The 72,089-nt window shown below is 35.9% G+C and overlaps 1 pseudogene; it reads right to left on the bottom strand.

Annotated features, from left to right (window-relative positions):
- Positions 1-29,707: 29,707 nt before the first annotated feature.
- On the bottom strand, positions 29,708-46,976 carry LOC138815355 (tripartite motif-containing protein 43 pseudogene; annotated as a pseudogene).
- Between the last annotated feature and the right edge of the window lie 25,113 nt (positions 46,977-72,089).

Raw genomic sequence — 72,089 nt, 5'->3', positions numbered from 1 at the left:
TGAAGAGCTAAGGGACAGTGCCAAGGCCCAGAGTTCAGGCCTCATGACCGGACCGCCAAAAACAACAAAGACTCATTCACTTCTTTTCAGTTGAAACAGTGCTCAGCCGATAAATATTGTAAACAAGTCCCTATAAAATGTATTTTTCCAGAGTAGTTGAACTGGAAACTCTATGGAGGTTCCTTAAAAGATTAAACATAGCTGGGTGCCGGTGGCTCACGCCTGTAATCCTAGCTACTGAAAGACTGAGATCTGAGAATCATGGTTCAAAGCCAGCCCAGAAGAAAAGTCCGTGAGACCCTTATCTCGAATTAACCACCAGAAAACAGGAAGTGGTGCTGTGACTCAAGTGGTAGAGAGCTCGCCTTGAGCTGAAGAGCTGAGGGATAGCGCCCAAGCCCAGAGTTCAAGCCCCATGACTGACAAAAAAAAAAAGTTTAAACATAGAGTTTCCCTATGACCCAGCAATCCCACTCCTGGTCTTTTACCCAATAGACTACAAACCAGGCCACACTAGAGCTACCATCAAAACCATGTTCATTTCAGCATTGCTTACCATGGCCAAGATATGGAATCAACACAGATGCCGCTTAGTAAATGAATGGATCAAGAAAATGTGGTAAATATACACCATGGAATTCTATGCATCCATCAGAAATAATGATATTGCCCCATTTGTAAGAAATGGAAAGACTTGGAAAGTAAGCCAGTCGATATGCTTGAAAGAAAATAGTATCATGAATAAAATAATAATTTTCTGAATATTAGCTGGAGAATTTCTCTACATTTGTTTTGACTCTGCTAGACTTAATATGACTTAGGAACTTAGGAACTTCGAATGTATAAAGAATTTTATGGTAGAAAATCATTTATAACATATTTCTATTTTAATAATGATCAGTATTCATACAGAACTATATGACATTTAACATTGTTGTGCAGATCTACACACTAAAGTTACTGGGAATAAATTATTTTTCTTTGGTTCTTTCATGTTTCACATACAGAGAGCTAGATAGGAACAATCTTGCTCAGAATGGTCACAAATAAATTAAAGTGGCTATTAAAGAAGTGCTTGTTAAACTAGCTCAGCTTCTAAGTTTAAGGTATCAAGAAATCCCTTAGAATATTTCCTGCATTAATCTCAATATCTAAACTTAAAAGTAATCACAAATTTAATGCAAAGTTTAATTTTCTCCTTTCCTCCATAAAAAAGATGGAACAGTAGATATTGAGTTGACTGGACAGAAGTGGGAAATGACACTGCAAGCTTGAATAATATTCAGATGGCTTCAATCAGTCCCACCCACACCAATTGGGATGGAAGTGAGAAAGAGGAGGCAGGAATAGAGTTCCACTGCAGGGTGACCTCCTGAGCACAGTAGGAAATTGGGCTAAGCCATGCCTACACCCAGGTGATGAACCCCTACAGTGACAGCTCTGCATAGCATTTATTTCCCATCCTCTCTCTGGGTCTTAAATTTTTCCCAGTTCATTTTCTTTTTACAGCATTCACAGGTGCTAAAATTATTGCAAATGGTAGTGTTTCCCATTATTAGGGAATAAATCTTAGCCATACTTGGAGAATATTAGCCAATCATACATATTAGCATATGAATGCAATCAGAGTGTTTTTAAAGAAATTCTACAGGGGGTTCCGGGGAGATGGCAGAGGAGAAGCTGGAATCTGAACAAGCTCTCACATAGAAAGCAGTTTTAGAGTTCCAGTGAACAGTCCTAAGCCAGAGAATCACACCAAGTGTGCCATCACAGGACAGAGAGTTAGATAAGAGAGGGAAAGCCAAGGAAAGAAAACACATCTGAGTGCTTGTCAGCAGCTGCCGCGGCAGCGGCGGCAGGGTCCCGGGGGAGACTGCAGCCAGGAACATACCTGAGTGCTCACACAGAGAGTCCAGGACGAAGGAGCCAGACGCAGCAGGCGAGCAGATTCTACTCAAAACCAGCAAGAACCGACAAGGAGCGGACATCTTCATCCTGCAGTTTGCAGACCAGAGACGACCCAGGATCCAAGACTAGGCGTGAGTACAAGCCCGACGTCCTCACTCCTTCTCAGGGAGCAGAGGAGGTAAGGCCACGCCTCCCCCCCTCCCCCAGCACCAGTGATCTCCATCTTGGATAGCGACAAAGCTCAGAGGAGCTTCCAGCTCTGACTCAGGCCTTGGAATAAAACGAGTCATTTAGCAGATCACAAGAACTTAACGGCGAAGTGACCTGCCAGACTCAGCTCCATCCAGGGAAAGGTCACCCAGCTCAGGCGCCAGCCATTGGAGTGGCTTTCCTCACTGGGTAACCAGAGCCAGAGGCTGCCCCTCCCTCTAGCAGCCACCAAAATCAATTGAAAAACAGAAACCCTGAGAATGGCTCCAGGCTGGGCTCTATGAGATTTTTCACAAAATAGCCCCAGGAAAAAGCTACTGATTGTTGAAAGGCCTCAACTCTACCCAGAACCTAGCCTCACCACTGCATCCCCCTCTTTTGTGATTCTCAAAGCAGATCACCCTCCCATTAAACTAATCTGGGAGGGGGATCTCAAAATCTTGGGTAAATCAAAGCATTTTTCTGCCTGTTCAAACAAACTGACTGAACAAACCAATCAAGCCACAGGACCTCAAGCTGACCAGAGACTCCAACAAGAGGCTGGTTACAGACAAAAGGGAGATACAATATTCTTCCCACCCCTCCCAAAAAAATTCAAAAAAAAATCAAAGAACTTTTTTTTTCTTCTTCTTCTTTTCTTTTCTTTTTTTTTCTTTTTTTTTGGTACTTTATATATATAAGAAGAATTTTTTCCTTTACTAAAAATTTTATTAATCTTTAATTTTTGCCTTTTTTGAAAAAATAATTGTTTTCTAGTAACTTTTTTTTCCTCTTATAATTTTTATTTTAGGAATACGTGAATGTGGGTTTTCCTTTCTTGTCTTCTTTCTCTTTTTTTTTCTTAACTATCTTTTTGTTTTTCGTCTAGATATACTGAACTTCTGATCTTTTTTCTCCCTTTCTCATCCTTCTCAACTTTTCCTCTCCTTTGATTTTCTTTATGTGAGTTAACTCTTGTCCTGCACATCCTCAGATAAACCCTTAGTTAACTAGTAGACCCTATCCCCCATTGTGTACACAATTAATCCACAAATTTATTACTCAATTAAAAACCTCTGAGAATTAAATTCCTTAATAGCAGTACTACCTCTTTATACCTATATAATATTTTAAGCATTTTTTTAAAGTTTTTCAATTCTCCTCTATGTCCCTTAGCTTCTCTTTATATACTCACATTCCTCTCTAAATAGATGGTCTTTTAATCATCATAATAATATTAATTTTTACGTTTCTATTTTTTTCTGGTCTCATTTCATTTCCCTTTCCCTTTCTTCTATCTCTCTCTCTCTCTAATTGCATCCTACACAACCTATTTCCTGCATTGTGATTAGGACATAGTTAACTCTCCCTGTGCCTCCCCACACCAATCTATTCCTATTTTTTACCCACATCTCTCCCTCACCCTAATAATTTCTGGTTTTCCAAATTCTTCTCTGAGTTTCGAAGCCCATTAACATATAGCTGTTAGATATTGAATAGATGTATCTGTTGAACTAGATTGTATCTGTAGACTATTGACTGTACGAATGCAAACTTTGATTGATGGTTGCCTTAAGATAGTGTTCTAGCACAAAACTGGTGCTATTTTCATCTCAAATGGGCAGAGTAAGCCGGAAAAACACAAGAAAAATGGCAAATCCGGATATCTCAATTCCCAATCTTGATAATCAGGGGTCAGAACAGATAATGAATAATCCATAGGAGATTTCCCAAATAGCTCTGCAAACACTGCTGGCAAACATGATAAATGAGAAGTTTGACAACTTACAAAGGACGCTGTATGAGCATGAAAAAGAGAGAGAGGAGGCATCTGAAAAGCTTATACAGGAATATCATAAGCGTGAGGAAGCCACTCAAAAACTGATACAGGATTTGTGTGAACAACTTGAGAATACTCAAAGAGAAAGGGAGGAATGGTGTGAGCAGGCTGAGAACACTCAAAGAGAACTGCAGGAATCCCATGAACGGGAGGAAAGAGAACTACAGGAATCCCACAAACGGGAGGAAGCTAATCAAAGAGTAATACAGGAAAAGAGAGACCAGGTAGAGAATACACAAAGATCACTAAAGGCATTCATGGAATCCATTAACATAGAGCTGAAGGCAGTCAGGGAGACCACAAAGGGAATGCTGAATGGAACCCAACAGAAGGAATGGGAGTCCAAAGAAACCATAACCAATCAACTAAGTGATTTGAAAACAAACACTGAACACCAAATTAAGGAAGTAAAGAAATTCATACAAGACCTAAAACAAAGTTTCAACAAAGAAATTGAAGCCATCAAAGCTGACCAAGGAGAAGGAAAAGAGATAAAAAAACAAAGTAGAGAGTCTTGACAGCAGGTTAGACCATGCAGAAGATCAAATCTCAGGGATTGAAGACAGCCTAGATATTATAGAGAAAGAACATACAAACATCCAAGACAAGTCCAAGAAATATGATAGGTCTATCCAACACCTGGAAGACACCATCAGAAGGCCTAATCTAAGGATAATGGGTGTAGAGGAGCACCTAGAAACAGAAGTTAATGTTTAACAGGATCCTAGCAGAGAACTTCCCAAAAATACAAAAAGATAGGCCTATTCAGATACAAGAAGCTTTTAGAACCCCAAATAAACCAGAACAGAATAGGACATCCCACCGTCACATTATAATCCACACAGGATCAACTCAGACCAAGGAAAAGATCCTTAAAGCTGACAAGGAGCAAAGATTAAGGACCTATAAAGGAAAACCAATTAGAATCACCTGAGATTTCTCAGCAGAGACAATCAAAGCAAGAAGAGCCTGGAATGATGTATGCCATACCCTAATAACAAACAACTATCAACCAAGAATACTGTACCCAGCTGAACTCTCCTTCATAACTGAAGGTCAAATAAAAACCTTCCATAGCAAAGAAAAATTGAAACAATACATCTCCACCAAACCAGCCATACAAAAGATTCTTAAAGATGTCCTACACATAGAAAACCAACAAACCGCAATAAAGGCCAAGAAACTGCACCCAAACTGAGAATCCAAGAACCATAGGAAGAACCCAGTTTTTGCAGCCCCCAAGAAGGTGGATAACATGGCAAGAACTCCCAAATACCTCTCAGTCTTATCTCTTAACGTTAACGGACTGAACTCTCCAATTAAGCCACATAGACTGTCTAGTTGGATTTAAAAACAAGACCCTTCTATCTGCTGCCTGCAGGAGTCACATCTTGCCCATAAAAACAAACACATTTTCAAGGTTAAAGGCTGGAACAAAACCTACCAAGCAAACGGCCCTCATAAACAGGCGGGAGTTGCAATCCTAATATCAGATAAAATAGACTTCAAATTAAAATTCGTTGGAAGAGATAAAGAAGGTCGCTGCATACTAATTAAAGGATCTCTCCTTCAGGAGGATATTACAATTCTAAATATCTATTCGCCAAACAATGGAGCACCCAAATTTATCAAAGAAACACTACTTTCCCTCAAATCCCATATAGATCCAAAGACATTAATTTTTGGGGATTTTAACACACACTCTCCCCACTAGATAGATCAAATCGGCAAAAGCTCAACAGAGAAAACGCAGATCTAAACAGCAGCATAGATCAACTAGTCTTAACAGAAATCTACCGAATATTTTACCCAGCAGCATCAGAATACACGTTTTTCTCAGCACCACATGCAACAATTTCTAAAATAGACCACATTTTAGGCCACAAAGCAAACTTGTCTAAGTTCAGAAACATTGAAGTTATACCTTGCATTCTCTCTGAGGACAAGGGAATAAAATTAGAACTCAACACCAAAAGCCACCAAAGAAAGTCTGGTATCACATGGAGGCTGAACAACACACTGCTGAATCATGAGTGGGTCATGGAAGAGATTAGAAAGGAAATTCAAATGTTCATGCTATTCAACAAAAATGAACATACAAATTACCAGCTCCTCTGGGACACAGCAAAGGCAGTACTCAGAGGCAAGTTTATAGCTCTGAGCTCCTACATCAAGAAATTGGAGAGATCGGAAACCAACAATATAATGACACTTCTAAACCTCTTTGGAAAAGAGCAGCAAGATGAACCCCAATCCAGTAGACAGAAAGAAATAATCAAAAATAAATCAGAATTAAATGAATTAGAACCCAAAAAAACTATAAAAAGGATCAACAAAACAAAGAGTTGGTTCTTCGAAAAACTTAACAAAATGGACAGACCCTTAGCAAATCTTATCAGAAAAAGAAAAGAACACACCCAAATTAATGAACTCAGAGATTAGAATGGAAAAATCAACACGGAAACGACCAAGATTCAGAACATTACAAGGGAATACTTCTCAAAACTTTATGCTAATAAGTTTGAGAACTTGACAGAAATCTACCTTTTCCTAGCAAATATTGACAGGCCAAAACTAAAACAAGATGAGTTATACTATCTTAACAGGCCCATATCTAGCACTGAAATAGAAAAAGCAATAAGAGACTTCCCAGCTAAGAAATGTTCAGGACCAGATGTTTTTACAGCGGAATTTTGCAAGGTCTTCAAAGCAGAGCTCACACCAATACTCCTCCAACTTTTCAATGAAATTGAAAGAGAAAGCTCACTACTGAACACATTCTATGAAGCCATCATAACCCTCATCCCAAAACCAGGCAGGGACTCATCAAAGAAAGAGAACTATAGACCCATTTCTTTGATGAATATTGATGCAAAACTTCTCAACAAAATTTTGGCCAATTGACTTGAACAATTCATCCAAAAAATCATACACCACGATCAAAGAGGATTCATTTCAGGGATGCAAAGCTGGTCCAATATACACAAATCAATTAATACTATTCATCACATAAACAGGAGCAAGGATAAGAACCATATGGTTATCTCAATAGATGCAGAAAAAGCATTCGACATGATCGAACACCCCTTCATGATGAAGGTTTTGGAAAAATTAGGAATCCATGGAACAGTCCTCAATACAATAAAGGCTGTATATGACAAACCTACAGCCAGCATTATACTCAATGGTGAAAAACTAAAGCCATTTCCTCTTAATTCAGGAACAAGACAAGGATGCCCACTCTCTCCACTTCACTTCAATCTAGTATTAGAATGCCTAGCTACAGCAATAAGACAAGATGCAGACATAAAGGGGATTCAAATAGGGAAAGAAGAAATAAAACTCTCCCTCTTTGCAGATGACATGATCTTGTATTTAAAGAATCCCATAGACTACACTCCCAAATTAGTCAAGCTGATTCAAAACTTTGGCAAAGTAGCAGGTTACAAAATTAACCCCCCCAAATCAATGGCTTTTCTGTATGCCAACAATGAGAAAAGTGTGGCTGAAATTAGGAAAGCAACTCCATTTGTAATAGCCACACAAAAAATAAAATACCTAGGAATTAACTTAACTAAAGAAGTGAAGGACTTTTATGATGAAAACTCTAAAATCTTGAAAAAGGAAATCAACTCAGAACCAAGAAAATGGCAAAACCTCCCATGCTCCTGGATTGGCAAGATTAACATCGTGAAAATGGCAATATTTCCCAAGGCTATCTACAATTTCAACGCAATACCTATCAAAATTCCAAACTCATTTTTCAAGGAAATAGAAGAGGCAATCCAAAAATTCATACGGAACAATAAAAGACCCGAATAGCAAAAACGCTCCTCAATGGAAAGAACACTGCTGGAGGAATATCAATACCAAATTTCGAACTCTACTTTAAAGCCATAGTAATCAAAACAGCTTGGTATTGGCATAAGAACAGACCTCAGGACCAATGGAATAGAATTAAAAACCCAGAAATGAACTTACAGACCTATAGCCATCTAGTCTTCGATAAGGGAGCTAAAACAATAGAATGGAACAAAGACATCCTCTTCAGTAAATGGTGCTGGCAAAACTGGTTAACTACTTGTAGAAAACTAAAGCTAGATCCTTATATATCACCCTGCACCAGAATCAACTCCAGATGGATCAAAGACCTTGAACTCAAAGCAGACACTCTGAAAACATTACAGGATGGAATAGGAGAAACCCTAGGTCTCCTTGGCTCAGGCCGAAATTTTTTGAATAGAGACCCGGAAACACAACAAATCAAAGAAAGGTTGGACAAATGGGATTGCATAAAGTTGCAGAGCTTCTGCATGGCAAATGACATAGCTGGCAAGATCAATAGAAAGCCCACCGATTGGGAGAAGATCTTTACTAGCCATACAACGGACAAGGGTCTCATATCTAAAATATACTTGGACCTCAAAAAATTAAACCACCCAACAACAAATCCTCAAAGAAACAACTGCCCAATAAATAATTGGGTGAAAGACTTAAAGAGAAACTTCTTTGAAGAAGAAAGAAGGATGGCCAATAGACACATGAAGAAATGTTCAACATCCCTAGCCATAAAAGAAATGCAAATCCAAACAACATTGAGATATCACCTCACCCCAGTTAGAACGACAAGAATCAAGAACTCTAACAACAGATGCTGGAGGGGATGTGGACAGAAAGGAACCTTACTTCATTGTTGGTGGGAATGTAAACTTGTTCAACCACTTTGGAAAGCTGCATGGAGGTTCCTCAAAAGACTTCACATAGAACTCCCCTATGACCCAGCAATCCCGCTTTTGGGCATTTACCCAAATGTTTACAAACAAGACCACAGTAAAGCTACCAGCACAACAATGATTATTGTAGCATTATTTACCATAGCTAAGATATGGAACCAATCCAGATTCCCCTCAGTAGATGAATGGATGAAGAAAATGTGGTATATATACACAATGGAATTCTATGCCTCCATCAGAAAGAACGACATTGCCCCATTTGTTAGGAAATGGAAAAAATTATATTAAGTGAAGTATGCCAGGCCCAAAGAAACATAGGTCCCATGGTTTCCCTTATCTGCAATATCTAGTATATGTATGAGTCAAGTGGAAAAGGTCAGATAATGTGATGTCAGGGAAATGAACCCATATATATGTATTTTAATGTTTTTCTCTTTCAAGCATGTGTTTCTAACGCATTTATAAGATTATCTCTTTGTTGCTTTGTATGTCCCTCCCCCACAGTATAACCCCTGCTTTCACTATATTTGATGTCAGTATAACTTGGGGAGGAGATGGAGAAAAACCAGTTGTTTAAGGATACAGGTGGACCTGTTGCAACAATGAGAAGAACCAGTTGTCATGTCCAAAACGAGCTTTACAACGTCGGTGCGGGGGGGGGGGAGGATGGGGAAGGTGAAGGATTGGGATTGGGGTGGAGGGGGGAGGCTGGGAAGGGATGTGAAGGGTAAACAAAGGAGGAGGCTGCAATGCTTGGTAAGAAATGTACGCATTATCCTGCCCATGTAATTGTAGCCCCTCTGTACAGTATGTTCACAAATAAAATTAAATTAAATTAAAAAAAAATAAGTTCTAGAAATCCAAATTGCATTTGATATGATAAGGTTGTGAGACAACCATATTTTGAAAATATTTTTGAGACTGGTGACGTGTCATTTCTACTACCAGAAAAGTTCAAAGAAAAATTGTATTTTTTACTTTGCTATGAATGATTCCAACTTGGAAAAGTTTTGTGTAGACCAAAATTCATTTATGTATTTGTTTATATTCACAGGTGCAGTACTGAGATTGAGGTAAATTTAACCTGAAATTTGAGTGAAGCATTCTTAACCTATGTAGATGTTCTTTTAAATTACTTATTACTGGAATTAATTTACCCTTTTGCATGTGTAAATTTATATATATGAAAAATTATGTAGAAATAGGTAAATATGTATTGTATATTATCTATTTTTCTTTCTATTCAGTTATCATCTACATACTTGCATATGAACACACACACACACACAAACACACAAATAGCATTGTGGAATATAAGCCCCAGACCTAGATTTTATCAATATTTTCACATGTAAATTTTCTAGTTTCTATTTAATTTATATGTTACCACTTTTCAAAATTTTAAAGGTGTTCTAAAATTCATTATGAACTTTCTTTTGTCAGGCGCAGTGGTTCATACCTATAATCCTAGCTATACTGGAGTCTGAGATTTGGTGATCTTGGTTAGAAGTCAGTCTGGGTGGGAAAATCTGTGAGAATCCTCACTGGCCCAAAAAAGATAGAAGTGTCATTTTGGTTCATGTGTTTATATTTTAGGATAATATACTGGTTAAATATTGAAGTATGCATCCAGATTTACATATTTTGACAGATTTATGTTTTGTCATTTTATACCCATGCATAATTCAGATTCAAACAAATAAGAAAAAAGTAGTATTTAATATTAGATTTTTTTGTATGTGAAAATCTCATAAATTATTATGTAGAATGCCAAAGAGTGCCTGAAGGTTGGTAACTTCTCACTATTTGGAAACAGAAGCTAGATATCAATGAAGGTTTAATTTCTAAATGTGTAGACAACCCTATTCTGCCTCAAGTAAATTCTCCTTTTTGTTTTCTAAATGAAGTTTATTAAGCTTAGTGGCTAGTGGGTCACACCTGCAGTCCTGACAACTCAGATGGCTAAGATCTGTTCAAAATAAGCTGGAGCAGAAACAGCTATGAGAGTATTATATTCCAAGTAACTACCACTGGAAAGAAAGGAAGAAAGGAAGAAAGGAAGAAAGGAAGAAAGGAAGAAAGGAAGAAAGAAAGAAAGAAAGAAAGAAAGAAAGAAAGAAAGAAAGAAAGAAAGAAAGAAAGAAAGAAAGAAAGAAAGAGAAAGAAAGAAAGAAAGAAAGAAAGAAAGAAAGAAAGAAAGAAAGAGAAAGAAAGAAAGAAAGAAAGAAAGAAAGAAAGAAAGAAAGAAAGAAAGAAAGAAAGAAAGAAAGAAAGAAAGACAGAAAGAAAGAAAGAAAGAAAGGAAGAAAGAAAGAAAGAAAGAAAGGAAGGAAGGAAGGAAGGAAGGAAGGAAGGAAGGAAGGAAGAAGGAAGAAGGAAGAAGGAAATAAGGAAGGAAAATGAAGGAGGGGAGAGAAAAAGAAAGGAAGATATAGAAGAAACAAAGGAAAGAAGGAAGGATAGAATGAAACAAAGAGAAATAGTGAGAGAAAGAACAGAAGAGAAGAGAAAAGAAAAGGAAAATGAAAAGAAAAGAAAAGAAGCCACAAATGTCTGAAAGATAGGCCCTGAATTCAAGCCTCAGTACTGGAATGAGACAGAGGAGAGAGAGAGAGAGAGAGACAGCGACAGAGAGAGAGACAGAGACAGAGAGAGACAGAGACAGAGACAGAGAGACAGAGACAGTGAAAGAGAGAGAGAGGAAAGAGAGGAGAGATAAAGAGGAGAATAGAAAGGAGACAAGAGATAGAGGGGAAGAGAGGAACTTAAAAAATTAAATCCACCAAAAACAAATCTTCAAAGAAACAACTGCCCAATAAATAAGTAGGCTAAAGAATAAAAGAGAAAATTCTCTGAAGAGGAAAGAAGGATGGCCAATAGACACATGAAGATATGTTCAACCTCTGTAGCCATAAAAGAAATGCAAATCAAAACAACATTGAGATGCCACCTCACCCCAGTTAGAATGGTTATAAACAAGAACTCTAATAACAACAGATGCTGGAGGGGATGTGGACAGAAGGAAACCTTATGGCATTGTTGCTGGGAGTGTAAACTTGTTCAACAACTTTGGAAAGTAGTATGGAGGTTCCTCAAAAGACACAACATAGAGCTCCCCTATGACCCGGCAATCCCACTTTTGGGCATTTACCCAAATGTTCACAAACAAGACCACACCAAAGCTACCAGAACGACTATGTTTATTGCAGCATTATTTACCATATCTAAGATATGGAACCAATCCAGATTCCCCTCAGTAGATGAATGGATCAAGAAAATGTGGTATATATACACAAGGGAATTCTATGCCTCCATCAGGAAGAATGACATTGCCCCATTTGTTAGGAAATGGAAAGACTTGGAAAAATTTATAAGAAGTGAAGTAAGCCAGGGTCCAAGAAACATAGGTCCCATGATTTCCTTTATTTGCAATAACTAGTATATGTCTGAGTCAAGCAGAAAAGGTGAGATAAGTTGTTGTGAAGCCATGATTCTGGAGTACCAGAGAAAAGTAATGAACACATTTTAAGTTTTAGCACATTTTTTATATTGTTAAAATACCATACAGAGGGATTACAATTACATGGGCAAGGTAATGAGTACATTTCTTTTTGGGGAGGGGGCTTTATATATATTTTTTTACATTTAAACTGATATATATATTTCCCCTTCCCATCCTCCCCTCTCTGCCTCCTCACCCAATCCTCCCTGCCCCGCCACCAAAATTGTAAAGTTCGCTTTTGACATAACGATTTATACATCTCATTGTTGCAATTGGTCCACCTGTGTCCCTATTTAAACAATTTGTTTTTCCCCTTCCCCTCCACCAATTATACCGACATCAAATACAGTGAAAGCAGGGCTAATACTGTGGGGGAGGGACATATAAAGCAACAAAGAAATAATCCTATAAATGTGTTAGAAACAATCTCATGAAAGAGAAAAAATACATTTGAATACATATCTTAGGATTCATTTCCCTAACATCACCTTATCTGACCTTTTGTGTACATTACATTTCTTCTTAAGCATTATTGCCTCCTCCTTTGTTTCTCCTTCCCATCCCTTCTCATCTCCCCTCCTCTGCCAAATTTGTGAAGTTTAATTTTCTTCATCACATCTTGTACATTTCATTGTTGCAATGGGCCACCTGTAACCCTATTTAAACAATTGTTTTTTTTTCCTTCCCCTCCACAAATTATACCAACATCAACTATAGTGAAAACAGGGGTTATAACGGGGGGGAGGGACATACAAAGCAACAAAACATCATCTTATAACTATGTTAGAAACTATAGAAAGAAAGAAAAAACATTTGCTTCCTTATCCTGGTGTTCATTTTGCCTAACATCAACATGTCTGACTGTTTCTGTTTGTCTCAGACATATACTAGTAATTGCAAATAAGGGAAACCATGGGACCTATGTTTCTTTGGGGCTGGTTTACTTCACTTAATATATTTTTTTCCAAGTCTTTCCATTTCCTAATAAATGGGGCAATGTCATTCTTTCTGATAGAGGCATAGAATTCCATTGTTTATATATACCACATTTTCTTGACACATTTTAAAATATTTTAAATCCTTTCTCTTATGAGCTGAATTGTGTCTTCAAAGATGAGTTGATTCTCCAATTGTCCATATCTCAGATATTGACTACATTTTTACATTATATTTTATACACTATACACATTGTATATTAAATACATTTATGGGATTGTGTATGTGAGATGAAAGTAGTTAAGATGAGGTGAGATTGGAATATTGTGGGCTTTAAAATTAATGGAATGCACTTTCTTTGTCTCTCTCTTTACCCCTCTCCCTCTCTTCCTTTAGGACTGACATCTTTATCAAAAGAGAAACACAAGGATAAAGGCAGACATAGGTGTACTGCAATTTCAAGCCAAGATATAAACATTGCTAACAGCCACCACAAGCTTTGAGTGAGGAATAATAGGATTCTTTCTTACCGGACTGAATGGGGCACGACATTGACAGCATCTTGACCTTTTACTTCTAACCTGCAGAACTGATTGACAAGTACCTCGGTTATTTTAACCACCTACATGGTGGTGCCTTGTTACAGCAAGACTAGAAAAGTCAAACAAGCTTTGTGTGATAGGTTGCCATTTACATTTTTATACTGAATATTCAAGGTTTCAGAAAGGTTAAGTAAATTATTCAACTTTAGTATATTGATAAATAATAGTGCTGTATCATGCCAAATCCAATATTCTTTTCATTGTAAGTATGCCTCATTTAAAAAATAGGTGGCGTAACTTTTATATAACTCATGCAATCTATTGTGATATAATATTCCACACAGTTTCTGAGTGCAATGTTATATACATATTCTTCTCTCAAAAATAAATAGCTTTAAAGTGTTTTTTCCTAAGAACAAGAGAAAAAATACTGATATTGTCCAGTGTCTTTAATTGGGTAGCATCTTCTGAACTTTGTCAACTTGTCCTTTTTCTGCACTTTGTGACAAACCTTGAAATCAAAGTGAATGTGAAAATTATATCAGACTCTATATGTTGGGAAAATAATAAAAACTACATAATCCAGATACTCAGTTTAAAGGTTGAATACACAAAAGGTACAGAAGACCTCTATAAAAATCAATCATGTATACAGGTAGATGTTAATATGTTGTCTGTTAACTTTAACATCAGGTTCTAGGACATGTTTTATGCATCAGTTTTAGAAACACTCATTAGCTCAGGTTTAGAGTAGATATTGAAACAGTGGTGGGATTGTTCTACTGTGAATAAAGGAAGTCGTAGCATATTTGGAAAGGAAAATAACGAGCGTATCATTTAACAAAACAGTTTTAGGGAACATTTTATTTTACTAATTTCATAGAATTGTACAACCTTTATAGTGAGATTACTTTAGGTTTTCAATGAATGTTATCATGTTTATACAATTTTCAAAGGCATTTGCCTTTGTATGAAAAGTGGCCAATACAGTTATCTATGGCACTATTATAGTCTATGTGATTCCATTTTAATCATTCAATCTTCAGTATACTTGATTGAATCTGTCAGATATATAATTTAGCAAAGTCAGTAACATGTATTCTGGACGGTTTAGTGAATATTGAAAGTTATCTAAAATTGAAGGGATATATTTATAGTTTTAAAACCTATCATCTGAAAGAAAACTAAATCCCATTGCTAATATAATAATCAAAAGAAAATTTGAGATACCATTGCATCATTTAAATTTCAATTCTTGTTATATCTCTAAGTCTTTTTAGCAAAAGCTTTACATCTTCTGTTTTTGTTTGTTTGTTTGTTTGTTTTTTGTCGGTTGTAGACCTGAACTCTGGGCCTGGGCACTGTCCCTCAGTTCTTCAGCTCAAGGTTAGCCCTCTACAACTTGAGCCACAGCGCCACTTCCGGCTTTCTCTGCTTATTTGGTGCTGAAGGATGGAACCCAGGGCCTAATGCATCCAAGGCAAGCACTCTACCAATAGAGCCACCTTCCCAGCCCAAAAGCTTTACATCTTCTAAAGATGAATCCTATCAATTTTTATTCAGCCAATTCCAGAATGAAAAAATGAAAAGTGGTTAGACAAACTAAAATTAAAGCCTGAAATGGCTAAGTTGATGAAGTTTTTTAAAAGCCAATTGGCATAACCTCATGCAGTCGGTGAATATTAGTCAAGGTAAATTTTCATCCTCATTTTGCTATTGGTTAGGAGAATGCTATCATCTAAGGCTATCATACTATTGGCTATGAGAATGCTGTCATCTTTGAATTAAAGCTAACCCGAATAAAGCTAGAGCACAAACGAAAGCTAAAGAACAATTTATACTCTTTTTCTTGAAAGAGAGAAGAGAGTGGAAAATGAAAGAGGGTGAATAACGTAAGATATACCAAGTGTAACTAAGAAATGTTCAGTGAACATCAGCAGACTGATGATCAATAAGAAGATGGAGTGGTAGGAGATTAAGAATCTTTAATACTGTTACAATGAGATGTACAAGTCGTTATGTCAAAAACGAACTTTACACCTTTGGTGGGGGGGCAGGGAGGATTGGGTGGGGAGGGCGGGGGAGGGGAGTCTGGGAAGGGATGGGAAGGGGAAACAAAGGAGGAAGCTAAAATGCTTGATAAGAAATGTACTCATTATCTTGCCCATGTAATTATAATCCCTTTGTACAGTATTTTCACAATAAAAAATAAATAAAAATTTTAAAAAAGAATCTTTAATACTGTTAGAATAGGTTATTTGCAAGTATGTAAACAGGAAAAATAAACTTACCATTTCTTAGGGGAAAGGGGGAAGAGAGTATGATACAGTAGGAAAAATAGATTGCCATACAATGTTAACATGTATGGTCATGTAATAGTAACTTCTTTTTGGACTTCTCCATGTGGGTTTACTTTGCAAACTCAATTTATAGATAATACCAGAAGAGTGACTGATGATCAGTTTTATCAAGTACATTAATTTGATTAGGACAGGAGTAAAAGTTTTAAGTTTTTTATATATGTCAAATAAGAAAAATGACCTTTCTCTAAATATTTTCTGCATTTTTTCAGTGTTTCATTCTGCAATTTACTTACAATGTCTTGGCTTTGATTCCATTTCAGTTATTTCTTTTATTTCTCTGAGTGGCCATCCATGTGCACAAATGTATCTGGATTTATCTTTGGTTTCTCAGCTGTATTTCTAATCAGATCCTTGTTACAAGCCCGAAGTCCTCACTCCTTCTCAGGGAGCAGAGGAGGGAAGGCCACCCCTCCCCCCCCAGCACCGGTGATCTCCATCTTGGATACCGACAAAGCTCGGAGGAGCTGCTAGCTCCAGCTCAGGCCTTGGAATAAAACGAGTCAGTTAGCAGGTCACAAGAACTTAAAGGCAAAGTGACCTGCCAGACTCAGCTCCATCCAGGGAAAAGTCACCCAGCTCAGGCGCCAGCCATTGGAGTGCATTGCCTCACTGGGTAACCAGAGCCAGAGGCTGCCCCTCCCTGTAGCAGCCACCACAATCAATTGAACAACAGAAACCCTGAGAATGGCTCCAGGCTGGGCGCTGTGAGCTTTATCACAAAATAGCCCCAGGGTAAAGCTACTGTTTGTTGAAAGGCCTCAACTCTACCCAGAACCTAGCCTCATCACCACATCCCCCTCTTTTGTGATTCTCAAAGCAGATCACCCTCCCAGAAAACTAACCTGGGAGGGGGATCTCAAAATCTTGGGTAAAGCAGAGCATTTTTCTGCCTCTTCCAACCAACCGACTTAAGAAACCAATCAAGCCACAGGACCTCAAGCTGACCAGAGACTCCAACAAGAGACTGGTTACAGACAAAAGGGAGATACAGGATTCTTCCCACTCCTCCCACCCCCCCAAAAAATTCAAAAGACTTTTTTTTCTTTTTCTTTTTTTTTTTCTTCTTCTTCTTTTCTTTTTTTGCTTGTTTTTTGTTTTTGGTTACCATTAATTATTATTATTATTAATTATTATTAATCTTTAATTTTTGCCTCTTCTGAAAAAATAATTGTTTTCCAGTAACTTTTTTTTTTCTCATCTTATAATTTTTATTTTAGGAATATGTGAATGAGCGTTTTCCTTTCTTTTCTTGTTTTCTTTCTCTTTTTCTTTCTTTCTTAATTATCTTTTTGTTTTTTGACTAGCTCTACTGAACTTCTGATCTTTTCTTCTCCCTTTCCCATCCTTAAAGTTTTTCACATCTCCTCTATGTCCCTCCCCTTCTCGGAACATATTCACATTCCTCTCTAAATAGACGGTCTTTTAACCTCTATAATAACATTAATTTTTACGTTTCTATTTTTGTTCTGGTCTCTCTTCATTCCCCTTTCTGTCTCTTCTTTTTCTTTCTCTCTCTACTTGCATCCTACCCAACCCATTTCCTGCATTGTGATTAGGACATAGTTAACTCTCCCTGTGCCTCCCCACACCAATCTATTCCTATTTTTTACCCACATCTCTCCCTAATCCTAATAATTTCTGGTTTTCCAAATTCTTTTCTGCAGTTCGAAGTCCTTTAACATATAGTTGTTTGATGTTGAATAGATGTATCTGTTGAACTAGATTGTATCTGTAGACTATTGACTGTACAAACGCAAACTTGGGTTGATGGTTGCCTTAAGATAGTGTTCTAGCACAAAACTGTTGCAATCTTCATCTCAAATAGCGGAGTAAGCCGGAAAAACACAAGAAAAATGGCAAATTCGGGTATCTCAATTCCCAATCTTGATAATCAGGGATTAGAACAGATAAAGAATAATCCAGAGGAGAGTTCCCAAATAGCTCTACAAACACTAATAGCAAACATGATAAATGAGAAGTTTGACAATGTACAAAGGACTCTGTATGAGATTGATAGGGAGAGAGAGGAGGCATCCCAGAAGTTTATACAGGAATATCATACGCGTGAGGAAGCTACTCAAAAACTGATACAGGATTTGCATGAACAACTTGAGAATACTCAAAGACAAAAGGAGGAATGACGTGAGGAGGCAGAGAACACTCAAAGAGAACTACAGGAATCCCACGAACGGGAAGAAAGAGAACTGCAGGAATCCCACAGACGGGAGGAAGCTAATCAAAGATTAATTCAGGAATTGAGAGACCAGGTAGAGAATACACAAAGATCACTAAAGGCATTCATGGAATCCATTAACAAAGAGCTGAAGGAAGTCAGGGAGACCACAAAGGGAATGCTGAATGGAACCCAACAGAAGGAATGGAAGTCCAAAGAAACCATAACCAATCAACTAAGTGATTTGAGAACAAACATTGAACACCAAATTAAGGAAGTAAAGAAATTCATACAAGACCTAAAACAGAGCTTCAACAAAGAACTTGAAGCCATCAAAGCTGACCAATTAGAAGGAAAAGAGATAAAAAACAAAGTAGAGAGTCTTGACAGCAGGTTAGACCATGCAGAAGATCGAATCTCAGGGATTGAAGACAGCCTAGATATTATAGAGAAAAAACATACAACCATCCAAGACAAGTCCAAGAAATATGATAGGTCTATCCAACACCTGGAAGACACCATCAGGAGGCCCATTCTAAGGATAATGGGTGTAGAGGAGCACCTAGAAACAGAAGTTAATGGTCTAGGAAATTTGTTTAACAGGATCCTAGCAGAGAACTTCCCAAACATACAGAAAGATAGGCCTATTCAGATACAAGAAGCTTTTAGAACCCCAAATAGACCAAACCACAATAGGACATCCCACTGTCACATTATAATCCACACAGGATCAACCCAGACCAAGGAAAAGATCCTTAAAGCTGTCAAGGAGAAAAGGGTAATCACCTATAAAGGGAAACCAATTAGAATTACCTCAGATTTCTCAGCAGAGACAATCAAAGCAAGAAGAGCCTGGAATGACGTATGCCAAGCCCTAAAAACAAACAACTATCAACCAAGAATACTGTACCCAGCTAAACTCTCCTTCATAACTGAAGGCCAAATAAAAACCTTCCATAGCAAAGAAAAATTGAAACAATACATCTCCACCAAACCAGCCATACAAAAGATTCTTAAAGATGTCCTACACATAGAAAACCAACATGACCGCAACAAAGGCCAAGAAACCGCACTCAAACTGAGAATCCAAGAACCTTAGGAAGAACCCAGTTTTCGCAGCCCCCAAGAAGATGGATAACATGGCAGGAACTCCCAAATCCCTCTCAGTCCTATCTCTTAACGATATCGGACTGAACTCTCCAATTAAGCGACATAGACTGTCTACTTGGATTAAAAAACAAGACCCTTCTATCTGCTGCCTGCAGGAATCACATCTTGCCCGTAAAAACAAACACATTTTCAAGGTTAAAGGCTGGAACAAAATCTACCTCATAAACAGGCGGGAGTTGCAATCCTAATATCAGATAAAATAGACTTCAAATTAAAATTCGTTGGAAGAGATAAAGAAGGTCGCTGCATACTAATTAAAGGATCTCTCCTTCAGGAGGATATTAGAATTCTAAATATCTATTCGCCAAACAATGGAGCACCCAAATTTATCAAAGAAACACTACTTTCCCTCAAATCCCATATAGATCCAAAGACATTAATTTTTGGGGATTTTAACACACCATTCTTCCCACTAGATAGATCAACTCGGCAAAAACTCAATAGAGAAACCGCAGATCTAAACAGCAGCATAGATCAACTAGACTTAACAGACATTTACCGAACATTTCACCCAGCAGCATCGGAATACACGTTCTTCTCAGCAGCACATGGAACGTTTTCTAAAATAGACCACATTTTAGGCCACAAAGCAAACTTGTCTAAATTCAGAAACATTGAAGTTATACCTTGCATTCTCTCTGACCACAAGGGAATAAAATTAGAACTCAACACCAAAAGCCACCAAAGAAAGTCCGGTATCACATGGAGGCTGAACAACACACTGCTGAATCATGAGTGGGTCATGGAAGAGATTAGAAAGGAAATTCAAATGTTCATGCTATTCAACAAAAATGAACACACAAATTACCAGCTCCTCTGGGACACAGCAAAGGCAGTACTCAGAGGCAAGTTTATAGCTCTGAGCTCCTACATCAACAAATTGGAGAGATCGGAAACTAACAATTTAATGACACATCTAAACCTCCTTGAAAAAGAGCAGCAAGATAAACCCCAATCCATTAGACGGAAAGAAATAATCAAAATTAAATCAGAATTAAATGAATTAGAATTAAAAAAAGCTATAGAAAGAATCACCAAAACAAAGAGTTGGTTCTTCGAAAAACTTAACAAAATTGACAAACCCTTAGCAAATCTTATCAAAAAAAGAAGAGAACACACCCAAATTAATCAACTCAGAGATGAGAATGGAAAAATCAACACGGAAACGACCAAGATTCAGAACATTACAAGGGAATACTTCTCAAAATCTACTTTTCCTAGCAAATATTGACATGCCAAAACTAAACCAAGATGAGTTAAACCAGCTTAACAGGCCCATATCAAGCATTGAAATAGAAAAAGCAATAAGAGACCTCCCAGCTAAGAAAAGTCCAGGACCAGATGGTTTTACAGCAGAATTTTACAAGGCCTTCAAAGCAGAGCTCACACCAATACTCCTCCAACTCTTCAATGAAATTGAAAGAGAAAGCTCACTACCGAACACATTCTATGAAGCCATCATAACACTCATCCCAAAACCAGGCAGGGACTCATCAAAGAAAGAGAACTATAGACCCATTTCTTTGATGAACATTGATGCAAAACGTCTCAACAAAATTTTGGCCAATCAACTTCAACAATTCATCCAAAAAATCATACAACACGATCAAACAGGATTCATTTCAGGGAGGCAAAGCTGGTTCAATATACGCAAATCAATTAATATTATTCATCACATCAACAGGAGCAAGAATAAGAACCACATGGTTATCTCAATAGATGCAGAAAAAGCATTTGACAAGATCCAACACCCCTTTATGATGAAGGTTCTGGAAATATTAGGAATCCATGAAACATTCCTCAATACAATAAAGGCTATATATGACAAACCTACAGCCAGCATTATATTCAATGGTGAAAAACTAAAGCCATTTCCTCTTTTTTTTTTTTTTTTTTTTGTTGGTCGTGGGGCTTGAACTCTGGGCCTGGGCGCTGTCCCTCAGCTCTTCAGCTCAAGGCGAGCGCTCTACCACTTGAGCTACAGCGCCACTTCCGGTTTTCTGGTGGTTTATTGGAGATAGGAGTCTCATGGTCTTTCTTGCCCGGGCTGGCTTTGAACCGCGATCCTCAGATCTCAGCCTCCTGAGTAGCTAGGATTACAGGCGTGAGCCACCAGCGCCCGGCTGCCATTTCCTCTTAATTCAGGAACAAGACAAGGATGCCCACTCTCTCCACTTCTCTTCAATCTAGTATTAGAATGCCTAGCTACAGCAATAAGAAAAGATGCAACATAAAGGGGATCCAAATAGGGCAAGAAGAAATAAAACTCTCCCTCTTTGCAGACGACATGATCTCGTATTTAAAGAATCCCATAGACTCCACTACCAAATTACTCAAGCTGATTCAAAACTTTGGCAAAGTAGCAGGTTATAAAATTAACCCCCAAAATCAATGGCTTTTCTATATGCCAACAATGAGAAAAGTGTGGCTCAAATTAGGAAAGCAACTCCATTTGTAATAGCCCCACAAAAAATAAAATACCTAGGAATTAACTTAACCAAAGAAGTGAAGGACCTCTATGATGAAAACTTTAAAATCTTGAAAAAGGAAATCAACACAGAACTTAAAAAATGGCAAAACCTCCCATGCTCCTGGATTGGCAAGATTAACATCATGAAAATGGCAGAACTTCCCAAAGCTATCTACAAATTCAACGCGATACCTATCAAAATTCCACCCTCATTCTTCAAGGAAATAGAAGAGGCAATCCAAAAATTCATATGGAACAATAAAAGACCCTGAATAGCAAAAACGCTCCTCAACGGAAAGAACACTGCTGGAGGAATATCAATACCAAATTTCAAACTCTACTATAAAGCCATAGTAATCAAAACAGCTTGGTATTGGCATAAGAACAGACCTCAGGACCAATGGAATAGAATTGAAAACCCAGAAATGAACCTACAGACCTATAGCCATCTAATCTTCGATAAGGAAGCTAAAACAATAGAATGGAAGAAAGACAGCCTCTTCAGTAAATGGTGCTGGCAAAATTGGTTAACTACATGTAGAAAACTAAAGCTAGATCCTTATATATAACCCTGCACCATAATCAACTCCAGATGGATCAAAAACCTTGAACTCAGAGCAGACACTCTGAAAACATTACAGGATGGAATAGGAGAAACCCTAGGTCTCCTTGGCTCAGGCTGAAATTTTCTGAATAGAGACCCGGAAGCACAACAAATCAAAGAAAGGTTGGACAAATGGGATTGCATAAGGTTGCAGAGCTTCTGCAGGGCAAATGACATAGCTAGCAAGATCAATAGAAAGCCCACCGATTAGGAGAAAATCTTTACTAGCCATAAAACGGACAAGGGTCTCATATCTAAAATATACTTGGACCTCAAAAAATTAAACCACCCAACAACAAATCCTCAAAGAAACAACTGCCCAATAAATAAGTGGGCGAAAGACTTAAAGAGAAGCTTCTCTGAAGAAGAAAGTAGGATGGCCAATAGACACATGAAGAAATGTTCAACATCCCTAGCCATTTAAGAAATGCAAATCAAAACAATGTTGAGATATCACCTCACTCCAGTTAGAACAGCAAAAATCAAGAACTCTAACAACAACAGATGCTGGAGGGGATGTGGACAGAAAGTAACCTTACTTCATTGTTGGTGGGAATGTAAACTTGTTCAACCACTTTGGAAAGCAGTATGGAGGTTCCTTAAAAGACTTCACATAGATCTCCCCTATGATCCAGCAATCCCACTTTTGGGCATTTACCCAAATGTTTACAAACAAGTCCACACTAAACCTACCAGCACAAGTATGTTTATTGCAGCATTATTTACCATAGCTAAGATATGGAACCAACCCAGATGCCCCTCAGTAGATGAATGGATCAAGAAAATGTGGTATATATACACAATGGAATTCTATGCCTCCATCAGAAAGAATGACATTTCCCCATTTGTTAGGAAATGGAAAGGTTTGGAAAAAATTATATTAAGTGAAGTAAGCCAGGCCCAAAGAAACATAGGTCCCATGGTTTCCCTTATTTGCAATATCTAGTATTGGTATGAGTCAAGCGGAAAAGGTCAGATAATGTGATGTTAGGAAAATGAACCCTTAAATATGTATTTTAATGTTTTCGTTTCTTTCATGCATGTGTTTCTAACGCATTTATAAGATTATTTCTTTGTTGCTTTGTATGTCCCTCCCCCACAGGGTAACCCTCGCTTTCACTATATTTGATGTCAGTATAACATGTGGAGGAGATGGGGACAAACAAGTCGTTTAAGGATTCAGGTGGACCTGTTGCAACAATGAGAAGTACAAAATGTCAGGTCAAAACCAGCTTTACAATGTCGGTGTGGGGGGGGAGGGGGGTATAATTGGGTGGGGGGAGGGGGGAGGCTGGGAAGGGATGTGAAGGGTAAACAAAGGAGGAGGCTGCAATGCTTGGTAAGAAATGTATGCATTATCCTGCCCATGTAATTGTAGCCCCTCTGTACAGTATGTTCTCAAATAAAATAAAATTAAATTAAAAAAAAAGAACCTGTACAATTTTTATTTTGATGAATATGTTGTCATAACAAATATGTAACTGTTATAATGATGTTCTAAATATTTTTGCTTATTGATTTTTTTGGACAGATTAATTTATGTGAGGTTTTATAATCATAACAATCATATTTTTTAATTGAAAGCATATTATATATTCTTTTTCATATATATATTTACCTGAGATATTATTGACATTTTAACATAAGAATTGAGGCCATGGATCATAATTATTTTAATTTTTTGAATAACAGTGTTTAAACATATTTTAATAATTATAGTGATAAGTTGAACATATTGTATTTAGACATTCACAATGTTTTTAAATTGCTATCCTTATTACTATTTTCCACACTCATACGTAGTACATTTTTCAAATAATATTTTGTTACTCTTTTAAGTATCTCACAAACTACCATCAATTTTTAAATTTTTGATGATTTTCTTATCTTACCTCTATATTTCTTCTATTGCTTTCCCCCCATAAAAGTTTCTGTAATTCTTTATTTACAGCAGATATCACTTTCATGCGTTCTTTTCTATTTATGTCTGGTTTGGCTGATTTTTGAAAGTTATGTTATGACTTAAATAAGACTCTTAATAAGCTATAATGGCTCATACATAGAATAACACATATATCAATCAAAGAAATCAATACTAGTGTAAACTCATAACAAATAATTGCAATAGAAACTTCTCAGTGTATTTGTAAGTATAATTAAATAAAACTGAAATAGTTCTTTCAAGCTCTGTGTTATTGAGTAGATATGAGTTATTATTGACCCATAATGACACAATCACTAAACAAATGTCCATTTCATATATATGGTGTTCCCTATGTTATTTTTTGTTTTGTTTCTTAATTTTATTATTGTAAAGGTCATATACAGAGAGCTTAAAATTACAAAAATCAGATAACAATTACATTTCCGTTCAAACAGTATTATCCTCTCCCTTGTTTTCTCCCAGGTTTTCCCTCCCGACTATCTGATCTGACCCTCCAAGTTGTATAGTTCAATTCCAAAATAGTGTCTAGTGAGTATCGTTGCTAAATTAGTTCACTCCTTGTCCCACTATTTCTGTGTTTCTTCTTATCCTCCCCAAATCAGATTAATTTAGCTATTTTTAGTTTCTTTCATCAGTGTTATTCTTATAATACAGCTAAATGAAAACTTATGTATTCAAAGGGTATCTATTAGAACTTAAACTGAACAGTTCTATAAAATACAAATCCATTTTCTTTTTTTGAGGGGGGTCCAGTTGTGGAGCCTGAATTTTGAGCCTGGATGCTGTCCCTCAGCTCTTCAGCTCAAGGTTAGCGCTCTACCACTTGAGCCATAGCGCAACTTCCGGCTTTTTTTCTTTTTGCTTATGTGGTGCTGAGGAATCAAACCCAGGGTCTCATGCATGCAAGGCAAACGCTCTATCACTGCGCCACCTTCCGAGCCCCTACAAATCCATTTTCTACATATATAAATAATATTAACATAGGTACCATAGTCCATTTTGTGCTGCTGTAACAGAATTCCTGAGACTGGGCCCATTATACTGAACAAAATTATACTGGTCCATATCTCTGGGAAATTTGTGATCGGTATAAAATGATTCTTTACATGTTCTTTCATCCTATGGCAGACAAGTAAAGAGAAGTAAACAAAGGACAAGAAGTCAAACTCACAACCTCAAGCAGATTTTAATTGCCATTAATCCATTCATATAGGGGAACCCTTCTCATCTAAACACCTCACATTGAGTCTAATACTCAAACATAATTTTACTCGTGATTATTTCAGTATTAAAGTAGATATAGTCAGCCCAGGTATATATGCTGTTTCATATAAGAAGTTTGCAAATGAACTGTAGAGATACAATGCTTTGTAAACAGGAAAGTGTGTGTGTGTGTCATTTCCTTGATCCAAGAAATGTTATCTCAAAATAATTTTTCCAAGTATCCATTTCCTTACGAATGATCAATATCATTCCTTCTGATGGATGAGTAGAATTCTATTGTGTATATATACCATTTTTTTTTTTACCTATTAGGCCACTGAAGGGCATCTGGGCTGATTGGATGTTTTGGCTATGGTAAATAATGCTGTTTTGAACATGGTTGTGCTGGTGACTTTAGTGTGGCCTTAAAGAGGGGAATGTGGGGAGAAAGCAGCCAAGAATTCATTGTATATACCATAGAATTGAGAAAAAAATAGGGAAATGGTGGGTCAAAGGGTGTTGAAGAGGTTGAAGGGATGACATGGATCAACATGCATCATACACATCAATTGCTTTATGGCAAAAAATCAATACATAAAAAGAAAAATGAATGAAGGGTTAGATTAAGATGGGTGGTTAAGAACATTGAAAGGGGCAACATTGAACAAGATTCACTGTATTCATAAACTGCTTTGTGAATAGCAAATCCTTTGTAATGTTATTAAAGATAATAAAAAAAACAATTAAAAAGAACTGTAGGTCAAAAGCCAAAAAAAAAAAAAAAGAAAAGAAAAGAAAGAAAAAGAAAAATTGCCTCATTTTAAGCGTAGACATACTTTTTTTTCTTTTATCAAGCACAAAGTTTAGACTTTACATGTTATTTTCATCTATCAGAGGTGAGATGATCCGGCAATTTAGCCCTTTAAGGGCCCTCAAATAATTTGGAATATGACTGTAAAAACACATATGTTTCTTGTGTGCTTCTTGTCCACTACTCTTGGCCATCTGGCTGTATTGGTCATTTTTAATTGCCATTGAATAACTTATTTAAAAAAAGCCAGATGGCTTTGGTAGAATTAAAGGTGCCATCTCATGTTAAATATATTATATTTGGTTCATAAACATTTTGTTAACTAGTATTTTTCTGGTATTTGGATTACAAACTATATAGTGCATTGCTCCTATGCTTAAGCTGATGATATACTGAAGAAAATAACCAAACAATGCTAATATATTTATATGTATATGTATATAAAATACACTTACACATAAAGAATGGAATTCGTCTGTTTGCAATCATTTCAATGCTATGGGAAATTTGTACTCAATGACAGAAAAATTATCAGTGCTTTCTCTTCTTTTAAATGATATGCTATCTTCAGTTTCAATAATGTGGAAAAACACTTGCTGTAATATTCATAAAAATGAGTACTGTTCTAAAGATGTGAACTCGATAGTATAGCAAGTAAATTTTTTATAAAGATTAAAGAATTCTATAAAATTGGTATTGACCCACAAGTTAACCTGCTGACATTTAACTTAAAAATTAGCTTTATAAGCTGAAGAACAGAGGACAAGCCCTGAGTTCAAGCTCCAGAACCAACACACTCTATCACATACACAAAAGATAATCAAATCAAGCCAAAAATTGTCTTGTATATAACTTTATCTGATGTGGGGTGGGGAAGGGTTAAGCACAGAAATGGTGGGACAAAGGGTCAACCAATTTAGCAGAAATTGCTAGATACTACGTTGGAACTATACAATTTTGGGGGAGGGAAGTAGGGAGAGGAAAAACTGGGAAAGAATGAGGGAGGTAATGACACGTTTCAAAAGGAAATACACTCATTACTTGACTCATATAACTGACACCTCTCTGCATATCACTTTTACAAAAATATTTAAAATAAGTAAATAAAACAAAAAGAAAAAATTAGCTTTATAGTAATTTTTATCAGAGCTTTAATTAATAATGATAATTTTCTAGATCTGAAAACTATGAATATATTTCAGAAAAAAAATCAAGTAGCTTTCATACTTTCATGTAATGCGTTATATTTGCTAACTTGATAAAAAACAGCATACTATATCACCACTTTTTAGTAGAAAATCATATTGGCATTTAAATAAATACCAGTATTATCAATTGGCTAGTTCAATGATGACATTGACATATATTTAAGAAATTTCAGTTTATATATTTAGTAACAATAAACAAAAAAATCTGAACATATGTTCTCACAAGTTTAATTTTTGTCCTAATTTTAAAAATGTATAGTTAGGGTCAAACTTTAGTAGCAATGTATTTATAGCAACTTCAAAATTTGCAAGATAACATCTTTCTTAATCTAGTCAGAATACTGACAAATCTCCCTTATCTCTTTGTATTATGACATTTTTGTTGACACTGTTGTATTGAAGAACTTATTATTAGCTAAAGCCTTTCCCAAAATAATCCTACTGAAAGATGGAACATCCTGATAAACTATATAATAACATTCCTAAGAAGCTATTAAAAATTGATACATCAGTCCAACAAAATCATTTTAATTATGTACTTTTGTGTACAATAAAACTTTTGAGTAAAAAATGCTGTTACATTTTGTGTAAAACAAAAGTAAAATATGAAAAATAATTTTCAGCTGTGGACATTGGCAAAATATGCATTGTAATATGTTTGGCTAAACTATTATTTCTGACTAATATTTTGTTGTTTGTGCCCATAATTGAAATCAAGAATAACCTGCAGAATTTGTTAGTAACTAAATGTTAATAATTCATAATATTACTCATTTTTGGTGATGTATTTCAGAGAAAATTTAAAGAACAACTTAGCCATATTATGACGCTGTTAATAATCTGAAACAGACTTGAAGGGAGTCTGAGAGCTTGTCAATGGTCAATTTTGTTTCTTTTTTGTTATTTTTTATTAGTTATCTTTAAGGAGTTGTACCAAGTTTGTTGCAATTTAACAAAGAAATTTAAGAATACAACGCATCTTGATCTACGTCACCCTTTTCAACATTCTGATCCATCCCTTTTCTTCCTGTCCCTTCCTATACTCTTCTTAATTTTGTAGGATACACAATGGATTCTTGACTGCATTCTTCCCATCTTTCCTTTTCACTTATCCACTGCTTTGCCCTGACACTTCCCATTTGAATACCTGCCTCTGGGTGGTGAACTATAATTTCACCTTTCTGAGGAATTACACTATAGATTTCCACACAGAAATATAGTTTTATTTATTTAAATTCTTTCCTGGTTGCACACAAACACATAAACTCATTACCCTGGACATAATTACAAGTGAATAGATTATTTGGTACCTGGCTTTAAAAATTTAGAAACATTATTAGATTTCATCGTTACTTAGTGACCAAAGGAAAACATTAAAAAATGAATGAATTCATTAGTAACTTCCTTATAGTTTTCCTACTCCTTCACTCATCTCACTTTTCTAAGCTTCTTACCTACCAATAATGGTGCACACCCATAATATTCAGGCAGCAGGAGGCTGAAGCAGCAGGATCAGCAATGCTTCCACAGACTCTAGGGCTGTGAACTGGGTTTCTTCTTTCTACACTTTTTCCTTCTGTGTATATTCTGATGCCCAGTAAGATGTGAGCTCTGGGTGACACATAGGGGTTCTCCCAGTATGAGTTCTCTGATGTTCAATGAGATGAGAGCTCTTGTGGAATGCTTTTAGACAGTTCTGATATGGGTAGGCTTTGGCTTCAGTGTGAGTACTCAGGTGCTGCAAGAGGGCTGAGCAGACATTGAAAGTCTTCTCACACTCCCACACTCAAATGTTCTGTCCACCATGAAATCTGGTGTTATTTAAGGGAGGAGATCTGTACAAACACCTTCCTACAGTTCTGATATACATTGGCGCTTTCTCCAGTGTGGATCTAACTTTGAGATGATTTCAAAAGATGAGTTAATATTTTGCTTGCACAATGTCCACAAGTTCACGAAGTCCATTCTGGTAGGACCAGGTTATGAATCTTTAGTGTGGGTCATTTTATGGACTGAAAACTACCTTGGGTTCCGGAACATTTGACTCTCTTCGTTGCATCGTCAAAGTTGGCTCACATAGTGAACCCTTCTAAAGAAGAATCTGCTGCTCTCAATGGTGAAATGCTTTTCTTAAAACCACTGTTTCCCTTGCTTCCTTCAGAGCCCTTTTGGAGTCTGCTGCTCTCAATGGTGAAATGCTTTTCTTAAAACCACTGTTTCCCTTGCTTCCTTCAGAGCCCTTTTGGTGAATGTTCACAGGGGACCTGCTTGCCACAGAACCGCTGCTCTCCTTGACTCTGCCCACTTCACAGTCCTTCTGGTAGAAGTTTTACATGTGAACCACGAATTATGTTTTAACTCTCAAGCTACGTTTGCTCACGAACGTTCTAGAAGGAATGTCTGGGCTCCAGCCTCCGTCTTCAGCACAGAGGGCATGAACCTGAGCATTCCCGGGACTAAGCCACTTCTTGGTTCAGGGTAAGAACTTCCACCACGTTATTTTTCATCAATGGATTCATGGCAGGAAGAAAATCCAGTTGAAGTACTCCTATAGCCCCAGTTCATTCTAGAAAGGAGTCTTGAAGAATTTCTCTCTCCACTGGTCAGCAGTCTTTTGCTTTCTGTAATGGAGATATCAGATCTGCTTTGGAAAGATAGAGTTCCACTGAGACCAGCTTTCTGTAGTTTCCCAGTGTCACTTTCCTGTACAAGGAATTCTCTGGAGGCTCAGCAGGCCCTGCTCCTCCAGAGTGAAAGTCAGTGCTGTTTCTTCAAAGTTCACTGGTTCATGTGACCAGGATACATTAGTCTATAAGACCATATTTATGTTCTCTTCTACATCACTTTCATGAGTGAGCAGAGTTCAGGCTCAGGCTGTTGGCACCAGTGGACCCATGATTGGGAATTACACTCTTGGAGTTCTCCCCTGAATCAACTCTATTTCAGTTAATACTTTTGTATGTAATTCTATACCACCCAACAAATTTACTTACAAATTTATACATAAAATCTAGCTTTCAAATGTATGTGAAAGCATGCAACATTTGTCACTATGGCCTAGCTTCACATAATGTAATATTTTCCCCAGGTCTTTCCATTTCTTGACAAATGGTACTTAATAGCAGTATAAATAGTTATAAATTCAAATCCCATGTTATTCATTTTGCCATTTAAATGTCTTCCATTACCTTATTTCCTTTGAATTCTACACACAACTACAAGCATTTGTTTTACTGTTAACTTGATCCTTTATTTATTTTTCCTTTCTTTTTTCCTTCTTTCCTTGTTTCCTTGTTTCTTTCTTTCTTTCTTTCTTTCTTTCTTTCTTTCTTTCTTTCTTTCTTTCTTTCTTTCTTTCTTTCTTTCTTCTTTTATTGTGAAAATACTGTACGGAGGGGTTACACTTACATGTGCAAGGGAATGAGTACATTTCTTATCAAGCATTGTTGCCTCCTCCTTTGTTGCCCCTTCCCAACCCTTCCCATCCCCACCATTCCTTTCTTTTTATAAATTGATTTTCCACTTATTTTGGTGGTTCACTTCAAATAGCAGCCTCTGTGTAGTTGCAATTGACTTTCAATCAATTACATTATTTTTCATTTGATTCAAATTTTTCAGAAATAAAAACACATCTCTACTCACAGGATATGTGCTAAATTTCATTCAATCACATATGTCCTTGTCATAGGTAAGCTTGAACCAAAAAGTTGGCAATAATGCACAATAAATACTGGATGTATATTGTGATTAAATCAAACCAGTACTTGTATTTTACAGAAGAGCTCAATTCTAAAGCACTCAATTGGTTGGAAACTTAACTAAAAATAATGATAGTACTTAAGAATATTAGCCTATTTCTATTCTGCTTTGAAAGAGAAATGTGTTTGTATTACTATTCATTCACCATGCGTCTAAATCTGAAATTTTATATGAAATGATATATTTCAAAATATATTAAAATTTTATTTTTAAAGTAGAGAAACTATATATTATCAGGTCTAAAAGCATAAAGTGGATTAATATTAAAAAATAAATGGCCAATGAAGAAAGAATTTGTGACTTAAACTCGGTTTAGATTCATTTGCCTCTTGTGGGTAATAGTGTCGTACACATTGAAAATTCAGATTTTTAGAAAAGGCCTGTTTTGCCTTCAGACTTGCCTTATTGAACCACCATTTACATCTCTGATGATAGTTGTTTAGAACAAGTATGAAGTCAGATCAAATGGTGGAACCAATAATTAATTAATCAATGTTGATTTAAAAATATTAGTTGGCTTTGATTTTCCTTATATTTTGTCTTTTGGTCTGCACTATCTTTGTTAATATATCTTTTCTCCTGGCCAGTTTGAAAGGGTAATTTTTTCATCATACTAGTACAGATTAATACAGAATTACTCTTTTCATTCAGCTTTTTTTGGTATGGTGTTATATTGGTCATTAGTTTGGGATAATTAACAATTTAAACCTTTGGATAATTATTTGTGTGGAAAAACATAATCATACTTTTCACCATTCGTAATAATTCAGCTTTATTTTTGTCTCTTTTATATTTATTTCTTTAGTTTGCCTGTTCAGTTCATTATTCCAAAGTTTGTTGTATCATTCTCTTATATTTAATGTCTCATTTTTTTCTTGGTAGCTTGAATATCTCACAAGTATCCATGCTCTAATTTTTCTCCATTTCCTCATGTGCCTGTACTTTTTGATCGAGTTTTAGACAAAGTTTATTTTATAGTCAACAAACCCATACCCACACATACACAAACTAAACTTCTTAAGTATTACTACACCTTAACCAAGGTTGTCTTACTTCCATACTAACAATTAACATTCTCAAAATTTACTAATAAACAAAACTAAAGGATTTGGTTTAGTGCCTAAGTAGTTCACTCTTCAGAGAGATGTTGCTTCAATATTTAACCTCTCATTTTCTCACCTTCTAGAAACTCACGTCACCTTGACTTTTCATATTTTGTGTCTTCTCTAACCCTCATTTCTTTACTCCCTTGGATTTTCATTTGATGGTCTTTCACTGCACCACAAGCCTTTCCTAGTCAGCACTTGTTCTCCTTTCCATAATACTCTTATTCACATTTCTGGACACAACCACTGTACAAACTCTCCTACCCCAATTTTCAGACTTGAATTCCAACAGTGTAACATCTATGTATCTATGCATGTACGTATCTATCTATCATCTGTATATTATTTCAGAATACTTACAGTTACACAAAAGATACTCTATAGAAACTCTTCTTTCTTACACTCAAATTTTCAAATAATTAATTAACTTCATTTTTATAATGAATCCTCAGTGAAGTATTTATGAATTCTTTTCCTTAAATTTCCTAATTAGCCTTGTCCAAAATGAGCCTACCAAAATCTTGCCTGGTATTCAACAACTACATTTTATATTTTAGAATCTGGGACTAGATGTTCAGACGTAAGCTAACATACATGTTGAAATAATTTCTAGCTAAAGAAAGTCTACAGGATAATTTTCTTTTTTTCTAATCTTCCTTTGGACTACTACTGGTTGCTACTATTTTATGGGGTTTTTTGAATAAATATTACATTATTTCAATTAAGTAATTGTGAATAGTATTTCTTTTCATTGCACAGAAATGAGACAAGCAAATAAAATGTCTTAAATAATAAAGATATTTTGTTGAGAATTTATCTCTGCTCTCAAAACCAATATATGTATTATTATAAACATTGTTACATAATTTTGCAGCTACTGACTCTAGACTAATATACTTAAATTACAAGCTTATCCTTTAGTAATATTGAAGCAATGTATAATATGTACATTTGCTGGTGTGACAGAAGCTAGAACACTTTTAAACAAATTTAGGGTGAAACAAGTTGAAGGTGACCAGAGTAGGAGTAATGTAGTAATATACAAGATGCTCAGACTAAGTAAAATTTCTGCTTGTATTGATGGGGACAGCTAGATTATCTTTTCCAATACTATTTCAGCATTCTGTGCTCAAATATTAAGCAATAACTTCTAGCTGTTGGTTGAAATATAAATTAGTTTCTCCTAAGAGAAATAATCTTTTAGTCTCTTTCTTTTAAATTTGGACTAGACATGCCAAAGACATATGAGCCCACACAATAACTTTAGAGTGAAAGATAGCTTCAGTACTTCAAAGTCATAGCCACATCCCTGCAGAGAATATTGAAGGAAAGCTTCTCATACAATTCAACTCACAACCATGGTGCACAAATACTAAACTGTGAGCTTGAGAATGTAGGAAGACTAGGATTTATTATCAATGTCCCTCAGGTAGGTAGCAGACCTTCCAATACAGAATAAATCTAGGAATAAGTGGAACCAAAGAAGAGAGGCAATGAATTTCCTTCCTTGTTTTTATTTTTAATGTGTTAATCATCTCCTTATTTCTCAAGGATAATATTTCTAACAGCAATAGACTCTATGTTCTAAAATGTGTTAGCAACTTTGGCGGGGGTTTGGGTGGGTAGTTGTGGAGGTGGGAGGGAAGGGATGGCAGGGGTAAAACAAATGAGGAGGCAACAATGCTCTGTAGGAAATATACTCACTACCTTGCTCATGTAATTGTAACCCCTCTGTACAGTATGTAAATAAAAAATATACAAAACTGAATAAAAAAGAAACAAAAATAAAATGTGTTAGCGTAATTTAATTAAGGTTTATAGACAGTGTATATTTTATAGACAGTGTATATCCTTTAATTTCCTTAAGTCTCAACTTTAAAAATCTCAGTTTGTATATTGTCATGTCCCTGAGCCGAGGAGATAGCTTATTGTTGATAGTACCTTGATAAAGTAAAATCAGTTAAAAATACTTCCAATTCTGATTTCAACAGGAATCTTTATAAGTGTAGTAACTAGTGTTCTGAAAGTAGGAAGAAATGGTGCACTATTGAAATGGATTTTGGGAGAAAAGACTAAATGGCTTTTCTCTCATGGTATACATATCATATTACATGATATATAACAATATAGTAAAAGTACTGCACATTTTAAATATACATGCAAAAATGTGAACAACGCTATAGAGATGACAATTTGGGCAAAAAACCAAAGGTAATTCACAAGATCTGAAGGAAATAGCATCCCCAGCATTCCTAGAATGGCATGATGAAGATATCTCAATGGGGGTATGGGTTGTGAACAGTTTTATTAGCCTTCTTTGGAGCGTTAATTAGCTGGAGATCTAAATCAAAATTGACAGCTAGCAGAATCTTTTTCTCTTGAGTTAAAGTCAAACTAATTAAATTCCAGAAGGAAAACATTTTCCTTCTAGCATCCTTGATCTGTCATCCTTGTATAGTGTAAAAAAAGAGTACTATGGCCTGACAATAATGTAATCAGCTGCTAGACTTTCACTACTTATGTGTTCAGATAAATATAAAATAGACCATTAATACTGTTAAAGATTATGCTTAAAATAATGCATGCACAAATCACAAATCTTTTTTAAAATATCAGTATGAAAGATGAGTCCTATTACTGTCAGTCAATATCTAAGAAATATAGCAAATATTTGATAAAATATTTTCAATTTTATGTATTTCATAAATTGACACAATTCATTAAGTGAAAACCATATATTCTCAACTACATACCTTGCTGTGTCTTTATTATTAAAAAAAAAAAAGAACTGTGTTATTTAACGTTTGGAGCCACAGAAGTTCAACTGTAAGGTTACAAGCCACTATTTTGCTGTGAGATTCAGTTGGTAATCATTTCCTTCCTACATTCACATTTTCTTTTGGTCAGATTGCCTATGTCTTTATGGGATTGTAGTTTATGTAGTATTCCACAGGAACAGGGTACTGTTTGTCATACGTGGCAAAATACTATATCAATAACAAAAATGTAGTTTTCTATAGTTTATCTTATTCTGTACATACATTTTCCTTGTTGTAAATGTTAATGATATTTATTTTTAGATTTTTTTATTATTTCATCAAGATATACCTATAATTATTTACTTTGTTTTTCTTGTTTGGTGGACTAGTGAATTCCTTTAATCACTGGATATTTACTTTTTAATCAAATTTCTAATAAGATATTGACTTCTCTTTTTTTATATTGTCCATACTATTGTTTATGTTACTCTATTACACAAGCATTGGTCATCTTATGATGTCTCATTACTCACTGATACATGAGTCATTTTATTTCATTTTCTCTTTACATAGTTCATGTTGGATGGTACTATGGCAATGTCAGTGAGGTCAACATTTGTTATTTCCTTAATTGACAATATGGCCAATAATTTTTTCAGTGAAATGATTACCTTTTCGTTGAATTTTATAACTACAAGTTTGATTCAGGTCTTTTTACTAAATTAACTTAACCAACGAAGTGAAGGACTACTATGATGAAAACTTTAAAAACCTGAAAAAGGAAATCAAAAGAGTACTTAGAACATGGAAAAACCTCCCTGCTCCTGGATTGGAAGGATCAACATCATGAAAATGGCAATACTTCCCAAGTCTATCTTCAAATTCAATGCCATACTTATCAATATTCCAACCTCATTCTTCAAGGAAATAGAAGAGGCAATCCAAAAATTCATAGGGTACAATGAAGGACCCCGAAAGCAAGAATGATCCTTAACAGAAAGAACAGTGCTGGAGGAATATCAATACCAAATTTTAAACTCTACTACAAAGCCATAGTAATAAAAACAGCTTGGTACTGGCACAAGAACAGACCTTAAGACCAATGGAATAGAACTGAAAACCCAGAAATGAACCCACATCCCTATAGCCATCTAATTTTCCACAAGGGAGCAAGAAAAGAAAATAGAATGGAAGAAAGCAGCCTCTTCAGTAAATGATGCTGGCAAAATTGGTTAACCCCCTTTAGAAAACTAAAGCTAGATCCTTATATACCACCCTGTACCAGACTCAACTCCAAATGGATCAAAGAACTCAGAGTCAAAGCAGGCACTCGGAAAACATTACAGGACAGAATAGGAGAAATCCTACCTCTCTTTGGCATAGGCCTATTATTTTTTTATTGTGAGAATACCATACAGAGGAGTTACAATTATAAGGGCAAGATAACGAGTACATTTCTTATCAAGCATTGTTCCCTCCTTTTTGTTTCCCCTTCCTATTCCTTCCCATATTCCACCCATCTCCCCCATCTGATCCTCCCCCCTCCCCCGACCAAAGTTGTTAAGTTTGTTTTTCCAAATAATGACTTGTACATCTCATTGTTGCAATGTGTCCACCTGTATCCCTACTTAAATGATTTGTTTTTGCCCTTCCCCTCCACAAATTATACCAACATCAAATTCAGTGAAAGCATGGGTTATAACATAGAGACCCAGAAACACAACAAATCAAGGAAAGGTTGGACAAATGGGATTGCATGAAATTGCAGAGCTTCTGCATGACCAAGGACATAGCTAGCAAGATCAATAGAAAGCCCACGGATTGGGAGAAGATCTTCACTAGCCATACAACAGACATGGAACTCATACCTAAAATATACCTGGAACTCAAAATATTAAATCCCCCAACAACAAATCCTCAAAGAAACAACTGCCCAATAAATAAATGGGCTAAAGACTTAAAGATAAACTTCTCTGAAGAGGAAAGAAGGATGGCCAATAGACACATGAAGAAATGCTCAACCTCCCTAGCCATAAAAGAAATGCAAATCGAAGCAACACTGAGATACCACCTCACCCCAGTTAGAATAGCTATACTTAAGAACTCTCATAACAACAGATGCTGAAGGGGACGTGGGCAGAATGGAACCCTACTGCACTATTGATAGGAATGTAAACTTGTTCAGCTACTTTCAAAGTACTATGGAGGTTCCTCGAAAGACTCCACATAGAGCTCCCCTATGACCCAGCAATCCCACTTATCGGTATTTCCCCAAATGATCACAAACAAGACCACACTAAAGCTACCAGCACAACTATGTTTATTGCAGCATTATTTACCATAGCTAAAATATGGAACCAAACCAGATACCCCTCAGTAGATGAATGGATCAAGAAAATGTGGTACATATACACAATGTATTCTATGCTTCTATCAGAAAGAATGACATTGCCCCATTTGTTAGGAAATGGAAATACTTAGAAAAACTTATATTAAGTGATATAAGCCAGGTCCAAAGAAACCTAGGTCCCACGGTTTCCCTTATTTGAAATGTCTGAAACAAGCAGAAAAGATCAGATAGCTTAATGTTAGACAAAAGAAACCCCAAGATAAGGACTCAAGTGGTTTTTCTTTCTTCCTATTGTTTCTAACATATTTATAGGGTAATTTTTTTGTTGATTTGTTTGTCCTTCCCCCATGGTATAATCCCTATTTTCACTCTATTTGATGTTGGTATAATTTATGGAGAGGAAGGAAAAAAACAAACTCTTTTTTGTGGAGGGGGGAATGGTAATGAGCAGGGGGTAGAGAGTAGGGGGAAATGTAGTTGTGGAGATGTGAGGGAAAGGATGATAGAGGAAACACCAACAAAGGAGGAGGCAATAGTGCTTGATAAGAAATGTACTCATTACCTTGCTCATGTGATTGTAACCCCTTTGTACAGTATTTTCACGATAAAAATTTATTTTAAAACTTACATATGTAAACACACACACACAAACACACACACAAACACACACTCGGTAATATATGTTTAACTTCTTACTGGTTTGATTGTGTGCACCTTATATTCTTGATCACACAATATTGCATTTGTGCAACAGAGTTGCCTTCTTTGTAGTGACTTTATTATAGGTTATTTTTAATTATATGACCACAAAACTCATTTGAATAAAATGTAGTGAATTATACCATATTTGTAACAAACTAAAAAAACATACAACATACAGAGAATAATTATTTGAATATGTAGAAAGCTTTGCTGATAATCTAAATCCATGATTAGATAGTAATCTATAACATTAAAGGATAGAAACATGATTTGAATAATCTGATTCAACATGCAACAAATTACTTAAAATGTGAAGTATTTCATCTTAAGAAATGTGATTATATAAAGAAATTTTCAAAATAAATTTAAGATTTTTACTGCAATACTTTACCACTCTACCATTTAATATTTTTACTAATTGAAATTGAATGCCAGGTGCTGCTTGCACATGCCTGTAATTCTAGCTATCTCAGGAGGCTGAGATTTGAGAATAGAGTTTCAAAACCAGCCTTCGCAAGAAAGTCTATTATGATACTCTTATCTCGAAGGAACCATCAAAAAAGCCGGAAATGGAGCTGTGTCTCAAGTAGTAGAGCTCAGAGACAGAGCCCAGGCCCAGACTTCCAGCCCTAAGACATGTCAATAAATAAACATACAATAAACAAACAATAAATAAGAAAAAGAAAGAAAATAAATTGAAATGGAGCCATTCCTACATAGTCCAGTATTGTGTAGGTTTATAAAATTCTAACCTCAAAATTTCAACTCATTAATTAAAATACCAACTAGCCGTAACAAATGATTGCTTACAGAATTTAGAGAAGTAATATCAATTGTCAGCCTTTCTCATAAAAAATGCAAATTTATCCGTAAATATTTTGTCTAAATAAATTTTTACTTAAGTGTTACATGGGGGGAGCAGCCCCAGGGTTTGAACTCAGGACCTCATACTCTCTCTTGGCTTTTAAACTTGATACTGGTGGTCAAAGACTTAGGCCAAAACTCCACTTCCAGCTTTATACTGGTTAATTGGAGATAATCATCTTAAGGACTTTCCTACAAGGACTGGCTTCGAAATATCAGCTTCCTGATTAGCTAGATTTACAGTTATGAGCCACAGGTAACTGGCTAAAAGTTGTAATTTATTGTGATTTTTTTAGTCTTATCATTAAGTCATTGGACAAAGGCATTGGCAGATAAAAAAGCAGCTTACAAACACAATATGCCTTGATCAGTGTTACCTCTTTCAACATTGTCACCAGTCTTTCTTCTACCATCCCCTTCTGTTTGGTAGGCTATACACTAGACTCTTGCCTGCATTTTCTTCCCCTTTTCCTCTTCATTTGTCTAGTCTTTCCCTTGACCCCACCACGCCACTTTTGATATCTGAATTTGTGTTTTTTTCACTATATTCCTCATGTTTTTTTTGTTGGTTGGATTTTTTTGTCACTCATGAGGCTTGTGAATGCATATATATATATATATATATATATATATATATGTACATATACACACATATAGATGTTAATATAGAATATATAGTACATAAATATAAAAAAAAGATTTTGATAAAGATGAAAATAAAAATTTTTTTATTCCTTAAGTGTTCTTCATATCAATTTATCATCTCTTCCTATTTATACTAACTTAGTCCTAATTATCTCATACTTGTATGAATAGTAAAGCTCTTAATTGGTTCCTCTTGATCTGAGATCCTATTTACATGAATTTCTTTTAAAAAAGCTTTTGATATAGCTTTAATAGATAACACACTTTTTCTAATTAAAATAGCTTTGTGTTTGTTTTTTCAAAGTTCAAAAAGTGGACTTAAATTATATTCTCAAAATTATTCCTACTTTTTCTGATTAAAAAAATTGCAATGATTTTATTCCCAGAAGATTCCTCTGAGTAATGTATTATACATTTCTATGCTCAGAAAGTTTTAATGCACAACTGTGGCAGTCATTCTTCTCTAAAAATGCATGTCAATTTTCATCACTGTAACTAAGTCAATTCTAATCACTTAATTCAAATTGTTTATTAATCAATTTTTAAATTCAGCAATGTGTTAGACTCTCATCACTGAGAAATAACCTATGCAAAACCAGTTAAAGAAGGGAAGGCTATGTTGCTTTATGGTTCCGTTTTAGTTGATCTTGGCTGAGAGAAAATGGCCAAGACAAGGAAATAAGTAACACATTATGGTGATTTTTAAGCAGAGAGAGAACTCCTGAATAAGTGTGTTTCTCATTTTCCCTCCCTTGATTCTAAGTTCTTAGACTTGAGGATAGTACACAATCAGTATGTGTTTTTCCACTTTGCTAAACTTCTCTGGGAACTCAGTCCCCCATACACCTAGTTGTGTATGTTATTGCTCTCCTGCATATTTTTCAATCCAATCAAAGTGACAATATGACTTAACCATTTCATTTGAACACAGCAACCAAACACATCTCCTTATCCAAAAACGTTCCACTTTTGTCTCCAAAAGGTGTACATTCATCTTCTGACACTAGCATAAAAGGAGAGGTAACAGAATGCATTGCCTCTCTCCAAAATTCTTTGTAGCCTTGACTTCCAACATCATTCAAAATTCCAGGTTCAAAATGTCCACAGAGACTCAAAGAAAATTTTTAGCTGAGAGTTGCCATGAAAATAAAGCAAAATAGGGCTGGAAAGGTGGCTCAGTGGTAGAGTGTTTGCCTTGTATGCATGAGGCCCTGGGTTCAATTCCTCAGCACCACATAAGCAGAAAAAGCTGGAATGGACACTGTGGCTCAAGTGGTAAAGTGATAGCTTGAAGTGAAATGCTGAGGGACTGTGCCCAAGTTCAGGCCCCATGACCAAAACAAAAAAAGGAAATAATTTTTTTAAAAAAAACCAAAACCAATTATATGCCAAGTATATAGACACATGCCTTTAATTAAAGCTACTCATAGTGAAGACAGGAGGATCACAATTCTAGGGAAGCCTGAGTAAAAGCACTAGACCCTATGTGAAAAACAAACTAGGATTGTCCAGTTTTAAGTGGTAGAGTGCTTACTAGGACAGTATGAAGCTTTGGTCCAAGAAAGAAGAAGAGGGGCAGAGAAGAAGAAGAAGAGGAACCAGAGAGGTAGAGTAAGAGGAAGGAAGAAGAGGAAGAGGAGGAAAAAGAAGTAGAGAAAGAGGAACAAGGAGGAGAAAGAAGAGAAAAGAAGAAGAAGAGGAAGAGGATGACAGAGAGGATGAGGAGCACCATACTTTCAATATATAATAACATGGTGTAAACATTCCTATTCCAAAAGAAAAGAATTGGAGAGCAAGGAAAAAATGGACCAGTAACTAAATTAATGGACAAAGAATTTGACTTGAAATTTCTTAATCGAACAATGTGTAAACAGAGGAAAGGAGGTTAATAGCATTAGCACATGTAAAATCACTTATAAAATAGAAATGATATGTCATTTGATACTCACCAGAATGGGTAAAAGAAGATGTGCATTAGTAGGTTTGGCAAGGATGTAAAGAAATTGAAGCTCTCATTCACTGTAAAATAGCACATTCATCTTGGAAATTAGTGTGTAAAAGTTCCTCACGAAGTTAGTTACAGAAACACCAAACAGCCTAGAAACTTTGTACAGCCTAGAAAGTTTGCCTATAGTTTTTATACACTTAAGTTCAAAACTTGTGCATCATCACAGCAATATTATCTATGACAGCCAAAGAATTGAAAAAAAATTTCAGGCTGACCAATAGGAAAACAGATCACAAAACATATTATACTCATGAAATAGCCCATTATCAAGTAAAAAAGAGAAATGGAGAATTGATATTAGTGGAAACACTGACAACAGGCTAGATAGAAAGAACTAGACACAAAATAACACATAAAATGATTTGATTTTCATGAAATTTTTGAATTATCAAAATGAGGCATAACATTAGTTTCTTTGGCGTTGGAAGTCTAAGGAGAATTCAGAATAGCTGCAGACAGGTATAAGATGTCCTTCTGAATGACGAATATTTGAGAATATTCCAAGGTGATAATGATCAAATATACTTTCAAAATACAAAGAATCCCTAAATTTTATAGAATTAATTTAACAAATATAACATTTTTCAATTACACATAAAATGATTTTTAAATGGAATAATAGATAATCTTTAACAAAAGTAAAAATAAATAAATGTTCTGGAATTTGGGAGTTGCACAGTCTCTCCTGCTAGGCATAAAATTAAAGTGTTCTACTATGAAAGTAGACATAGAATATAGCAAATTGGTGGAAAACAGGAGCAAGTAAAAAAAAATCAATGCATATTCCACAAAATTAAGAAAAAATCAGAGAATAAGCAGTTGGGAGAGATGAGTGGAAATGTTAAAAAGGGATTAAAGTGATCAAGATGTATTGTATTCAAAAACTACTTTATTGAATTGCAACTCCTTTCTCCAACTATTCAAATAAAATATTTTAAAAACTAGCAAATAAAATAAATTAATTAAACAAAAATAAATAATGAATAGATAAATAAAATACAATAAAAAATAAACTATAGATCCATAACAATATATGCCACAAATTTATAACCCAAACAAGAATAAAGTAGTTTTGTTCTTGCTTCTAGATATATAAGGTAGAAAATTTTGACTACATCTAATTTATTGAGTTCTTTTGTCAATGGCATTAATTATGCCGGTAGTAAAAATAATCATGAAGTTCTGAAATGAACAATACAGTATCCAGGATATTACTAATTACTAATGCAAAGATATTATTGCAGAAAGATGGAATAGTATATGTTTGTATGATTAGATAAAATATCAAAATGATGTCAGAATGTATCATAGATTTCACAGAAATAAACAATAGAAATTTAAATGTATAAGCCAGGGAAATACAGCATGATTACAGCAAGTAATTTATCTTTTTTCTCGGAAATGAGAGAAAAATAAAAACAACAGTGCACAGGACAACAGTCAAATGTGGTCAAAGTCACAAACACTACTTTTAATCCTATAATAGGAAGGTGAGGTCACCCTAAAAAATCACGTGTGGGAAGGTAAAGACTGCACTGAATTCTTTATACTCACATTTATACAGTGAAACATGACCACACAAACATTCTTCTAATAAACTCAGCACCACCTTATGTTTATTAACACCTGCCTATGGTTTTCTAAATTGAAAAACTGGACCAACATCATTGCATTGTTATTAACATTTAGAGTTAAGTAAATTGGTTAGCAGAGTTTAAGCAAATGGTATGAATTCAACAGTACAGTACCAGAACTGTATACAACATACCATTTTTTAGTTTATTTTTGTAATATGATCTTGTGTTAATGCTTAGGCTTTCCTGGACTGAGATCTTCCTATTGAGACTTTGTATATAGCTGAGATGGCAGACATATGCTAACTTGACTAGCTATTGGATGGGATGTGATCATTGTTAGGTCTGCAGGAAGCCTACCCCCTACACCCATCTCCTTCACCAGCCTGAACCCAGTAATCACCTGACTGTCCATCACCTAACTGTGAGTCAGAAAAGGATCCTTGAATCTGAGGTTACTTTCTCCATGTCTATTTTCTATTGTGACTTATCCATTTTATTTTTTTTCCCCGAAACAGACCAGGAGCTTAAACTAAGGATCTATGCACTGTCCTTGAGTTTTATGTTGGAGCAAAAGGCTAATAAACACCATATATGACTAAGCTTATATTAAAATGAAATGGTAAATTAATATATATGATAAACTGATAAGAGAACCTACTAATGCTCATGTGTGTATGTGTGTGTGTGTGTGTTTGTGTGTGTGTGTGTGTTTTATAAGAGCACATTATTAATACTCTATTTGCTATAAACTTTAGAAAATTATCTAGGATATTATTTTTAGGGTAGTAAGTTCTATAGTATCGATGACATAAGCTTTCACCTTCCAGGATTTATTACTATGAATCAATCTTGAACCTTATCTGTTCTTGTTTGTTGAACCATGAGCTTTAAAAGCAAATTCTCCTATATCTGAATTTCCAACAGGGAAGTAGAAGTCTAACCCTACATTCATATCATTGAATCTCAAGTTAGTAGCTTTTGCCCATCAATAAGATAATTACATGAAGGGATGAACACACAACAATTAAATATATAGGGTGAAAGGGAAACAAAAAAGTAAGCATTTTTAACTCCATATGATAATGCCACAGGGGATCAAAGAACTACAATTAATTATCCAAAAAAGAGCCATCACACCTGCAAAGCATCCTGTTATATTGTTACAAGTGGTGGCTCTCAGTATGCCTAATATATAAATTAAGGTTTGCCATAGTTATGGTTTGGGTTTATTTATTTATTTATTTTTTTTTTGGGTCCGGTAATGGGGCCTGAACTGTGGGCCTGGACGCTGTCCCTTGGCTCTTCAGCTCAAGGCTAGTGCTCTATCAATTGAGCCACAGCGCCACTTCTGGCTGTTTCTTTTTTCTTATGTGTTGCTGAGGAATCAAACCCAGGGTCTCAGGCATGCAAGGCAAGCGCTCTACCACTGAGCCACCTTCGCAGCCCTGCTATAGTTATTATTATGAATCTCTCTGCTCATTTTTACCCCCCAAAAGGATGACTTATTTCTTCTATTTAAAGACAGGCCTTCATCTTTAGTGTTCAACCATTTAGTCTCTTCTCCATTATTACCAGCTCTTTGTCTGAGTATACATTTTTCCCCCTTGTTTAGGAATTGGTACCGAAAGTTAAAGAATCCAATCTAATAGAAAGTGTAAAGACCCCTATGCTCTAGGAGAGAGGTGTTTGTTTTTTTTCCTCCCAGGATGGATAACAGGACCTATTAATAGAAAGGCTGCTCTAGAACTTTGTGTCACTGAAACTAGTACTGTATTTTTGTACTAGCTTTTCCTGGGGCTTTAACTTAGGGCATGAGCCTTGTTCTCGTGGGAATTTTTTTCTTGTACCATGTGAACACAACTCCACTTTGGTGGTTATTTGGAGATAAGAGTCACTTGGATTTATCTGTTTTTCCTGGCTATGTATTGCCACTCAGAACTCAGCCTGCTGATTAGCAAGGTTTACTGGTAAAACAACAGTGCCCACTGCATTCAATGTTGTTTTTTGTTGTTATTCTGGACTCCAACTGCTTTCAGGGTGAAAAGCCATCACTGGGGACTCAGTTTTGCATGGGTTTATTTTTATAACAATTTTAAAATATTTATTTGCTCTCTTGTTGCATTGTTGCTACTTTATCTTATCTTCATTTAATACTGGTTTTTACATTTTATAGTTACCACCATATTTCATGAAAAAATTTAAATTAGTACAGTATTAGTGGTTTGCTTCATTTGAGAAAGGTTCTCTGCCATAGAGTTCCCAACACATAGAGAGTCTCTTCACTTAAGACACCGGGATACCACTGGAATAAAGGGGCCTGACAGGAAATCAGAGAGAATCATTGGGGTATCTCCAGATAAGGGAACACTTAGCCACATTCCAAAAACTCAGACTGCCATGCTCAAGATCAAGAAACAAACCAACCCGGCCCAGAGGCTTCTCTACATATTGAGACAGCAATGGGAAGGTGGTAAAAAGGGTGTAAAGTGTGTTCTCTTTCACAAACAAAAGGAGGAAAACGTCCTCAGATTCACTGAGGTTGCTCCCTATGACAGAATCAGTAACAACTCCCAAGGCCCAGGTCGAAGACTCATCCACACTAACTTCCCAGTAATGTTTCCCAGAGCTGAAGACTTGGCATCCAAAAGCAGTGAAGTGGAGGGAGTCTTCAGAATTCAAAACCGCATATTGATGGTCATGTCTAACACTGCTCCCAGGACCTTGATTCCCCATAGTTTCATTGAAGGCAATCTCCACCCGGTACTGATTGAGCTTCTCTTTCATTCCAGGCATGGGAGGGGCACTGAGCTGTGGCCTCAGAGGAAGTGGCATGAAGACCAACACTGACACACAGCTTTCTAGGGTCAACTCTACACCCTGAAGCAGTTCCACATCTGGCTTCTGGTATGTTTCGATCAGCTCCTGAAACATATTCCTGAGCTGATGCTTCTTCTGAAGCATTTAGGTTTCCCTTTCTCTGAGTTGCTGTAACATGGCTCTTCCTTCATTGATCAGTAGCTGGGAATGATATCTTTCCTCCTCCTGGACAAAAAGCTGCAGCATTCTAAAAACATCCTTAGTCATGTCTCGGTAGAGGTTCACATAATAAATCCATTGGTTGGTGAGTCTCTTCTTCTCCTGTAAATTGTGCTGGTTTTCTTGAGTCTTTTCCCATACAGCATGCATCTGCTTTGAAATCATCTTCCTCTGCACATCAGCAGCCCTTTCTATAGAATGGTGTTTGTGAGCCCTGTGCTCCTGAGACATGGAGCAGCTCCTACAGAGCAGGGCCCTGTCTACCTCACAGAACATCTGCTTGGTCTCCCTGTGTGTCCCACACATGTATTCCTCAGAGCTCAGGAACTGCCTGAGTCTGGCTCTTCTGGCAATGGCCACCAGGCTCCTCAGAACCACGTTGGTTTTCAGGTTTGTCTGCTGGCAGGGTCCCTTGCATCCTGGGCACCTGGCTGGAGTCTCTTCCCAGCAAAGGAAGAGACAAGGTCGACAAAAACTGTGCCCGCACTCTAGGGTGACTGGCTCTATGAAAGTATTCATACAGATGCCACAGCTCAGTTCCTTCTGGAAGGCCTGGACAATGTCAGGATCCATCATTCCTAGAATCTAATGAGGTGCTGGTGACTCACCCCTAAAAGCCTAGCTACCCAAGAGATGGGGATATGAGGATCAAGCTTTGAAGCAGGCCTGGGCACCAAAGTCCCCCTGACACAGACTCTTATCTCCTATTTACCACTCCAAAATCACAAGTGGGCTGTGATTCAAGTGGTAAAGCACTAAACTTGTCCACAAAGTGACCTAGGGATAATGCCCAGTCTTGAGCACAAAGAGGCCCAGCAACACTGCCCTACCACTGGGTTCAATCCCCACAACCGACAAAACACCACCACCAACAACAACACCAAACCAAGGAAAGAAGAATTAAAAGAGGAGTAGATTCTCCCACTCTGATCCTCACCTGGAGTATCCAAGCTCCAAACAGCCTCCTCCTGCTGAGGGATCTTCAGCAATGCCTGAGTCTCAGACTTCCACTCTATTGATACTGAAAGAGGGTGGGCCCAGGAAAGGAAGTGTCTCTGATTGGTTGTTTAGGGAAGCTGATTTACATATCAATAGAAGTTGGAATTTACATCCTGACAACCCCACCTTTTACTTCCTCTTTCAATGACTTGCAATTTGGTTAGGTGATTTGGGTTAGGTGAAACTTAGGTTTGTCCAGGGTTGGAAAAGTTTATTGTGTTTGTTTTGTTTTGTTTTGTTTTGTTTTTTACTTCTGTGTATGCTTTATATTTGGACTATGAGTTTATTACTTTTCCACCGGACTGTAGGACACATTCGTGGCATCATCCATTGTATCTTGTGGGTCTTCATTAATTTGTAATTTGTCAGGCCTGATGCTTGGTTGGTACTTTACCACTTAAGCCATGTCCTCTTCTGTTTGCTTTTGCTTTTGGAATAGAAAATTGAGTTTATGCTTAGGTTCCCTGGACTGAGATCTTCTGATTCACACTTTGCACAAAGCTGAGAGGACAAGAATTATCTCTTGCTTGAGTTGTGATCAGGGTTAAGTCTGCCCACAGAGCAGCCCCTCCCAGCTTTCCCATCACCTGCTTTAATCAGACCAGTAATCACCTGACTGTCGATGATCACCTGACTGTGAGTCAACAAACATCCTAGGCTCCTAGGTCACTTCCTCCCAAGTCCATTTTCCATACAAATTCATCCTTCCGATGTTGTTGTTCTTGTTGTTTGTCTGTCAGTGCTGGACTTGAACTCAGGGTAGAAGATCTGTCCCTGAGCTCTTCTTCCACTCTATTTCTCTTATCTTTATTTTAAATATCATTTATGCCTTTTTATTATAAAATGATGTGGTATTCTGATATATAATTTAATAACTCCATTTCGTTTTTGAGAATGATCTAAAAATTATCATAGACATAAACATATATATATATTATATACATTGGATTTCAAGAACACATTATTAATATTCAATTTGCAATAAGTTTTATCCTATCAGAATATTCTCTTTAGGGTTATAGGTTCTGTAGTATCCTTGGCATAACCTTTCCCATTTGTGGTTTTGTTAATATAATCAATCTTGTACCTTTCTTGGTGTTGATCCATTAGCTTTGAAAGCATAATCCCCTATCTGAATTGCCAGCAGCTAAATAGTAGCCTAACACTATGTTTGCATCATTGACTTTCAGGCATTGATTATCAAACAATCTTGTTAATTTTTCTTTTTAAAAAATTTTTGTCATTAGTGCTGCGGAACTCTGGGTCTGGTGCTTTCGCTCATCTCTTCAGCTCAAGGTGAGCCCTCTACCACTTGAGCCATAGCACCACTTCCAGTTTTCTAGTGGTTTATTGGAGATGAGTGTCTACGACTTTCCTGCCTGGGCCGGGTTTGAACCGAGATCCTCAGATCTGTTTCCTGAGTAGCTAGGATTACAGGGAGTGCACCACTGGAGCTGGCTAAGCATTATTTTTTATCTTCATATGATAATGACAGCAGGGATGATGGCACGATAATTGGGTACATAGAGTGAAAGACAGACACCAACAAAGAGCCATCACAACTGGACAGCAAACTGTTGTATTGATACAATTGTTGGCTATTGTTAATCTCTCAGTATGCCTAATGTATAAATTGAGCTTTGCCATTGTTATTATTAATCTCTTAGCCTGAGTTAATGTTCTCTTCATTTTTACCCTAAAACATTATGACTTATTTTTTCTAAATCCATTCCTTCATGTTTAGTGTTCAACCATTCACTTTCTTTCTTCTCCATTATTACCAGCAATTTCTCTAAGTATTCCAGTTCATTTTATTTTATTTTATTTTATTTTTAGGAATTAGTAATACAACTTAAAGAATCCAATCTAATAGAAAGTTTAAACACCCCAATGGTCTAGTATAGAGGTGTTTCTTTTTTTTTCTTCCCAGGATGGATAACAGGATCTAGTCATCAAAAGCCTGCTTTAGAACGTTGAGTCACCGAAACTAATACTGCTTTTTTGTTCTAGGATGTACCTGGGGCTTGAACTTAGGGCATGAGCAGTATTCGTGAGGGTTTTTTTTTGGTTGTTGTTTGCTTTGCTTTTTTTTTCTCCTACTACTTGGACCACAGCTCCACTTTGGTGGTTAATTGAAGATGAGTCTTTTGGACTTTCCTATATGAACTGGCTATGAACTGCCATCCTGCTCAGCCTGCTGAGTAGCAAGGATTACTGGGAAAACAAAAATGCCCACTGAATTAAATGGTTTTTGTTTTGTTTTGTTTGGTTTTTTGCTGTTATTCTGAGATTCACCTTCTTTCATGGTGAAAAGCAATCACTGGGGACTCATTTTTGCATGGGTTTATTTTTATAGCAATTTTTAAATAGTTTTTTGCTCTCTTGTTGCATTGTTGCTACTTTATCTTATCTTCATTATTTTTTACATTTTATATTTTATTATATGTTACCTCCATATTTCATAACAAAATGGGATTACTGTGCAAAGAAATTCAAATTAGTACAGTATTAATGGTTTGCTTCATTTGAGGAAGGTTCTCTGCTACAGAGTTCCCAACATATAGAATCTTCACTAATAATGGTTTATCATTGGAGAAAAAGGGTCTGAGAGCAAATTGGAAATAGCCAATGGGATATCTCCAGAGAAGGGAACTCTTAAACACATTCCAAAAACTCACACTGCCATGGTCAAGATAAAGAAACACCACACCCTGGCCCAGTGACTCCTCTATATAATGTGTCAGCAATCGGCAGGTGGTAAAAAAAAAGTGTAAAGAAAGTTCCCTTTCACAAAAGGAGGAGTAAAAGGTCCTTTGATTCAGGGCAGTGGGCCTAGAAAAGGGTGTGTACCTGAGTTCTCATTTAGGGAGGTTGATTTACATATCATTTGGAGTTGGAATTTCCATCCTGGCAACCACACCTTTAACTTCCTCTTTCAAGGAAATGCCTCTTACAATTTTCTTAGACAGTGACAAGTGCTGTGTATTTTGGTTAGGTGCAGGTTAAATTTATACAGGATTGGAAAACCTTTTTTTTCCTTACCTTTTTGTATCTTTTATTTTCGTACTATGCATTAAATACTTTTCCACCAGAATGTAGGTGACTTTGTATCTTGTGGTTTTGAAAATTAGCTGAGCTTACATTGTGGAGTTATTAGATTATCACCCAAGTTTTTTATTTGGAAATTGTCATGCCTCCTGCTTGTCAGGTGCTTCACCACTTGAGCCATTTCAATCTTTCTATTCTCATTGGCCTTCTAATCTCATAAAAAATACTGTATTCATTTTCTATTGGTAATGTAGTTCTCCAATTTTAATTTATGCAAGAATTCTGAACTGATTTCAAAAATGAAGGACATTTTAAAGTAATTCATTAAAATTTCATAAAAGCTATGAATATGGAGCTATATATAATTCATTACTTTTGTTTAATTTTTCACACCAGAGTTGTAGAGTATGCTCAAAGGTGATTTTTACACTAACCTTTTTCTTGTGGGAATTTTTTTAATTAAGAAAATACTTTAGAGACATTAATATTAGTTCAGCTATTTATTCTGCTTCATAAGGAATGTGATTTTAAGTTAATACACAGATCTAAGACAGATGATACATTTGGCATTTAAATCAATTTGTGTAATTACTTTTTTATTTAAATACTGAATACATGTTTCTGAATTTTCAATTTATTACCTGAGTCAAAGGTATATCATTACACCTGCAGAATCTAATCCACTTTACAAAGACTAAGTAACATACTAGTTTGAATTTTATTTTTTAGTTCAAAAATAATATTCAACATATATCATTTCAATAGGTTCCACTGAAAATTTATTAAGATATGCAATATCCATAGATATTTCATAATTCTATATTCTTATTTTTGGATTACATTTCTGTAATCCATGTGTCTTGTGTTAGACTTCCAATTGTTCATCTCACATCTCTGTTTGTTCCAGGATTTCAGCATTAATGTTTTCTTTTTTCCGTGGTTTTTATTATTTTTTCATCTCACTATCACCATTGTAACTTTTTAACATACAAAAAAGAAAATTCACTATTGCCCAACTCAGCATTCTTTACATTTTCAAAAATCCAAGTAATGCTAGTGACATACAACATACATCATGAAATGATTGATATAATGTATACAATAAAGTAATATCAAAATATTGCATAAAAATTAAGAATATGTAATGTCATAAAATTAAAATACACTATTATTAAACTGTGACATCAAACATTTTCCATTATTACTATAATATAGTAATATAAAACCATGCCATCACTCTCCAACTTGCTTTGTAAAGAATTTACACTTTGTCGAAACCTACACCTGAGCCCCTTTCCTGGTAATGAACGGACTGTTAAATGTCTCCAGAATTTGGGCCACCTCCCAGAAGCCACTGGTATGTTTGGCTCCTCCCCTCTCTCATCCCTTATAATTAGGCATGAGAGAATTCCAACTAGTCCTCATGCAACAAAGTAAGTTAGAGGACAAGAGCCCTGTTCCCCAGCTGGACGCCTCCAGGTATTCATGCAGAAATCATCTCAAAGTTGTCATTTGCCTCAGTCCTGCAGCCTTCATTGCCCTAGCCTGCAAGCTCATGTAGGTGCTTGAATAGCAAGCTGTTGTAGCACAATCTACTCTGTAGTAGAGGTCCTTGAGATGCGAAGGTACCCCAGCCTCTCCTTGGGCAGGCTCCACATAGTCTTCAAGCTTTAACTCTTCAAAATCAGGTTGCTCCTTGATAACTTCCCTCTTCTTGGAGCCTGATAGGTCTGAGGGGCCCTCATCAGCAGGGGTTTGGATGGCTGCCAGGAACTTGTCCTGAATCTCAGGTGCCTTCATTTGCAAGAAGCAGTAGTAGCTCCTGCAGCTCCTTCTTCTTCTCCCTCTCCTCCTGGGAGAGCTGGTTGACACACTCATCTTTCTTCTGATATAGCTCATCCAGTACTTCTGTCTGTTCTTTATAGAATTCTAGGGACTATTCAATGGTGCTTTTTGACAGCTGGCTGCATCGATGTTGGAGTTTATCCACTTGCTTCTGGAAGCCCACCTTTTTTAGGCAGCTTGTGGATGAAGCAGAATTTCAGGGTCTTCTTGGGCATTTGTGTGTCCTGCTTTCTATCCCATGGTTTCAACTCCTGAAGAAGAAACCCTACTGCTTCAGCTTTCTGTGGCTCTTGACTACCAGATTGGTCAGGCACCCACAGTAGGTATGTTGCTCCTGCAGCTGCTGGCTGAGCTTCGCCTTCTTTAATTCACCAATGGATAAAGATAAAAATCCCACCTGGTCTTTGGGTTGTCTGTCTTCTAGGACAGTCACAACAAGTAGAGTCTCCCCTTTTCTTTTTGCTCACTCTTCCTTCTCTAGTGAAAGCCAAAAAGCTCAGCTGGGGCCCACAGCTGGTCCTGTTTCTGTCTGGTGTTTTAAGGCATATCAAAATTGTTGTGTAATTTTTGATGGACCTTCTTGGTCCTCCAACTTAGTCCAGCAGTTGTGTGTACTTCTGCAGGTACTGTGGCAAGGCCTCATTCTTTAAGGTCAGCTGCAGTTTGTAGGCCCTGTGCTGTTCACAGGTAGCTCTGAGCTCCTGCAGCTGTTCATGTTGAGCCACTTGGCTCCTTAATTCAGCCATCTTTTTCCATTCTTCTAACTTCTCCTCTTGCTGGTCCAGCTTCTTCTTTCACCTGCAGCTGTGAGTGCAGCAAAGTAGAGACCTTCTCCTCTTTCTTAGCCTATGTAAGGCATCCTATACCTGGCCCAGCTGCTCTTTGATCTCTAGGTTATGCAAAATTGTGCATCTCATGGCCTCATGTTTGTGTAATCTTCCCATTGTCTTGAAGAACTCATGCAGATCCCAGGTCTTTCCCTGCTGCTCCAGTTACCACAGCCACTCCTGCTGCTAAAGATTCTGGAGACTGAGGCTCTAGTTTTCCCACCTTTGAATGTAACACTTCTTCTCCCATTTCTGTTGTTACTTCTGCGACTAATAGGTCTTGGCTGGCAGCTGTAGCTTGGTCTGAGTTGGTCCTCCATGCTGCTGCTTGGAGGGAAGCTCTGCCAACTGCCTTTGAAATTCCACCATGTTGGTCTCTAGGTCAAACACTTATCGCACCATTGCTCTTTCTCATCTCTCAGTTGGTTCATCTGTTGAGCTTTTTGTCTTTCCTCATGGACTTCTCCAACTTCAAGTCCCCTGCAACATGTCTCTCTCTAGCCTTAATTTGGTCATTAATTCTTTCATGGTCTCTAGCTTTGTCTCCACCCATGCCTTCTCTCCTATTACCTTTGTTTATATTTTGGTTACTCTCTTGGGGTGAATTAGGCTTTCTGACATATTGTTAGTGATTCCAGTGTTAGTGGAAAGTACACTAGCAGGAAAGGAACCAGAGGAAAATTCCAGGTATGCATGGTCTTTGGTCTCACCCTTAGCTGATTTACAGTCCCCAGTAATGTTTGTTTTGAGGTTACCTCTGTTTTTAGTTTTCTTTTTTTTGGTTTCAGTTGGTCCACCAGGAAAATTTCTCTCCAGATACTCTTTCTGTAGTTTCTTGCCTAAAGAAAATTTTATTGTGCATGTGTGTCTGGTTTGGATAGATATCCCAGCACTGGGATAGGGATGGTGGAAGGACCATATTCCCAGGCTTTCTGAAATCACCTCTGTTCTTGCAATCACCCACTTCCTACAGGATCTCTGAAATTCACTCAGTCACCACCTTCCTTCACCTGCCGGTAGTGGTATGAGCCAATAGAGGGAAATGCCAGTGGTACTAGGAAGCACATAATGTGGGTGTGGCCTTGATTCTTGTATCTTATTGGTCAGCTAGAAACAGATTTGCATTGTGGGATCATTGTAATCCAGACACAGTGGATAGAGTCACCTTGAGACCTGCTCCTACAGTCCTCCCCCATCCACATACCTATTTGGGGAGCAGGGCAGCACCAGCTCCTGTTTGCCCTCCCCATCTAACCTGCCCACTTGGGCTGATTAACTAGGATTAACTCTAGTTGTACTGGAGACTGCTCAAGACAATGTCTTTCATCCCATAATTACAATCACCAAGTTATCCTGAGTGGTTGCTCTCAGACCACTGTCATAGTCCCTCTTATGCTGGGACTATGGAGGGATTAGACCCCAGAGCTTAGGGGATGAGTGAGTGACAGACAGTAGGGATGCTGGATACTGCATCATTTTATGATCTGTTTCCTCATATAACAACTTGGTCCACATATTTTACATCGCAGAAATACCGTTCAAATAATTTCCATCCAGTCCTCCAGACTGCCAGATTGTGCAAGTGCCACAATTCACTCACTCCTTGCTGCAAGTTTCTAATCTGGTTCTGAATGTGTTCCCCCTACCTCCCAGGTCTCTATCCCACACGTAGTGTACCATGTTCCCCATTTGACTTATTTTTAAAATTTTTTATTGTGAAAATACCGTACAGAGGGGTTACAATTACATGTACAAGGTAATGAGTACATTTCTTATCAAGCATTGTGGCCTCCTCCTTTATTTCCCCTTCCAATCCCTTCCCATCTTCCCACACCCCCATCCTGCCCGGCCAAAGTTGTAAAGTTCGTTTTTCAACATAACGACTTATACATCTCATTGTTGCAATGGGTCCACCTGTATTCCTATTTAAACGGTTTGTTTTTGCCCTTCCCCTCCACAAATTATACCAACATCAATTACAATCAAAGCAGGGGTTATACCGTGGGGGAGGGACATATAAACCAATAAAGAAATCATCTTATAAATATGTTACAATCAATCACAAGAAAGAAAAAAACATTTCAATAATTATCTTGGGGTTCATTTCACCTAACATCAACTTATCTGATCTTTTCTGCTTGTCTTAGAAATATACTAGTTATTGCAAATAAAGCAAAACATGGGACCTATGTTTCTTTGGGCCTGGCTTACTTCACTTCATATAATTGTTTCCAAGTCTTTCCATTTCCTAACAAATGAGGAAATGTCATTCTTTCTGATGGAGACATAGAATTCCATTGTGTATATATACCACATTTTCTTGATCCATTCATCTACTGAGGGGCATCTGGGTTCGTTCGATATCTTAGCTATGGTAAATAATGCTGCAATAAACATAGTTGTGCTGGGAACGTTAATATGGTCTTGTTTGTGATCATTTGGGTAAATGCCCTATATTTGGATTGCTGGGTCATAGGAGAGCTCTAACTGGAGTCTTTTGAAGAACCTTAATACTACTTTCCAAAGTTGTTGAACAAGTTTACACTCCCACCAAAAATTCTGTAGGGTACCCTTCTGTCCACATCCCCTCCACAGCTTGGTACTGGCACAAGAACAGACCTCAGGACCAATGGAATAGAATTGAAAACACAGAAATGAACCTACAGACCATAGCCATCTAATCTCTGATAAGTGAGCTAAAAAAGTAGAATGGAAGAAAGACAGTCTCTTCAGTAAGTGGCAAAACTGGTTAATCACTTGTAGAAAAATTAAGTTAGATCTTTATATATTACCCTGCAACAGAATCAACTCCAAATGGATTAAAGACCTTGGAGTCAAAGCAGACACTCTGAAAACATTATAGGATGGAATAGGAGAAACTCTAGGTCTCCTTGGAGTAGGCCAAAATTTTCTTAATAGAGACCCAGAAACACAAGAAATCAAAGAAATGTTGGACAAATGGGATTGCATGAAATTGCAGAGCATCTGCATGGCAAAGGACATAGCTAGCAAGATCAATAGAAAGCCCATGGATTGGGAGAAGATCTTCACTACCCATACAACGGCCAAGGGTTCTCATATCTAAAATATAATTGGAACTCAAAAAATTAAATCCCCCAACAACAAATCCTCAAAGAAACAACTGCCCAATAAATAAGTGGGCTAAAGACTTGAAGAGAAACTTCTCTGAAGTGGAAAGAAGGATGGCTAATAGAAACATGAAGAAATGCTCAAATTCCCTAGCCATAATCGAAATACAAATCAAAACAACATTGAGATTCCACCTCACCCTAGTTAGAATGGCTATAATCAAGAACTCTAATAACAGCCTTTGTCTTGACAACAGAACAGGAAAGTTGCCAGGGACCTTCTCTAATACACAGTATACTTGTGCTCCTCTGTCTCACCTGGCCCCAACTGCAGCCAACTGTCTCAGCTTTCTTCAAGATTTTCTTCTAGTAGTCCTGTGTACTAACCACATTTTTACATGTCTAATAACTATGTATGATTCACTAGTGGCTATCATATAGAGCAGGCTTAGACATTTCATTAATTTCCTACTCCATATTAAAGGATGATTAAGCACAATTAGCTGATACTAAAATGCGTCTTCTTGTTGCAGGTTTGAGTGTAAGTTAGAAAATACAAAAATAAGATGGGTACTGATGGCTCATGCCTAATAATCCTAGCTACTCAGGAGGCTGAATTCTGAGGATCTCCGTTCGAAGCCAGCACAGACAGGAAAGTCCAAGACACTCTTATCTCCAATAACCCACCAGAAAATCACTACTTTGGTTTTAGAGCACCATCCTTGAGCAAAATGAACCCAGGGAGAGTGCCCAGGCTCTAAATTCAAGCCTCACAAGCAAGAACACAACAAAATACAAAAAATAATCTGTGAGTAGTTTGCATAGAATAATATCTCATTTAATCCTGGTCTTTTTTGTTTATGTGTGTTTGATTACCAGAAATAGACTCTCCTAAAATTTTGTGAAATAAAGTTACCCAGTTCTTGAGTTATAGAGCATTTGTAATCTGCTTTTTCTTGATGCTATTTTGACAAAAAGCGATCTATTCTGTCAAACCAAAGTTTCTCCAACTTGCAGCAAGTTACCATCTGTTAACACACACTTACTGGAATAATTCATATCTTAACTTCAAACTGTAACCATCAGCTATATTGTTCATAACCAGCCAGCGGTGTCAAGGCTATGAAGTCCTTACCAATGGAGTTAAAAGAACAGAATGTGCTTCGCACATTCCTTAAATCAGCCCCTGAAAGTCAAGCAAAAAATGTGAGCCCAACAACTACTGTGTCTCAGAGACATCACCACTCCTTGTGTTAAGATAAAAAGCTCAAGGGCCACCCTGCCTGGCATGCCTGCTTGACTCTGGGTAGAATGTCTAGGCTCCCTTCCTCACAGAACTAAACTGCCTTGGTGAGATCTCCTTTACTTCTGTGTGTCTATTCTATCTGGGTTAATATTTTGACTATTTTGTTTTGACACTGGAGCATTCTGGGGGATAGTCTGCAATCTTCATTCTCTCTGGGATGGTGAGGAACTCTATTAGGGGATATGATTGTCCTGCTACTCAGCTGCAACAAGGTGGGGGCTGGGCAGCACTGGTGACATCTCATATCTGTGAATGAACTCCAACTCTTGGACATTACATGTGGATTTAAAAAAATTCCTAAATCTGGGCTCCTATGGCCCTGAACTCTGAAGATTATGGTTTGGATAATGGTTTGAAGCTAAACATTGATCCTCAGATCTCAGCCTCCTGAATAGCTAGGATATGAGGTGTAAGCCACCAGCACCCAGATTTGCTCTTGCTTTCTTTAGTGTAATTGCCTTACAAAGTCTTATCTCATTTAAATGTGATTTCTTTCTGAGTTCTACCCTGGGCAGTACATTACAGATGGAAATTGCTCATCCTGTGCTGTCTTGGTCTTATTAAAACAAAGATTACTCTTCAGTAGATTTTTGCTGCTGCTTACCAAGTACACCATTCCCTAGTCCACTTCATGTATGCACTAAGTATTTAAAACCTTCCATAAACTACAGGAACCATTCTAATTTCCTGGGTTAAAGTGTTGAAATATTGTATGTCTCCTTCCTTTGTCTTCTTTTCTTTTCCTTTTTCCTTTTTTCCTTTTTTTGGTCCATCGTGAGTCTTGAACTCTGGGCCTGGGCACTGTCCCTCAGCTCTTCAGCTCAAGGCTAGTGCTCTACCATTTGAGCCACAGTGCCACTTCCTCCCTTATCTGCTTGTTTTCTCTGTCTACATTCAAGGCATTTCAACATCTGTTTTCCAAACAATGGAAAATATATTTACACAGTATAGACTAAAGGGGTAGATAATCAAATATACTTGTAAAATCAAACTAAGCATGAATCTAACAAATGTTCTTGACTGATTCACTTAAAACTCTTGTCTTGGATGAGTAGTTCTAGTTTGCAATTGTGGCATAAATTTCTTTTTTTTTTTCTGAAATCAAATGATGGAAGAAACATTTCAACAAAGGGAAGTGAGGAATGAGCTCACACCTAAAGAAGAAACAGGGACCTTTCTAAGTTTATGGAGTACAGTAAGAAAAATATTGAAAAAGAAACAGCTAAATTTGAAATTTATGACAGGCATGATATCTAGAACCCATTACACGTTAAAGTAAGCCTGAATTTACAGCATCTATAATTTTTAGCTAGTTTTCAGGGTTTCACACCTGAAATATCTAACCACACTTGAGGCTAAGATCTAGAGAACTGAGGATTGAGGCTAACTTTGGCAGAAATGTCCTGCCTCTCTGCAAAACTATCAGCAAAAATATAAGTAGGTGTGTGGCTCAAGTGGTAAAGCTCCATCCAGTTAAAGTGGAGCAAGGAAGCATGGCTCTGAGTTCAAACCCTAATACGAAAAAATTAAAGAATCACAATTCTGGATTCTTGAAATTCACTTGAATGTAAAATCATTTGGCAGAAAAGACTGTAAAGAAAAAAATTAAAGCAGAAAAAGTGTATTGTTCTATACACACAAAAAAGGTTTTATAGATATATAAATATATCTATATATAAATATATATATATATACATGGATAGATAAAAATATACATACATAGTTGTGCAATATATAGAGAATAATGTCTGTAATTACATATATACATATATATATATAACAACTAAGTGTATACGTTTGTCCATAATCCCTAAATTAAACTAAAAGTCCATATTTTAAACTATGACTCTTAGAAAGCATTGTCTTTACCATTAAATATTTTCTGGATATTAATTTGTGTATGAAAGAGGAAAAGAATTTAAGTACATGTAACAATATTTATATTAACATGACCAAATGTAATGGCTTTACATAATTCTGTTTCATAATTCAAGTCATTATGCATTAGTTATATTGAGATTTTAAATATGAGAATTGTACACATATTAACAATCTATTTCTGAATAAGTTTGCTCTCTCCAACATCTTCCTATGTTCCCTTTCTTCTTTCTAGCTTTTTAAACTGTGCTTAGTGGATATATTTATATTGTTTACACATATATATGTAGATATGTGTATATGTATGTACCCTCATATATACCTAGAAATGTCCATATGCAAATATATACCTATATGTGAATACAATACAAATATATATTATATTAAAATACAATATTGTAATTATATATTTATATATTATCCCCTTTTATATCCATGTCCCATGATAATTATTAATTTTTACTATATTTGTTATTATGATTTTTCTGGTTTCTCATCTGAGAACAAGACTAGTCATTGAGATTTTTTTCACATGAGTAGAAATATCACTGTCATATCATAATTAGAAGTTCTATGAGAAGAACCAGGAAATTTAAGAATATATCTAGAAAAAAGAGTCTACCCTTCTCATTCTCAGTCTTGGCCTTCCTTCACTTGTACCTTTATTCCCCACGATGACCTTTCAACAATAATACTGTTCTGTCATGGCTTACAATGACTAAGATTCTGACAACATCACAAAGAAAATTTTTCTCGATTGAGGATAGATTGCTAGATAAGGGCTTTTAACAAAATAAAAATTAGATCTTTTTTCTTTTCATATTATCTTTTCTTCTTAAAGTGTTTTTGATTGACACATCACAATTCTATATACGTTAGATGAATAATGAGCTGTTTTATTCTAGCTTTGCTTTGCTTTCTGCATTTCTGGTATTGAACTCTGAGCCTCACACTCGCACTGTTGAGGCTCACCAGGATATAATATGTTTTGACTTGTTCCATCATTAGACAATCAAATCTGAGCAATCAGCGTATTGATCTTTAAAGTTAAACATTTCGAAGTCAATGGGGATGTTACAAGTTCTTTTTCTAAATTTGAAATTTCTTAGCAACATAGAAAATAAATAAACAGATAACAATTCAACAGGTTGAAATACAGAGAAATATAGTATGTAAAGTTTTTCACAAATGCCCACGTGAATAGATGAAATTCTAAAGAGAACAGCTTGAATTTACCCTTAAAACGTATTCTATTAGAGGCAACAATGCTTGATAAGAAACGTACTCATTACTTTGCTCATGTAATTGTTACCCCTCTGTATTATATTTTCACAATAAAATAAATAAAATAAAAATATTCTTAAAAAAGAGAGTGAGGGAAGGAGTGATATTGTCAAAAAAGCAATGAACTCTTTACCTGACTTACGTAACTGTAACCCCCGTGTACATCCCCTTATGACAATAAAAACTTAAATCATTCTAGCCATTGTATTCAGTATAAAGCAAACATAAAAACATCTATTCACTAGCTCTTCTTAACCTTCCTGAAATTTAATGTGTCCCTTTTCCATGATATAGCAGTAAATATAAATGAACTATAAACGTATTGATCGCCAGGTGCCAGTGGCTCACAATGTAATCCTAACAATGCTGAGATCAGATTGTGATTTAAAGCCAACAGGCAAAAAATCATCTATGAGACTCTTACCTCCAAATTAACCATCAAAAAGCCTAAAGTGGAGAAATGGCTCAAGTGACAGAACATTAGACTTGAGAAAGAATAAATAAGTACATACATAACTCAAGGACAACATCCCAGGCTGTTAGTTCAAGCCCCATGATCAACACACACAAACACACACACAAACACACACACACACACACACACACACACACACACACACACACACACACACACATTGCTTTCTGCTCTTCCATTTATGTTGAAAATATTATCTCATGTGAGAAGCATTTAACATACCTTTTAAATTTTTAACATACTTTAAATTAAAAAAGTATCCATTTTATAAAAAAACAGGTATTCTAGGCACTTGCTATCTGCTAGGAGACATTAATCATACCTTGATATAGTTAATGCCTTAATTAATTTACCTGTGACTGGTAGACATATATTATTATTATTATTTCTCCTCAACAAATGTGGAAAATTTTGGAAGAAAATGTGATAATAGTGGAATTTCATAAAATTTATGCTTCATAAGAGGTAATAATCATTGTAACTCCTAAACACAGCTTGAAACCAATAATGCAGTGATATTGAATTTCTCTGTAGTTTATATAGTGTGCAAAAAATTGATACTATATAGTATCTCCTTTACATTTCCTTGGAAGAAGCTAAATAAGAATATATACATCTTAAAATCATAAAATAACACTTTGGTTATATTAATGAAATGCCCACATTCAAAATCATTAATAAGTTTATGTAAATAGTACAGCTCTTAGATATTCAAATTTTGAAAGTTTTGAAACAAGTCATTCAAAAGTTTAAAACAATAATAAAAATAATCATTTTAATCAAACTAAACATATCCTTGATTGGACCATCAACTTTCATAGGAATATATAAATCTAGATAAATAGTATTCTTGAGCATGTGTGAGTTGTGTTTGCACAGGTATGCGAGTACTTGTGTCTCTTTGATATTTATATTGCATTCTTCTCTTTGTTGTGTATTGATTCACGTTAATACCAGTTTTGCATAATTCATCATGCATTTAAAAACGTGAAAGACAGTGGTAACCAAAGGTAGCCCTCTGTAGAAAAATGGTGGCATGTGAAGAGCTCATCAGTTTGAAATCAAGCAGTGTATCATCATTTATCATTCATTAAATCACACACAGCTTCAAACATCTCCTTAGTGTTCATATTGGAGAAGGGCAAAATGCATAGATGCATGCATAGACACATGTTGTTACCTAATAAATCTCTTCATGCTTTTGACTGGCAGTATAAGTATCTGACCTTGGAAGCGACCTCTCATCTGGAGTCTTTACATAGAGATGTAGGAGCAGCATTGACAAGCAAAATGAACCCTTGATAATCGCTGACACTGTTAGCATGGTTAAGCTTCTTAAAATATTACCACGGAGCCTTTCCTTCATTTTTACAAACATATTTCAATTGTACTACATACTTTTTAAAACTCTTAAATAGAGCCATGATGTAGAGGAATAAAATGCTAGGCAAACAAGAAGAACTAATCCGTCCAATAATAAGTGAATAATAATAATAAGCCACAGGAAAGACAATATTAAATCCACCCAAAATTGCAAGAAGGAAAGATTAGAGTGGCAATATCAAACCCATGAAATTATAAAGAATGAGGCAATAAAAGTAAAGTACTGAGATGAAAAGTAATGTTATTAATTGTCTAGTAGCTTTTCTTCCCAGTGGATCTCATTTATCTTTGGAAGAAGTTTAAAGAAAAATCACAGCCCCTGCTTAAACTTTGTTTTTCCACTGTCAGGTGTATCAGCAACATCTTGTATTTACAGCTGTCTTCACAAATCACAGGCAATTATGTATGTGTCTTTTCATTTACAACAAATATCATCTTTGCAAAACTTTAAACTTTATTCCTTTGTGATTTTTAAATAAAAGCCTGTGATTTTATTTGCCTATGGTTTAAGAAACAACTTAGAAGACATTGAAGAGTTCATTGTTGCCACACCATGACAGGTTCTATTACTTATAAAGCAGAGTAGATTCCATGCTAATATTCATATGGCCAAATTGTATATATTAAAGAAAATAATCTCAGTACATCTTAAAATTTTGATGGTACTTGGCTCTTTACTTATTACATTTCTTTATGATTTGTTAAACTACAGTTAAGAGAGCTATTATTTCTTTCCCAAATGCAAAGAAGAAATAAATATTTTTACTTAATGAGATATCAGACATTAACTCATATTCTAAGTTGATTTGAGCAGAAAATGGATATTTCATTTCTCATTATGACAAAAAATAAACAATTCATTCTTAGATGTACTTTGTTTTAAATATATATATATCACTAAAGATTAAATTTACCTGAAAATAATGGCGATCCAAAATAAAACTGGCAAGAATAAGTAAAAAACGTAACATTTTTTCTGATGTTTTGAAAGAAAGCAGTCTGATTTTATTAACGCTTTAAAATCTGCAAATGAGTATCATGGTTCATCCTCTCTGAATTTCAATAGTCCAATCTAGAAACAGTGGAACCGTTCCTCTTTTCTAATCCATAAAAAATCCTCTTGGCAGTTTTTTCAAACTGTACACTAAGTCTAATTACTTCTGTCACCTTTAGTGCTACATGTATGTTGAAGCCAGAACCTCTCTTACTTGAATTATTGCAATAGAGTTCAATAAGTTCTTTGTATTGTTTCTCATACTTTTATAAATTCAACAAAACAAACAGAAACTTCTATATTGTAATTCTGCCAATTTTCCCTTCTACTCAAAACCATTCTGTAGCTTCTCATGCATGTAGAATTATAGGTAAGTTGGTCTTACATAAGTTTCATAACCATCCCTATTTCTTTGACATGTTTTCTCTTATTCTTATATTTTATGACTTCAAAAACTTTAACTTCCATATTGTTTACTGAACAAGACTGACTCCTTTACTGTCTCCCAGCCCATCTTTTTAGAATATTCTTATCCTAGCTATCAATTTGGTAGTACTGGGGCTTGCATGCATGGCCTTACCATTGGTAGGATAGACTTCTACCACTTAGCAGCAACTCCCAGGCTAGCTACCAATTTTGATTCTTCAATTCCTTGCTTAGATCTCACTTTCTTAATGAGGACTGCCTTGAGTATGGCATCTCTCACTGAAACTTCATCCTCACTGGACCTCAAAATTTAAACACCACATTTATTCCATACCATAATTTATTTCTAGTATGATATATGTTTTACTGATTTCATAGATATTTGTTTATGAACAGTCTTTTTGTCTAGAGTCGTTTCTATTTTTGCCTATTATTTAGTGATTTTTTGTGTGCCCTAGATCAATTCAGAGCACGTGTTTTATGTGCCATATTCAAGTGGTTTTGTGGATTGAAGCCTTTTATTAGAATGGAAGAATAAAACTAGGGTTGGTGATAAGTAACCACTCATGACCACCAAACCTATAGTGTGCTAAATTGATTAAACCTCTTTTCCTTGGGAACATTTAGCAGTGAGTTGGATAGAAGTAGTATGCATTTCTGGATTCATGGATTTTTTTACAAATGAAGTTAAATTTGTCTTCACAGATTTGATTAAGTCATTATTACCACTATTTCTTGATCAGTATGACTGAGACATATGAGTCAGCCATTTTCCTAGATCAGAGAATAAAATCTAAATTTAGGTATTGAAATGTTATTTATATATATGAGTAAATATACATTTTTCTATGTATATTCAATAATCAATGGCTATTTTTTGTCATGCATTCTTGCTCTCTTTCTCGTTCTATTTCTCTGTTTGCATGTAGATAATTATCACTCTATTCTTCTATAATTTACCCTTTTCCTATCAGTAGTTGGGTTTGAACTCAGGGCCTTCGCACCAGGCTAGCCCTCTACTACATTAACTACAGTGCCACTTCTGGGTTTCGGTGGTTAAAGGGAGGTAAGAGTCTCATGGACTTTTCTGCGCTGGAAGGCTTCCAACCACAATGCTTATATCTCAGCCTCCATAGTAGCTACGATTACAAGCATAAGCCACAGGTGCCCAGCTTGTATATTTCTCTTTTATTCTCTGCATCTAATAGAGAGGATAAGTAGGTTTGAGAGCCTTTCTGGAACCAGAGAGAGATCCAATCTACAGAAACATCTTACACTTTTCAGGCAATTTTACCCTGGACTATTCTCCATTATCCACAACAAAACCCCAAGTTAGGGTACTGGAACTGTGGCTCAAGTGGTAAAGTGCCAAATGGATTGAAAATGCCAAATGAGAGTGTGAGGCCCTGACTTCAAGAAGCTCTACTACTGGCATGAACAAACAAACAATTAGTTAACTAATTACCTGGTTAAATAATTAATTCCATAGTTAATTACTTAAATTTTGAAACCTTATAAAATGGAAGCTAGAATGTAGCTCTTTCAAAACATTTAAGACCAGTTTAGTAAGCTTGCATTTCTTTTCCCCGAATCTCACTTTTGTTTGTGCTAAATCTCATGCACTCCATGGTGCAGTTGAAATAATCACTTTCTATAGTCAAACTAAGTTTAGGCTTAGGAAGCTGTATTTGTTCATCTGACTGATATTCACTCTCTCATGTCATAAGACATTATGGAAACTGGATCACGTTTCCCTAACAGCCTGGGAGACATAGATTTAACAGCTGCATATCTCAACTAATTATTATTATTCCTTGCTTGTCTTGTTGTACTAATCATTTGACTATCAAATCTGTCATTCAACCACACACACAAAAATTACATACATGTGTTCAAAAATCTGAATATCTATAAGTTATTAAAAGCAAAGTAAATAAGAAATGTTTTAGGTTTTAGAAATGTTTCATTTTAAGATGCAGAGTTGTAAGATAGGGTCAAGTTGTTCAATGGTTGTTCAAAGCTTATAATTATCTCCATGTTGAAAACAGAGTGATCTCATTGTTAAATGCAAATAAATATTGGAGAAATGTGGTGTGGATTCTAATGTGTGTAGCTTAAATTGCATGATCTATGTGCTTCAAAGTGAATTAATTATTATGATGCATTTTTCACATTGGAAATAAGTCAGTTGACAAAGGCTTTGATTCTTTGGTTATAATTGTAAAAGAAAATAACTGGCAATTCTTGGTTTATCAAGATTGGAATCTTAGAGCACCAATTACTCTAAAATAAAGCAGAAATATATATGCTAAAATAGTGCATAGAATGTTCAATTAGATACATGGACTTTGCCAGACTATTGGCTTTTCAATAATTCATGTGAAGTTCTCTGACTATAAAATATACAGATTCGTAAGTATACCCTGCTGTGACTGGAGAGTGACAAGCCATTGTGAAGGCTGCTTGAGAAACATAAATCATTTCAAAATAAATTTTCATGCATTCTACTAGACAGCACTGATAAAATGTGTTTATGATTAAGGACATTTGTCTTAGCTGAAAAAAGCGCTGAACTATAAAATATAGACACATTCATATAGATGTATGGACACATTATCTTAGAATATCTATCCATTCTGATATATGATGTTTCCCATTGATTTGAGGCCATAATTAAAATTCCCTATATGATTTCTGAATAACTAAATGTAGCATTACATTAAAAATATGTTTCTTTCTTCCAGCATTTTTTTCAGGAACACATTTGCCAATTCACAATAAATAGTGTCAATTATCAACATGTATAAATTTCAACTATTTATTTATTTATTTTTGTCGGTGGTGAGGCTTGAACTATGGGCCTGGGCGCTGTCCCTCAGCTCTTCAGCTCAAGGAGAGCACTCTACCATTTGAGCTACAGCGCCACTTACAGTTTTCTGGTGGTTTATTGGAGATAGGAGTCTCACGGACTCTCCTGCCCAGGCTGGCTTTGAACCGCGATCCTCAGATCTCAGCCTCCTGAGTAGCTAAGATTACAGGCGTGAGCCACCAGCACCCGGCAAATTTCAACAATTTATTGAGCAGCATGCTTGCTTCATTTAATATTTAGGTCTATTTTATTATCTCGAGTTTTGGAACTTGTGTTGATGTCTTAAAACTTTAAATATATTTTCAGCTTCCAAACACATTGTGACCATTAGTTTATGCAATTAATTTTCCTTTAAATTTAATCTCTTACTTGTCTTTTCTTCCCTTCTCTGCTTTCTGCTTGGATAACTTTGCTCCTGTCTCCTTAACTACTTTTACTGACATTTAGCTAGTGATGGTTTATCTATGTTTTTCCTGATAAGAACATGTATTTTAGTTCTAAGGATGGTAATAGAAGGTTAGAATTGTAGCCATTTCCTCTGTTTTCATCATGTCTAAAAAGTGCTTTGAGATATTATGGTCTTTTTTACTTTGAAATAAATGGGCACCTCAAACTGCCCATTTTAGGATGCCCTATTTGTCTTTACATATTAGTGATTAGATGATGAAAAACAAACTATAGCTATATGGTATTTGTAGTTAGTTCTTCCAGGTGAGACCTAACATCCCTGACCAAATTTGAAAAATTTTCAGTTGTTTTCCCTGTGATTCTCACCTTTAATCACCCTCGCTGTTGTATTTGTGCGCGTTCAACCTTTTATGTTTTATAACTTATCCTCCTAGTTACATTTGGCTCTTGTTGCATTGTTTTCCCATCATTTTTGCCTAAATGTTACAATGTAGATATTTTACTGTGGATATATTGCTTCTGGAATATATAATCTCTTACAAAATCTACCTGTTAAATTTATATTAAGTACCAGAGTTTTGTTTATTTGTTTATTTTTTGTTTATTTATCTATGTTGAGGTGCTTAGGATAAGACTGTAATGGAGTCTTAATCAGCAGGGACACTGGATATAAGTATAAGGATACTGTACTACAGCATGTCAGTGTCATATATTAATTATTATTATTACTATTGCATTGTGTGAAGAGTGTTATTTATATTGAGTTTTGAGCTCAATGCTTCTTACTCTTTTGGCTTATTTGCACAGTGTACCCTAGCAGTTAAATCACACTCCAGCCTGACTTTTTTGTTGGTTCTATTGGTGACAGAGTATCATGGACTTTACTGGCTTTGAACTATGATTGTCTGGATTTCAGACTCCTGAATTGCTTAAATTAGAAGCGAAGCCAACGGAACCATCTGTCAATGGTCAAACTGCAAAGATCAGGTTTGAATATCAATAATCTTTATACTTGAATCAAATTCTCAAACTTTGTTTCTGAAGTTAATGCAGATCAGTCAATATATGTGATGTATAAGTAAACATACAATATGTAGAGCTACAATTTAAGTGAGTTGCTCTATGAAGAACATTCTCCAAACTTTTTTTTTCTTTTGGTTGTGGGACTTGAACTCAGGAATGGGCACTGTCCCTGAGCAATTTTGCTCAAGGCTAGAGCTCTACCACTTGGAGTCACAGCTCCAGTTCTGGTGGTTAATTGGAATTAAGAGTCACATGGAATTTTCTTGTGTGGTCTGGCTTTGAATTGAATCCTCATATCTCAGCCTCCTGAAGAGTTAAGATTACAGGAATGAGCCACCAGCACCTGGATAACTATATATCTTTTTTGGCTTTTTCTTTTTTGGTACTGGGGATTCAATCCAGGACTTTGCCTTGCTAGGCGAGCACTTTGCCACTAAAGTACATCCCAGCCCCATTTTTAACACAATTCCTAATCATGTCCTAAATGATCTCCTTAATGAGATTGCTGTTAGGTTTCTCTTAGATACTAATTTGACAAGCAAACTTAGTTTAGATGTACTTTGAGCATATTCTATTTTAGATGGTGGAATATCTACAGTGTTAATGTTTAGAATGAAGAGAATAGATGCTAAATTTTATTAATTTGTTCAAGCCACAATATCCACACTCACCTGCAGAATCATGAAATCATACTACATTTAACTACTCATATATGCTCGTAAGAAATATCAAATTAAATAAAATTTTAAAATATTAGAGGATGTGTTTATTTAAAGTATAGAGTTTACTTACATCCTCATATTCTAAAAAGTTCTCTTTCAATTTTTCCATTGATTATTGTCTCTTTCTTCATATATTTCAACCAGAAGCTTTGGCTCTCCATTGACAAACAGATTCCATTTAACATAAGGTCACTCAGCTACAGGATTTTCTTCTTGCAAAATAAGAGCTGCAAACTAGTATGTAAGGCACATAATGGTTTCCAATAATCTTCACAAAATTTATTATGGTTACTTAACTTTTTCCAATCTTCAGTGTGTCTTTTGTTTTACACCTAATGTATTTAAAACATGCAATCTCATCATACAGGAAAGCTTGTCCAATTAATTTAAGCAGTATCAATCATGTTGACTAGGCTAAGTCATTTCTGAATAAACATTGCATGCATGTATTATGCTAAAGAACAACTTAAGAAGATATAGCGTATTTTCTTGTAAAACTGAAAGGATGAATATGTAGTGTAAAGCAATATTTCTTCACTTTGTAATTGTTTATTGTTTATAGAACATATGGTTAACATTTGGCTTATAAAATTTTAAATTACACTGTATATATTGTTGTTATTTTGAAAATAGATTTTTTACAGTCATATGATTTATGTATATTTAATAAATATTGAGTTCTATGGTGCAAGTAAATGGGTATTAGCCAGGTGCTGGGGTTGATGCCTATAATTCTAGCTATTCAGAAGGCTGAGATCTGAGGAAATAGTTTCAAAGCCAGGAAAAAAAATCCATGGGTCTCTTAGATATAATTAACTAGAGAAAATATGGAAGTGGAAGTGTGGTTTTTTTGGCTTTGATTGAAGAAGCCATGTGAGAGCCTGAAGCCTAATACACTGCTGGGAGGAATATAAATTAGCAAAACCACTCTGGAAGCCACTTTTGGAGATTCTTCAAAAAAAAGTAAAAGAAAAAGAAAGAAACCTAGGGTTCCCTTACAATCCAGCTCTTGGTCATCTACCCAGAATATTACAAGCCAGTACACAGCAAAGCCATGTACAACCATGTTAATTGCTCATTATTCACTATAGCCAAGTTATGCAAACAGCACAAATGTCTTTAAATGGATCAGTGGAAGCAAAAAACTGTGGTGCATAGTTTCAATGGAATTTGCTCAACTAGTGAAAAGAAATGATTGAACCTGGAAAACATCATGTTAAGTGAAGTAAAACCAGCTCAGACAGCCAAGGAGCGAATGCTTTTTCTCATGTGTTTATAAATTAAATTATAAACCTATTCAAAAATATGTAGGAGTCATGTAACATACCCCCCCCCAAAATTGTCTACAGCACAGAATCCTTGGGGGAGGATTTTAGTGATATAACTCCTTGGAACACTAGCAAACAGTTTCACAAAATGAAAACCAGAAAGTTCAGAGACCAGCTTTGTAGGGTGTCTGGAGGAATTGTTCAAAGGCAGTGGCAGATAAATGGAAAGAAGAAAGTTGAACAGATATAGACATTATATTCAATGCACATATATGAAAATGAAATCATGTAAGCTTAGGAATGGGTAGAGTTGGGAGAGATGGGAGTGGGAATGGTGGAAGGAATGACATGAATCAAGATGTATTATACTCATAGGCTGACATGTTGACTTGAAATCCCTTTGTACAGGCAATAAAAAATGCCTTGTCTTTGTTAGTTTGCCAGAAATATACAGTGTTTCTCTTCACTAATCCAGTACCAATTGTTTATTCTAGCAAGGAGTTATGCAGTTCATCCAAAAGTTTATTTCTAGGTTTCAGCTTAAGTGAGCATTTGTGTCCCAGTTGAGCTATATAAATTATTGCTTGCCTTTAGTTATATCATTCAAAAGTTAATTTAATACCTCTGGAGAAACAAACTTGGTTATAAGCTGATGCCCTCAGACTCACAATAGCATTTCTCTAACAGTATCTGTTGCTGGACATTTCTTATAATGTTTAAGTACTAAATTCCTCAACAATGAGTTAATCATTTGTACAAAATGCCAGATTCAATATAATTTCATAAAAGTAAAATTTATCTGTCTTGTTTAAACAATCTACCTACTGCATCTGGGTGCTCATTTCCGGAAAATGAATTCTATCCAGGAAGTCTATCTACCACTACCAGTTGATTTGTTATCCTCACATGATACATCAGTTAACAATCTCAGTGTTTAGCATAGCTTATTAAATCATTGTGCTTACAGTATTTGTCTCTTTATAGTATGAAATCAGCAAAAGTTTTATGTCCTTAAATAATTTTTCCAGGCTTTGAATTACTCACATTTTTCATGTTAATACGCACTACATACGGGTTGAATTGAATTCATGTAGGATATTGTCACTATGAATGCAATGAACGCAAACAATGAATGCAAATCCTTATTTCTGTTTTAATTTTTTAAATTCCAAAGCCAGGTTCAATGGCTCATGCTGCCTCTAAACCTAGATACTCAGGAGGCTGAGATTTTAGGATCTTGGTTTGAAGCCAGCCTGAGCAGACAAATCCAAGACAATATTCTTACCAAAGAGCTGAAAGTATGTAGCTCAAGGTAGAGCACCTGCATGAGTGACAATATGCAACATGAGTCCATGAATTCAAGTCTCAATACTGACAAACACCAAAACAAAGCAAAAACAACTAATTTGTCTCCTAGAAATATTCATTGGATCTAACAGAATTAGTCAACTGTTTAACATATAAAAAGTACTAAATTTTTATGCCATTATCCCTTTTTGTTTATTTTTTGTAGTCAATAAATTCATTGTATATGAATCTGCTATGGTTTTGCAAGACATATCTGTGCTGTAACTTATGTGCTGTTGTTCTGGAATCCACAATATTTCTCTCAATGTCACATTTATCTGAATAGTCTATTACTAGACTTTTAACTCTTCATCTATAATTGAGTCATTTCATTGTCACCCATACATTTTCGAAATAGATTCACTCAAACTTAAAAAAATACAAAATCAACATTTTTATGTATAGAGATATATAGTTATTCATTACAGGTCAATGGCATATATTCCAGTAATATGACTATAAAATTAAAATATTTTTAAATTACAAAAGTGACTA

Source organism: Dipodomys merriami, unplaced genomic scaffold, assembly GCF_024711535.1.
Source record: "Dipodomys merriami isolate MVZ:Mamm:240054 unplaced genomic scaffold, mDipMer1.0.p SCAF_1090, whole genome shotgun sequence".
NCBI lineage: Eukaryota > Metazoa > Chordata > Mammalia > Rodentia > Heteromyidae > Dipodomys > Dipodomys merriami.
Note: the sequence above shows the minus strand (reverse complement) of the source record. Positions and strands in the feature narration are given on the sequence as shown.